General features: G+C 40.8%; 4 protein-coding genes across 7 annotated transcripts; 1 reads left to right on the plus strand and 3 right to left on the minus strand.

Moving 5' to 3' along the window:
- Positions 1–5,288: 5,288 nt before the first annotated feature.
- LOC141607112 (respiratory burst oxidase homolog protein F-like) lies at positions 5,289–36,495 on the plus strand. The gene is made up of 13 exons (XM_074426469.1): positions 5,289–5,823; positions 6,004–6,163; positions 16,273–16,321; positions 31,429–31,542; positions 31,782–32,213; positions 32,600–32,989; positions 33,081–33,176; positions 33,463–33,740; positions 33,824–33,983; positions 34,263–34,439; positions 34,526–34,654; positions 35,647–35,725; positions 36,002–36,495. Exons 1-13 carry the CDS (start codon positions 5,289–5,291, stop codon positions 36,109–36,111), a joined length of 2,709 nt encoding a protein of 902 aa, XP_074282570.1. The 3' UTR covers positions 36,112–36,495.
- A 323-nt stretch (positions 36,496–36,818) lies between these two features.
- Positions 36,819–42,474, minus strand: LOC141605158 (phosphoglycerate kinase 3, cytosolic-like). 3 transcript variants are annotated; one of them, XM_074423826.1, is made up of 7 exons: positions 42,246–42,474; positions 40,896–41,102; positions 39,256–39,333; positions 38,862–39,122; positions 38,018–38,335; positions 37,756–37,914; positions 36,819–37,163 (listed from the first exon to the last, which is right to left on the minus strand). In XM_074423826.1, the coding sequence occupies exons 2-7, from the start codon at positions 41,088–41,090 to the stop codon at positions 36,969–36,971; spliced, it is 1,206 nt and encodes a 401-aa protein (XP_074279927.1). In that variant the 5' UTR covers positions 41,091–41,102; positions 42,246–42,474; the 3' UTR covers positions 36,819–36,968. The 3 variants fall into 3 exon arrangements, with proteins under 3 accessions (XP_074279927.1, XP_074279928.1, XP_074279926.1); XM_074423827.1 differs by having other exon boundaries at positions 40,896–41,097; positions 42,246–42,453; XM_074423825.1 differs by lacking the exon at positions 42,246–42,474 and adding an exon at positions 41,210–41,320.
- Positions 42,475–44,816: 2,342 nt separating this feature from the next.
- Positions 44,817–50,847, minus strand: LOC141605159 (uncharacterized). 2 transcript variants are annotated; one of them, XM_074423829.1, is made up of 7 exons: positions 50,717–50,788; positions 48,645–48,780; positions 47,814–48,037; positions 47,575–47,687; positions 46,842–47,077; positions 45,559–46,335; positions 44,817–45,209 (listed from the first exon to the last, which is right to left on the minus strand). In XM_074423829.1, exons 4-7 carry the CDS (start codon positions 47,668–47,670, stop codon positions 45,167–45,169), a joined length of 1,152 nt encoding a protein of 383 aa, XP_074279930.1. In that variant the 5' UTR covers positions 47,671–47,687; positions 47,814–48,037; positions 48,645–48,780; positions 50,717–50,788; the 3' UTR covers positions 44,817–45,166. The 2 variants fall into 2 exon arrangements, with proteins under 2 accessions (XP_074279930.1, XP_074279929.1); XM_074423828.1 differs by lacking the exon at positions 47,814–48,037 and having other exon boundaries at positions 50,717–50,847.
- Positions 50,848–57,972: 7,125 nt separating this feature from the next.
- On the minus strand, positions 57,973–58,494 carry LOC141607113 (uncharacterized). The gene has a single exon (XM_074426470.1). It carries the CDS (start codon positions 58,492–58,494, stop codon positions 57,973–57,975), a length of 522 nt encoding a protein of 173 aa, XP_074282571.1.
- Positions 58,495–72,089: the final 13,595 nt, after the last annotated feature.

Consider the following 72,089-nt stretch of genomic DNA (forward strand, 5'->3'; position numbering starts at 1 on the left):
CAATTATTCATGCTCTTACTCAAACTTTCAGCTATATAAACTCGTACAACACTACCAACAACATATATATATACATAACTCTATGTATAACTCAAACCAAACAAACTTCCTTTCCATATTTCTATAATGCCATATCGTAAAACAACTTATCATGCTTTCAATCAATAATGTATAAAATCACTTCATTATCATCTTTCTCTACACATTCCTCATTCTCCACATACATACATCCACCGATTCATACCACACTTTGTTGCAAAGATGCACAATTCACAAGATAAACACATAGCGATCCCGACTCATATCCCATGGTGACCGGTTCAAAATCATAGGGCGAGTTCGCGACTTTAGGACGTCTCCCAAGCCTTTGCATTAGTTCCTACAACTTCTACCCCGGGTTCATTTTAATTGACTCCCTATGTTCATTAGATTCATTGGTTACAGGTTTCAAGATCGTCGCGCTGATACCACTTTGTGACACCCCCATACTCCAAGTGCCTTACCAGGACCACTTAAGGTATAAGAACGTCACCATCTTGGTTACCCGAGGCAATGATAATCAAATGACAATGAAGAAACATAATTTAAATAACAATATAGTTTAAAGTGATTACATGATCAAAACCAAAATCGTAAATCAAATACAAGGTTCTCGGGACGGTCTCTATCGATAAAATCACAAAATCGTAAAACATCGTCGACACAAAGACCACGGAAGACTTCTAACGCCACGTGATGACTCATCCCACTATCCCATACGCGTCATATCATACCTGCTCAATAATCGCTCACCACCCCGAATGGATCACCACGCTTTTAAAACATTAAACGGGTCGACTAATTACACAATCAAAGTCACACTGAAACAATCATACAAACAGCTCACACACAATCCCAGTCTCCATCTCCAATCACCTCATAACTGACTACACACTAAAGTGTGTAGCCCTGCCAGAGTACCCATCGCAATAGATACTCTTCGCCGCCAGTGGGGGATCGCAGCCGTTCCCACCTAAGCCCCGCTCATCTCCATCGAGCGATAAACCCATGTTCATTAATGTGCACATCCCTCTTGTGACGGGTTCCACAGGAGGCGAATCAAGGGCGTGAAGCCACTCCCGCAAGTGACTCCACTCATCCAGGGACGCACCCCGAAGAACACAGACATATACAACAACCGTCACAACACCAACAATTACCAACAACCAATTCCAGTACGATAATTACTCAATAACAATAACAATCACCACACAATCATGTAACTAATAATGAGTAGGGAAACCCTATCTGGAATGCAACACAAACAACAGACGATCTAGCAGCTGTCTCAAAACCTTTCCTCTACGAACCCTCCTCATATACACACAATCATACAATCACTACCACATCAACATAAACATAGAAAACCCCCAATCCCAAAATTAGGGTTTAAACAACCTTAACCAAATGCTATAAAATTGGTACGTAGGACTTACCCTTGACGCAAGGATCACAATGATACAAAGAACGATGAAATCCGACCTCTCTAGCTCCGGGATTTGCCAATAATGCTAATAGGAAGAACAACGTAGTTTGCAATCTCTTTTAAGTGTATTAGGTTTATAAAAAGTGTGTAAGAAAGATGACGGCGTAATATAAATACTAATTCGCATTGTTAACAAAACCCGTCGAGATATAACCCGTTAACCGACTTACTCGATCGAGTAACTAACATACTCGATCGAGTGCCACTTACTCGGTCGAGTACCAAGGCTACTCGATCGAGTACCCTACAGGCAGAACATTGTTTCTTAAATCAAAACATGCTTACTTGACAGAGTAAGCCCCACTCGATAGAGTACCCAGAGACTCATAAAACCGTAGTATTACACTCCCTTTCGAGGAAGTTGGGGTCGGATTAGCTTGCCCCCACCTTCTATTATCTCCTCCTGCACGGAATCTGTTGTTTCCCGTAGAAAGAGTTTTGGCTTGTGACGTGTTTCCTCCATATCTTGGGTTGCCCCCACTTGCTTCAGGAAACACCTTCTTTTGAGCAGCTTCACGTTCGGTATAATAGTCGACTAGCCTCTCGGCCGCGGTCATTGCAGCGGAGAGGGACTCGGGTCTCTGTCGCATTATCTCTCGTTGAGCCCGCTCTTTCAACCCATCGACAAACTGGAACACACGATCCTTCTCGGTCATATCAGTTATCTCCAGCATACACGTCGAGTAGGCTTTTACATACTCTCGGATGGAACCCATATGCTTCAAGCTCTTGAGTTTTCTTCGAGCTAGGAAGTCGGTATTCTCCGGATAGAATTGTTCCTTAAAGAGTCGTTTGAAATCGTCCCATGATTCTAACACCACGCCCCCGCCTCAATCTCGGCGTATTTAGAGCGCCACCATTGTTTGGCATCATCGATTAGATACATGCTCGCAGTAGTGACTTTCAATGTCTCGTCGAGCGCACTCGCTCGGAAGAATTGCTCCATGTCGAAGAGGAAGTTATCGACTTCTTTCGAGTCTCTCGCCCCACTATATTTGTGAGGTGCAGGCGGCTTCACCTTGGGAGTCCCACCGAAATTCCCGTCTGCGGCCAGTTTCATCAATGTATTACACATGTTCTCAAGCTGTCCAAGTCTCTGATCATGGATATAGCCCATCTCTTCCGCGAACTCCCGCGGGATCAATGCCTATACGGCGTCAAAGCGAGCCTCATGCCCCTTTATCGTCTCGTTTACGGCTTCAAGGCGAGCCTCATGCCCCTTTACCGTCTCATCTACGGCGTGGTGAGTGCCCCCGAGACTCACCACGAGTCCTTCCAGATACGGAGTTTCTCCTTAAGTAGTTTCTCTAAGGCTGACACCCGAGCCCTAGTTTCTCCTTTATTCCCACTCAGTTCTACGGTCCTTCCTGCCATCGTATGCAGCAGCTCGTCGTGGAGACCGAGCTCTGATACCAAATGTCACGGTCCGAGACTTTAAGCCGGAACGTGGCGCGCACCCTTGTCTATCACACGACAAGAATGCAAGCGAGAGCGTCAAGCACTAGTGAAGGATCACTAGTGCATTCGTAATCGGTCTCGGTTAGCGTGTGTCGAGAATCCTAGTCACGATTATCAAGTCTGGCACACAAAAGCAATAAAAGTAATCAATACGATTATTGAAAGCAAGAAACAAGCAAGATCAAGCTTATAGAGGCAAATTTGATATTTTGGTCCTAGTAGCAGGATACATTGATACTGCAGAATAGCGATATGAAATCTAAACGCCTAAAAACATAAGTTAAACTAAGAATCTAGCTCCAAGATTCGACACGCAGGAAGTAATCTTGGAGTACTACTTGACTATGAAAACGGAAATGAAAATACATAAGCGGAAATATAAAATCTAAGGGCTCGGAGTAAAAGGACCGCGCGCGCAATTTTTAGGGATTGTGCGCTACAACTGCGGCTCATTACATTTAGCTTCCGCTGTCATGAGTCTTTTGATACTTTTTCAGCTGTAGTCGGATTAAATTTCTTTACACTTTGGTTTTGGTTTTGAGACATGTAATAAGATTAACTTTACAATTTGTTAATTGTTCTTTGATGGTCCCTATTGATATACTTACCTCGGGCAACTGAGATGGTAGCACCTTAATATGCTAGGTGGTCTTTGGTAAGGCACCTTGGTATATGGGGGTGTTAAAGATGCTCATCAAATTTTGTGTGGCCGCTTTACCTGATCCGAGGAACCTTCTGTGTGATTTCCGGAGAATTTTGTTCCGAAATCTTGGAATCTCGAAAACCGTGTATTATACACTTCAGTTTGAGCCGTTCAGGAGGTAGTAACAGACCACGTTTATTTTTCTCCCGATGTTTCAACCACGTGTCCGAGGTCTTTGCAGGGGGAAACTTATTCGATTTCAGCCCCAAATAACGAGTATTAATCTATTTGTCTTGATTATCCAAGATTCGACAAATGATGGTTTATCGAAAATAGGCAACCCCAAATGTCCTCGATGCTGCTCAAATTTTGTGTGGCCGCTTTACCCGATCCGAGGAGCCTTCTGTGTGATTTCCGGAGAATTTTGTTCCAATCTCGAAAACCGTGTATTATACACACTTCAATTTGAGCCATTCGGGAGGTCGTACCAGACCACGTTTCTTTTTCACCCGGTTTTTCAACCAGGTGTCTGAGTTCATCGCAGGAGTAAACCTATTCGGTTTCAGCCCCAAATAACGAGTATTAGTCAATTTTTCGCGATTATCCGAGGTTCGACGAATGCTTGTTTATCGCAAACAGGCACCTCCAAATGTCCCCGATGCTCCTCAAATTTTGTGTGGCCGCTTTACCCGATCCGAGTAAACCTTCTGTGTGATTTCCGGAAAATTTTGTTCCGGAACCCTGGAATCTCGAAAACCGTGAATTATAAAGTTCAGTTTGAGCCGTTCGGGAGGTCATACCAGACCACGTTTCTTTTTCTCCCAGTTTTTCAACCACGCGTCCGAGGTCATCGCATGAGTAAAGCTATTCGATTTCAGCCCCAAATAACGAGTATTAATCTATTTTTCACGATTATCCGAGGTTCGACGAATTATGGTTTATCGCAAACAGGCACCCCCAAATGTCCTTGATGCTGCTCAAATTTTGAGTGGTCGCTTTACCCGATCCGAGGAACCTTATGTGTGATTTCCGGAGAATTTTGTTCCGAGACCCCAGAATCTCGAAAACCGTGTATTATACACTTCAATTTGATCCGTTCGGGAGGTCGTACTAGACCACGTTTCTTTTTCTCCCGGTTTTTCAACCTCGCGTCCGAGTTCATAACAGGAGTAAACCTATTCGATTTCAGCCCCAAATAACGAGTATTAGTCCATTTTTCACGATTATCCGAGGTTCGACGAATGCTGGTTTATCGCAAACTTTATCCCAAATGTCCTCGACGACGCTCCTTAAATTTTGTGTAGCCACTTTACCTGATTTGAGAAACATTCTGTGTGATTTCCGGAGAATTTTGTTCAGGGACAAGTCACGACGACAGTTGACGCAAACAACGGTACCCGGTGAGGCCTTGACCCATCCCACTCTTACGCAGTATCAGGAATTCATCTATTGAATTGAACAAGTATCATGTGAGTATCAGTATACTTGTTCAATTCAATAACTTTTTCCCTACTCAACTTAATTGTAAATTGTATCGAAAAATACGTAAATTCCTTTCGTCCTACTCAACCGCGTTACCAGCAGCATAAATACTGTTTGTTCATGCACACATACATCTCCTGAGAGAACAACTTGGTTTAATTTGACGACAAATTATTTAAAATGCAAGTATTTTCTCAAGAAGAGTTACATCGGTGGAGCTCGCAAGAGAGTGGCGGATCATCGCCGCAAAGTGACGTGGACTATGATTACGTGGAGGTCACACTCTTCATCGATGACGACGACACAATCACCCTTGAAAGCATCGAACCAGCCGCTCCAACACCGCCTCAGCAAAACTCAGAGACGAGCTTCGAGAATATTAATCAGCCGTGGATGATGAATCGGACGACGTCGTTTGATAAATTCAAGCAATTCTCGAATGCGGTAACGCAGTCCTTCTCTCAGAAGCTTAAAAAAACTTTCTCGTGGAACAATGGAATGGCGTCCAAGGTCGCGAGTGACTCCGCACGTGAAGAAAGGAAGAGAGAACGGTTGAAGGATCGAAGTCGCGCCGGTGCGAAACACGTTATCAAGGGGTTTAGATTCATAAGCAGTAATAGTAAAGAGAATGTGACTTGGGAAAAAGTTGAGACGAACTTCGAGAACCTTGCTAAAGACGGATATCTTTATCGCACCGATTTTGGGGTTTGCATTGGTTTGTTCTAGCTTCCTCTATTTTCCACATTTCCTCCGTCTCAATCATTTATTTGTCTGAGTAAAATATCGTGGCAAAGAATAAAATAGGCAAACAAATAAGTGCGGCAAATATAGTATGATTTAGGTTATTTTTGTTTGCGGTTTTTAATTGAAATTATTATGGATATTGTTTAATCAGGGATGGAAGATTCAAATGAATTCGCGTTGGAAATGTTCGACGCATTGAGCAGGAGAAGGAGAATCAGGTTGGACAAGATCGGGAAGGTTGAATTGAACGAGTATTGGTCTCAGATTACCGATCAAAGTTTCGACGCTCGGCTCCAGCTATTCTTCGATATGTATGTATTTATCAGTACTTTACGTATAACTCGCTACTATTGTGCATTTGTGCTTGTCAAAATTCTATTAGTCTCATTGTAGACGGGTATATCCGTCTAAAAATGTAGAAGGTGTCACTACTTTCGTAATAAGACAACCTCACTATCCCACTTGTTGTTTGTCTTATTATGAAAGTGGTGACATATTTGACTTGTCTATAACTTTAGACGGATAGTACCCGTCTAAAGTGAGATTTTGTGGTCAAAATTTGACTCAACCTAAATTTAAAATGACCTGTAAATTTAGGGTCCAACAAATCCGAACTTTATCAGACTTGGCCGGTAAAAGTTAAGTTTATGTTAAATGTGAATATAGAACATTTAAACACAAATTTGATTAAAATGCTCTCTTTGTCTCATTCATTTGTTATCTACTCATTTTGTCACAAACACCAAGACAGTGACAAAAAGTAGATAATTAACTAATACACCCCAAAAAAGAAATAGATAACAATTGACTGCCATAGGGAGTATGAAAAAAATTCAAATTTATAATAATCTTTCATGTACACATTTTTTTTTTAACTTATAATCTTTTATAATTTTTTTGGAAACTATTTTCTTATAAGAGACTTCAAATAAAAGCTACTACCAAAAATCAATTCATGTCATACGATAGAGGAATATCCCGCGAGATTTTACTTTTTACAAATAAATTGTAATTTTACTATAGTATAGATCCCGCGCTACAGCGCGATATTTTTTAGATTTGATTTATAAAGAGGCGGTCCCAATAAAATTATTTGCATAAATTAATTGTACTTTCAATTTAATGTTATAATGTACTAATATTGTTCCGGGTATAATTCCAGAGCAAGTATCGTTACCACCCGTGGCTTGTAGAATAATGTCTTGGGTTAGACCCTCCGTGCTTCTATCGTCTCCCTCGGCCTCCCCTGCAACAATGAACGAACTGAGGGCTTGGCTTTGTGCCAAGCGTACCCACTCCGACGCCCAAGTCAGTGAACTTAGAGGTATAAGTTGTATGCTAATTGGCTAGGAATGTATTGTAGAGAGATAAGAGAGATGTTACCAGATGAATAGTGTATTTAGGTTTTGTTGTGAGATCCTCTCCTCAAAGAAGGTTTGAGGAGTATTTATAGGCTTTCACCTTTTGTCACGTAGTGGCCAAGTGGCCAAGTGGCTTATCAGGTGGAAAGACCGTTCTACCCTCGGCCGATGAACCTATGGCAGGCCGGCAGAGGGTCTTGGATATGAGTACGCGGGTATGTGTCCCGGATCGGGTTGTCGGTAGCCGAGACGTCGGCTAGTTGGCCGATGGGATGCATCGGCTAGACGATCTAAGTCGTTGACTTGCTTTGTGGATATCTTTGACCTTGCTCGGTGTGTTGACTTTGGTCGGGTGCGGTGCGAATATGCCCCATCAATTTGCCCCCAGCGTAGTCTATGCCGTGGTATGGGCTCCGATGTATGCTGAGCATATATTCTGCACAAACTTCCGCAAATTTCCTGTATCGGTGTCTTCTTGTGTACCGGCGTGGCTCTTGTTAGGCCGCACCATATACCATATCCCCCCTCCACATGGATGCGTAAAGGGTATCCGATGTGGAAAAGGAACATGACGCTGGCCGAGACCAGGGAGAGTGTCTTGGTTGACTTTGATTGCCCCCCTGCCCATGCTCTTGGTGACTTGGTTGATCGGTGGCCGAGAGATACCCAGGAATTTGCTTGAAATGAACAATCGCGAGAGATGTGAATAGGCTTGTTGAAGACGCTTGGTCACTGTTGCATTGATTGACATTCAACTGTTGCGACGATTGACATTCCGCGGTTGCATGCTTGACACGTGTGTGTTCGCCGATTGGTTGACACTTCATGGGTCGTGCCCTGATTGGTCCTTCTTCATGGGCTTTTCTCTATAAATAGGGAAGTTATTCCGTGATTTTGGCCTCCATTTTATTTTCGAAAATTTTTCTCTAAAATCTTCATCTCTCCAAACTTTCAAGGGTTTTCTTCTTCTTGATCTTCGGAGTTTTTGACCCGGCGAGTGTTTTTCTTTAAGGTAAACAAGCGAACTTTTATTTTTTTCTTGTTAGTAATTTGTTGTGAACATGTCTTCTGCGATCTTTGGACCTAGTAAACTGCGTCGGGGCCCTAGGTCTCCCTCTCCTGAAGTTGATCCTCAAATTCTTGAGGAATGGGAGGACTCTGATTCCTGTGGCGACTTTGGTGATGAAGTGGAAAGGTCCCGCCCTAGTGAGGGGAGACAGTACATCATGGATCACGGCTATGTCCTAAAGATCCGCCTTGATCGTGCTTGGTCTCGTAAGCTTGCCCGTTGTTCCGGCGGGAAACTTTTCGAGGATCATTTTTTCTTGGGTAGGGGATACGAAATTGTTATCCCTAAGGAGGGTCAGTCAGTATCTTGCCCTCCGCCGGGTATCTTGGCGTGTACTGCGGCATTTGGAGTTCGGGCTTCGGTTTCGTGAACGGGTGCGTTGTGGCCATAATTAGAGCCATGAACGTTCTTTGTTGCCCAACCGCACCCGCCGCCATGAGGACCATAATTGGTTTTGTCTGGCTCTGTCTTTTTAAGGGAGAGGCTCCGACGGTGAATTTATTCCGCCGACTCCATCATCTCAAACCGTCACTCTGCGCCGTGTTGGGTGGTACAGTGTACAAACGGAGCAGGGTTATGTCTCTGCTGACAAACCTTCTTCTTGCAAGGGCTGGCAAGGTCGGTGGGTGTATGTCAAAGTGCTTAGAATGACTATCCGCGCCCGTTCCTTCCAAAGACCAAGGGTTAATCATGGTGTGAGACTAGGGCGGAGCATGACGGATGGGTCACTCGTAAGCATCTTAAAATGGACGCTAGCGGTCCCTCTTACGGAGGATGAGAGACCGCAATGAGGCTCTTTGAGGTGGACAAGCGTGGGATGCCGAAGAGATGGATTCCCCCAACGCAGATCATTCTTCAGGATGAGCCGCTCTGCTATGTCGGCCTCATACCGGCCCTAGCACGGGGTGAGTGGGGTCGGTGTGAGGCCCTCCGCCGCTCTCAATGTTTCTTGATTTTCGAACTTCGATTCATTTCTTCTACTTGACTTTTGCTTTGTTTCTTTCGTAGACCACTTTGGACCGGAACTACCTGAGGATCTTCTTCGGAGAATGGGGCTACACAAAGATAAAACCGTTGCTAATTTGCATCCCAAGGCTCCAGCCCATGACCGCAGGATGTCGTCGAATGATCTTATGGAGCGGCTAAAGGTCTTGGGCAAGGAGGAGGCGCAGCGAGGGTTGTTACCGGTGTGGTGCGTCGGACGCGAAAGAAGCGGCGCGGTTTCGACTCCCGTCCCCTCCCCCCTAGAAGGTGGAGGTTGTTGAAATTCCTGATGAGGGGGACTCTGATGCGGAGGGACCTCCTCTTATCTGTAGGAGGAAAAGGACAGCTTCTACCGCGGGCAAGGAAGTGCCTCCTCCGGCCAAGAAGCCTAAGCATGGTACCTATCCGGCTTGTGGCGTTGGGCGGCGGCGGTGGGATCCTCTGCACGAGTTGGTGATCAATGCACCACCGTCAACCCTTCATCTCGGACGGCTTTCGTCTCCCGACCCACAAAGGCTAGTGGCCAAATTGCCACCGTCGTCCCTTCATCCCAGAAGGCTTCCGTCTCCGAGCTTATAGAGGAGGGCACGAAGCTTATTAGGGAGTCGGCGAGGTGGAACGTGGCTACCGCTTTGCTCGTCTCGGGAGCAAGAGAAGGCCGTGGCTCGGGCTGTTCATGAGCGTAATGCCACAAAGCGGTGGCTGCATCGGCGAAGGCCGGATCTCCTCAACGAGCGAGGCTTAGGGAGAAGCGAGAAGGCGCTCTCGGCAGAGAGAAAACTCGGGGAGGACGCCGAAAAGGAGGTCCTTCTTGAGAGGGCTAAAGCCGAGGCTGCGGCTACCGAAGGCTGCGGAATCTGCGGAGGAAATGTGAGCTCGCTCGGGGCGCGCCGACCTCTACCTCAAGCGGAGGAACGAGTCCCGGACCTATTTAAGGCTCGGGCGGAGGTGGTTCGGGCGAGATGCCATCATCAAGCAAAAGGAGGCGGACATCGAGATGCTGCAAACCGACCGCTTCCCAAGTGTGCGCCGAGTTCGGGATTTGGCCGAAGATGCTTTGCTAGGGAAGTTATCGGGAGATTTTCCCTCTTGATGGTTCCTTCCCGTGGGCGGGTTCGACGTCTTTGCTTGATGACAAGCTCCGTGCTAAGGTGGATGCCGCGGCGGAGAAGGCCAAGGAGGCGGTGAAGGCGAAGATGGAGAGGGAGGCGGCCGCGGAGAAAGCGCTCTTCTTTGAGAGGGCTAGAGTAGCCAAGGAAGAAGCCGAAAGGATGAGGGCACCGAGGATGCCGAGGCCAAGGCCGAGGCCGCTAGAAAAGCTTCTTTGGGTTGCCGCCAAGAAGAAGACGCGGCTTGATGAGAACAAGTTTACAGCAGATCTGTTTCAGCTCCTCACATGCTACCATGTGCTGCTTGATGAGAACAAGTTTACAGCAGGTCTGCTTCAGCTTTCCGGGGGTCAATTACTCAGCCCTTCCTCTCCGCTATCTCTCGGTTCCTGAACATAATGCTAGTTTTTTGCCTCTTTTTGTACAGCCTTGGTAGATTATATTTCGGCTTATCCCTGTGGGGACGGCCGTCGTCTGTATTCTTTTCACTTGTAATTCTTGTAACTTATCTTCTAATAATAGTTCGTTTCTTTCGCCTTCGGCCTGGCCGAGGTCTTTATCTCATCTTTGTCGAGTTCTCCGTCTTCCTAATTGAGCGCTCTTTTCGTTTCCGTCTTGACCTGGCCGGGGCCGTCTTAAAGTGTGTATCTCGACTGTGTCTCAATGCTTCCAAGACACTTTTGCTTTTGCGAACGTAGTGTGCGACGGCCGTTACTGTCGTGGTATCCGCCTTACGAGGGTGGTTGCCGCTCTTATCGGTGCGACAGTGTGAGCTGGCGCTAGTTTCTTGATGGAGACCGCCGCTCTTGTCGGTATGACAGTGTGAGCCGGCGTCTGTTTCTCGATAGCGTGTTACGTGGCGTCTACCACTTGGAGTGACTGCGACGGCATCAAACCTCTTGGGGTGATCTAGTGGCGTCTACTACTTGGGGTGACTGCGACGGCGCTAGTTTCTTGATGGAGACCGCCGCTCTTGTCGGTATGACAGTGTGAGCCGGCGTCTGTTTCTCGATAGCGTGTTACGTGGCGTCTACCACTTGGAGTGACTGCGACGGCATCAAACCTCTTGGGGTGACTGCCGTGGCGTCTACTACTTGGGGTGACTGCGACGGCGCTAGTTTCTTGATGGAGACTGCCGCTCTTGTCGGTATGACGGTGTGAGCGGCGTCGTTTCTCGATAGCGTGTTACGTGGCGTCTACCACTTGGGTAGCTGCGACGGCATCAAACCTCTTGGGGTGACCGCCGTGGCGTCTACTACTTGGGGTGACTGCGACGGCGCTAGTTTCTTGATGGAGACTGCCGCTCTTGTCGGTATGACAAAGTGTGAGCGCGTACATTTCTCGATAGCGTGTTACGTGGCGTCTACCACTTGGAGTGACTGCGACGGCATCAAACCTCTTGGGGTGACTGCCGTGGCGTCTACTACTTGGGGTGACTGCGACGGCGCTAGTTTCTTGATGGAGACTAGCTCTCTTGTCGGTATGACGGTGTGAGCCGCGTACATTTCTCGATAGCGTGTTACGTGGCGTCTACCACTTGGAGTGACTGCGACGGCATCAAACCTCTTGGGGTGACTGCCGTGGCGTCTACTACTTGGGGTGACTGCGACGGCGCTAGTTTCTTGATGGAGACTGCCGCTCTTGTCGGTATGACAAAGGTGAGCGGCGTCATTTCTCGATAGCGTGTTACGTGGCGTCTACCACTTGGAGTGATCGCGACGGCATCAAACCTCTTGGGGTGATCGCTGCCGTGCGTCTACTACTTGGGGTGACTGCGACGGCGCTAGTTTCTTGATGGAGACTGCCGCTCTTGTCGGTATGACAGTGTGAGCCGGCGTCTGTTTCTTGATAGATAACTGATGGCAAAATTCTGCTTTGATGAAAGGCTTGGATGGTTTTTTTTTTTTTTTTTTTTTTTTTTTTTTTTTTTTTTTTTTTTTACTAGGTAAAAAGAAAAACATGCGTCGGGGTGTCCACAGCTATTTCGGACACCTCCGCAGCTACATAAATTTTACGAGATTACCAATGCCCTAACGGCTCATCACAGGCACATCCCCCCAATCAGCCACTAGTCGTATCCATGAGGTCGCCCCCCTGTTGTAAGGACGGGCTTTTTCCTTTTTCGGACTTCTTCGCCTCTTTGAGGGATTGCATGTTGCAACCTCGGGCGGCTATCTGGACGTTGACCACCTCATCCTTCTCGTCTTTGGAGACGAGCTTATGCGCTTCCCCCGGTCCGAGACATACATCAGCGTTAGGGCCCGGATGGACATTCTGCGTCGGCCTCGCTCGGGTGACTCGGCCTATGAGAACGTTGTAGGCGGGCGAGCCGTCAATGACGATGAACTCGGCTAGGACGTTTTTAGCCGCGTTCTTTTCGCCGAACGTCACCGGAGTCTAATTGATCCCGCGCACCAGGCCGGCCCGGCGAAGGCCGTATAGGGGTTGGTGCGGGGGCTTAAGTCCTTGATCTTCGAGCCAAGGCCGAGAAAGCACTCCTAAACATGATATTCGTGTATGCACTGTGTCAATCAGGCACCTCTTGACCAGGTGGTTGGATATGTCCAAATTGACTACAAGCGGGTCGCTGTGAGGGGCGATGACCCCTTCGTAGTCCTTTCTTCCGATAGTCATATCGGGGATGCTTGCAGAGGGGATCCTTGAGTTGGGCACAAAGTTGATGGCCTGGTATAGCTCGTTTAGGTGCCGCTTGTGCCCATGAGCGGACCCTCCGTTTTCGTTGCCCCCGATGACAACATGAATCACGCCAATTCGCTCGAAGACGGACTTCCTATCTGAACCGCCGGCGTCAGTCTTTTGGCCTTTTGCAACGTACTTGCCGAGGCTTCCCTTCCGGATCAGCTCCTCTATGGCATTCTTCAGATGGCGGCAGTCGTTGGTTAAATGGCCGGTGTGGCCGTGGTACTCACGATCGGCTCGTGTCACCGTCACTTTTTGGCTTGGGGGTCTCTCCCACTTCGGCCCTCGTTTTTGCTCAGGGCGAAGACTTCGGCGGCTGATGCGATGAGAGGGGTTTTTTCACTATACCGCCTCTGGTGGTACGTTCCTGAATTCCACCCGGCGCCCGCCGAGTCTTGTTTCCGGTCGGATCTGTCCGACCGTGATCTGTTATTCTCGCGGCGTCTTCCTTCGGACCGCGAGCCGTTGTTGTCGCGGCGTCCTTCGTCCTGGCTGTCCTGCCTGTGACTCTTCTTTTCGGAGTGCTCGGCTTCGCGGGGATCTTCCCAGGTTTTGTGGTAGTCTTCCACCTTGATGGCCTGGTCGGCCAACTTTCTGGCGGCGTCCAGGCCTAGGCCTCCGCTCTTGATGAGCTCGTTCTTTAAGGCTCCCCGTGGGAGGCCCTTCATCAGTGCGAAGGCTGCCAGCTCGGGATTAATTTCTCGAATCTGCTGGACTTTTCCATCGAACCTCTTCACATAGCTCCGGAGAGACTCGCCCCCCTCCTGTCTGATAGTCAGGAGGTCAGATGTCTCTACGGCCCTTCTCTTGTTGCAGGAGTATTGGGCTAGGAAAGCGCCCTTCAGGTCGGCGTAATAATACACCGAGCCGTCAGGAAGTCCTTTGTACCAGCTCTGAGCCATCCCATGCAAAGTTGTTGGGAAAATTCGGCACCAGACCTCATCGGGCTGCTCCCATACCGACATGTAAGACTCGAAAGCCTCAGCGTGGTCGACTGGATCACCATCTCCCTTATACGACAGAGGTGGTAGCTTGAGCTTGTTCGGCACCGGGACTTCTAAGACGTAGGCGTTGAGGGGCTGCCTAACCATGTGTCGAACGACACGCGGCGATCGGCTTCTTGCGTCCCTAACCTGGCTCCTTCCTCCGTGACGGGAGGGGCTCCTTCTTCGACTCGGGCTTCTTCTCCAACTCTGCTGAGTCGGACTCCTCTGGCTTCTTCGGGGTGAGCCTCGTTCGTGTGGCGGGGACGCTGTCCTCCCCCGAGTGCGGGAAGGACTTAGGTCTACCGCGCCCACTTTGGGTTCCCCCGGCGTCTTGACTGGGTCGGCTTCTCCTAGTGCTCCGTTCAAATTTCTCGGAGTCATATTTTGGGCCCGGGTCTCCCGGACAGTTTCCGCCGCTCTTGTCGACGTGACAGTGTGAGCGGGCGTATTACTAATTAGGTCTAGGAGCATCTTCAGCCTTGCTACGTCAACCACATGTCCCATGATGGTGACCTGGTTGGCTGGCAGCGGCGTGTCGGGTATTGATGGCATCCCGAACTCCGGTTGGACTACACCGCCGGTGGAGGGCTGTACGACTCCAGAATTGTTGAAAGTATCATCTTGGTAAAATGCGGTTTCGTCGGTTACGACTGCATCTTGTTGTTTCGACATTTTCTTAGCTTTTTGGGTGGGTTTTTGTTTGGGAATGAATGTGACTAGCTTCTAGTGTCTTTCCCCACAGACGGCGCCAATTGTTCCGGGTATAATTCCAGAGCAAGTATCGTTACCACCCGTGGCTTGTAGAATAATGTCTTGGGTTAGACCCTCCGTGCTTCTATCGTCTCCCTCGGCCTCCCCGCAACAATGAACAGGCGAGGGCTTGGCTTTGTGCCAAGCGTACCCACTCCGACGCCCAAGTCAGTGAACTTAGAGGTATAAGTTGTATGCTAATTGGCTAGGAATGTATTGTAGAGAGATAAGAGAGATGTTACCAGATGAATAGTGTATTTAGGTTTTGTTGTGAGATCCTCTCCTCAAAGAAGGTTTGAGGAGTATTTATAGGCTTTCACCTTTTGTCACGTAGTGGCCAAGTGGCCAAGTGGCTTATCAGGTGGAAAGACCGTTCTACCCTCGGCCGATGAACCTATGGCGGGCGGAGAGAGGTCTTGGATATGAGTACGCGGGTATGTGTCCCGGCCGTCAGGTTGTCAGGCCGAGACGCTGGCTAGTTGGCCGATGGGATGCATCGGCTAGACAGTCTAAGTCGTTGACTTGCTGTGGATATCTTTGACCTTGCTCAGTGTGTTGACTTTGGTCAGCGGTGCAGAATATGCCCCATCAAATATAATATTAGTAAGAGGCAGAAAAGAAAATAACTAATGTCAAAAGACATTTAAGTTAAGTTATTTTTGCAGTACTAATATTATTGTACTTTACTATTAAGAAATTTTTTTGACATTAATGATACATTTAAGTTAGATGTAAAATCTAATTAAACGCGTAATAAAGAAAATCGGCAAAAACAATATCTGTATATATGTATTTATAGTAGAGATTGAGAAAATAAGGAGTTTGGAATTATATTACGTATATTATTAAGAAGGAAGAGATTGATGAATATTGTGTAAATCATTTTATTATATATTTATTTACGGTATATTTTTGCAAAATTAGTAGAGTCAATTAAGAATGAGTATATTTAGAAAAGATTTGGCTAGAGTATATTTAGAGAATAAGAATTAGTCAGAATATAACATTGAGCGCAATTTTTCAGTACTCTTTAACATACATGGGCGGGAATTTTGAGCGGGAATTTTTAAGATGTGTTAATCTTTTAGTATATAGTGAATTTCTATTTTTCCCCTTTTATTACTTACACCATGTATTTCTTTCATATTTTTCTGAAAAAAAAAAAAGTTTACTTGTCAGAAGGTACTTAAGGTTTAGGTTACTTTACACTCAGGAACCTAACATTATTTTTCTTTACCTAAAAATATCAAAATTTATATGTTACTATCCGTACCGTGGTACCGGACTTGTATAATAATGTTTCACTATAGTACGAAGGTCTTACGTAGAATCGGTGATCGGTCACCTCAAAAAATAGTAGAATCATAAGAAATTCATATTATAGCAAAACAACATTATACAAGACTTGTTGAATTCTTCATGGTAAACCTCTAAAAGTTTATTGTTTCGAATATTATGTAGGATGGATAAAAATGGGGATGGCCAATTAACAGAAAAAGAGGTCAAAGAGGTACAGTTTCTTAACTTGGTACTTACTCTATCTTAATGAATCTTTCCTTTTATAGCTTCTTAATATGTGCCCTTATGATGTAAGGGCACACGTTAGAAAAATTCATTTAATAATACATACACCGTACTAGTTTTCTATCCCTATTTCCCCTTGCAATTTTTCTGCCGTATATATAATCGTTATTGCTCTTTCATGTACACATTTTACTCATTCATGGACTTTTTCTCATAATATTTCCACACCCTATCCTTCTCTTAACTAAAGAGTCAAAATTTCTCTCTATTCTTCTACAACACATTCATCAAATTAATTCTCATCAAAAAATTTAAATGAATATCAATTTACATATTAAATAAAAAATTACTTCATTGTATTGATAAATTACATTAACTTTGTTGAATTCTTCAATTTGAGTTTGACTTTTTAATTAGGGTTTGTGGGAGGGGTAACATAATGAATGAATTAAATTTGCACCAAACTTGTTCGAATATCGTTTGAAATTTCGCTGGCGTAATTATTTTGCCTCTTTAAATCATCTTCAACATCGTCAAAAATCTTAACGCCATAATTAATTAGAAATTGGTTCAAAAAAGAAAGAAATATGAGGAAAATTTAATTCTACGGGATTTTTCAATCAAGCATTTCAAAGATGGATTGGAATGTTAAGAATGAATGAGAATGATTAATGTGACAATGATTAGTAGAAGGAACTTGAATGCAAATAATTTTTGAATGTTAAGGCTAATGGTATTGGTGATTGACTTCCATGTAACTTATCAACACAAGTCGAATTCTAGTATTTGATGACATTGAATTCCAGATATGCAGAAAATTATAATCCCATATACTTTAAGTTGCATAAATTGGGGACAAATTAGAAGTTTTAGATCCTCATTTTAGGTTTGAAGTAAGCGTTTTTTTTCTTTGAGAGAGAAGGAGACAATGAGAGTTTAGAGTGGGTGAAGCAAATGAGAAGGGTAATTACGGAAAACATGTACATGATTGAGTAAATCATGTCCATGAAAGAGCAGAATTCTATATTGTACCCCTAACCTTTTTACCTATTTCATGTCATAAGTAGAAGGTTCATGTCATAAGTAGAATCACTTACTTTATTGAGTAGGTCTCCTGAGAGATGGTGTTTTATAATTGGGAATTTGGGATATTCTATGGTGTACCCCTGAGTTTTTTGGTTTTCTATATTGTACCTATCCTTTTTTTAAATTCTACATTGTACCCCTAACCTTCTTACCTATTTCTCCATCATAACCTCGTTTAACTCTCCATTAACTTTATCACTATCAAACGACCGTACTTTGACCTTTGTTCTGACTTATTAATGTTGTATCACCATTTTATATGAGAAACATCACAAATGACCTTTATTAAGCACCAACTACTATTAAAAACATCTGTTATGATTCAGGACATGATACTGGAGATTTTTTGAACTTTTAGTTAGTTTCATATACTATTTATTGGGTTAATGAGTAATTCGGCGAACTAATAAGTAAATGAGTAGGTTATCGAGTAATTGGAATGATAAATAGATGATTTAATATGTCATTTAAGAAACTAAGTTAGCAATGACAATAAATAAGGTTATGTTATAGACTAATGTATAGAGTTTAGGGGTACACCATAGAATATAAAAAAGGAGGGGTACAACGTAGAAAACTGAAAACCACGATGGTACACGGTAGAATATCCCTTTATAATTTTAAGAAAAAGTGGTACTAAATGTAATAAAATAGGTACGAAATTACTATGTCACGATCAACAACAAAAGGGTCACGAAATACAAATGAAAGGGTACGGAAAACTGGTCTCTCAATAACTTATTGAAAAACCGTCTCTCCCAAGTTTTAGTGTACTTCATGAGATCTTCGAGAATTCCATCTTAACAAATTCTATTTTTCAAAAAAAAAATTATTTGGATTCGGCGTGGAGTTTAAAGCCTAGATGACATATTTCTTAGTTGAAAAATGATAAACTAGTGACGAAAATCGAAGATAAATACGTTTTGTTAATTTTCATGCACCTAGTAATTATTTCATGTACCCCTCTATTTTTGTTTAGATGACGTCTTTGTTTTTCGAGATCGATAACCCTTTAACTTTAATTTTTCTAAAAATATAGTAGCACAAAAATTATAAAAATTATACCATTAAATTACTTATGAAACGAGCTTTTATATGAGTATAAAAAAATATTTTAAGAGATATTGAAGAGAGAAGTGATTGTCTCAAAATGTGTGAAAAACATATATAAAAAAAAGATAGAATATTTAACAGTTTTCTTGCACCTAGTACCCGTTTCTGTGTATCTAGAGCCCATTTTAGTGTACCAAGTAAATTTTTGCACATAAAGTATACATTCTGTCAGTATAATAAATACATTTTGTTTAGTTATACCGAATAATGAGCTTGAATAAACTAAATTAAGGGTAAATAATGATTCATCTAAACTTTCGAAATAAAATTTGGTGAGTACCATTAACTCATTGAGAACCGTGATAACCCTCATCGATGCTAGTTATTTTACTCCTCCGTCCGAGTCAATAATTTACAATTGCTTTATACACAGTTATTAAGGTAAGGGGAGAGAAATTATAATTAATTAATTAAAAAATCAAAAGCAACTCGAATGAAGAGAAAAAGTAATGGTCCACACCCACATTATGAGTTGGTTTATTTACTAGAAAGAGAAAGTGTAAGCTATTGATTGATACACCTTAAATAGAAAAGTGTAAATTATTAACTGGGACGGAGGGGATATATATAGTAATGTCATGAAATATAAATTTTAATGAAAAATATATTTCAATCGAAAAGAATAGACCTTGTTGTAGCCCAGCATACCTGTATCTCCTAAATACATTACAAAAATTAGGCTCAGAAATTGTAGTATGGGTGGTTAAGCATGCGGGCAAGAAGTCGGGGAGGGGCTTAGCTTAGGGGGACTGGAACTGGTCCAAGATAGGGGCCTAGTGTCACGATCCGAAACTTTGAGTCGGGGCGTGACGCGCACCCTTGTCTAAACCCTCGACAAGAATGCAAGCGAGAGCGTCAAGCACTAGTGTTTGTCAAGCACTAGTGCATTCGTAATCGGTCTCGGATTGTGGGTGTCGGAATCCTAGTCTCGATCGACACTCACGGGCTTGTTAGTGAAGTGAAGGCAAGAGTCATTCACAAGAAATCAACAACAAGCAATAAGAAGGCAACTTGGTAGGAAGTAGATTTTTGATTGACTAGTACTCCCTAAAGAGGGAAATTTGATAGTTACATCCTGATAGCAGGAAACATTAAAAGTGTAGAATAGTGATATACCTATTTATGGAAAGAAAAGTTATGCTAACTATGCTAAACTAGGAAAGTATTTACTAAAAATATACAAGAGGAAATGAAACTACATAGCATAAATAAACCTAAGGGTTCGAAGTGTGCGGATCGTCACACTCTCCTCCACCTAATCTGTTGCCGTCCTCGGCAACGCAGGAACTCTTCAAGTCTTCAAGGCTGGATTAGTCGGCTGATGTTGCTGGAAGTTGATTGGAACGGATGTTGGCGCGCTTGCTCTTGTTGCGGGTTGGATCTTGAGGATCTGGATAGTACGGCTTTAAGCAGCTCACATGGAAGATCGGGTGACACTTCATCTAGGCAGGGCGGTCAAGCTTGTAAGCAACTTCCCCAATCCGCTTGATCACTTGGATGGGGCCTTCATACTTTCGCACCAGTCGCTTGTTTCTTCCCCTAAGAAATCTAATATGCTCCTTATTCAACTTCACCATGACCATGTTGCCTACCTTGAACTCTCTTGGCCTCCGGTTCTCATCTGCCCACTTTTTCATGCGGCGGGACGCCTTCTCCAAGTAAGCGCGATCAATCTCAGCATTGACATTCCATTCTTTAGCAAACTCGTGAGCTTTCTTCGTCCGGCCACCATAAAAATCTGCAACTGTGGGAGGCAATAACGGTTGTTGACCTGTGATAAGCTCAAACGGGCTCTTGTTAGAAGAGGAGCTCGTTTGAACATTAAAACAGAACTGGGCAACATCTAGGAGGCGCACTGATAAGGCTAAAGTCGTATCACCTTAATCAAAGTAAACCTAAACTACTACTAACAAAATAGCTAGCGGTAAGTCAGGGTCGAATCCACAGGGAGGCGGTGATTATCTAGTTTGTTTATATTTAAATCTGTCTTAAAGTAACCAATTATGGAGGTTTGTTTTGTTTGTATGCTAACCAACTAATTGCAAGTAATTTAAAGGGCAAATAACAATAATATTAAAGGTTTAGGATTTTCGGTTCACTAGTCAATTATATGGGGTCTATTAATCAATTGCTAGATCTGTCAATCTGTCTAAGGTCATAAGATCGGTCGACTCTATTATGCCCTTTAGATCGATTCTAACATGCGGTCGCTATAATTAGATACAATCTATTTGATTATCGCAGCCTATATTAATTCTAACCCGGTCGGTGAAAGGATTAATTTGCTACACTAATTAACAACTCGGGCCTAAGTTAATTAACTAGAATAAGAACAATAATCAAACGACAACTTATATGATTTCCCTAGCAATTAATCAATTTTCCCCTTTTAATTAACCTAGATCCCCTTCATCCTAGATGAGGAAATTAGCTACGCATAATAGAAAGAATAACAATAATAGTAATGGAAAACATGATGAACAATAATAAAGATAAACAAGCAAGTAATTGAAATAATAATTGAAGAAAGATTAGAACAATACCGTAATTAAAGGCAATAGATCCGAACAATAATTAAACTAAACTAAGTATTTGATAGAGTTTTCTAAGGTAGCTATACTAAACCTATGTAAAATAAGTCATAATATAACCTAGAGTACGAGTTTTGGTATTTATAGTAGTCATAACCGACTTAAGGAAATTTGCGGAATATTGCGGAAACTAGTGGTTCCTCGATCGAGCCAAGGTGCACTCGATCGAGGCACCAATTCCCAGATACCCCAACTCTCGACATTGCAAAGTTTATTGATTAGGTCGGTTCCTCGATCGAGTCGATAGGTGACTCGATCGAGCATGAAGTTCCTCGATCGAGCCAAGGTTGACTCGATCGAGGCACCAATTTCCTGCTTCGCGCACTGAACTACAAACGGCCGCCATTTCTTCGTTACTTGTCAGAAACAAGCGATTTTTGCGGAGTTGGAAAGCTAAGAAGATAATCTTTCATCTACAATTGGAATAACTTGAAAATATGTTGTAGAACTCGATATATGGCTCTTCAAAGTAGGCACTTGTAATAAGAAGCTCTTTTCTTCGTGTTTTCTTCTTAACTTCTCTTCCTTCATTTTTATGGATTCTCGTGCCATGCTTCGTGTATCCCTTCATGCTCACTCCGCGATGCCCATTTCATTCCTTTGCTCCTCAAATGCATCATTCCTGCATTCAACATCAAAAGGCGGAAGTATAAACATTCTAACATAAAAGGCATGTAAATGATATAAACTAGCACGAAAACCGTATCAAAAGTAATTAAGGGGAGGCATAAATATGTATATAATTATGACTCATCAAACTCCCCCAAACCATCTCTTTGCTTCTCCTCAAGCAAAGCAACACACAATACAAAAGGCAATCATACAAATGGCGAATAAACGACTCAGAGCTAATGTTTAATGCACATACAAATCTCAAGCTATCCATATTTGTAACAAAGTAATCACTAAAGTGTACCAATAAAACAAATTCAAAGGTACGGGAAATAGAAAACGTAGCTCAAGTCTCAAGTCACCATACTAGATACAAATGTCAAATACCTTTCGATCTTGCAAGACAAATTAGTTGGATTCTCGCGGATTCACTCATGCACTCATAAGTATATAGGGTGAGTTATATGTGAAGATATAAAGAAGTAGAAACACTCACTCAACTTATGAAACATGCATGTAATCTAATGTGATAGGGATTTCCCCAACTAATATGCAATCATCATATGTAGACAAAAGTACATGTATCAAGGACAATAAGGGTGGCAAATGGGTTAAAGGAATAGAAGTGGTTTGTGCCAAAGCACGTTATGGATATGTGGAGCTAAGACGGTAGTCGCAGCGCTAACCCAAACCAAATCTAAATCTTAAAATAACAAATGAACCCAACTTAAAGAAATGATCTCAACTTTACAACATATGAGAGCTAACAAACTACTCTCCAATTATACATTAGACTCTAACAACCATCTTTTTTATCCTTGACAAAACCAAATGAAGCAATCTCTTTTCTTTTCTTTCCTCTTTTTCTATTTTTCGATTTTTTCTTTCTTCTTTTCTTTTTTTTCTTTTGCTTCATATTTTCTTTTTCCAACACAAGGATACAACACAATCGCTAAAAGTATTTTTCTATACCCACATGACAACAATAAGTCCCAACCCAACCATAATAGCAAAATAAACATGATAAACAAGCAACTGCGACTGTCCCGAAAAGGTAGGCAAATTCTTGGATTGTAGCTCATAGGATGTAATTAATATTGGCTACAAGGGTTCAAACGGGCTAACAAAAGGTAATGTAAGGCTTATTTGAACGATAGGAATCGCCTATCCACATGTACTTAGTCAAATGAAAGCAATAAAAGTATCAAGAAATCAATGTCACACTTATGCAATTTGATATTACACATTCCACAAGGAGAAACCAGACTCAAGCCTAATTGACAATGAGACCAGTTTATTGATGTTTCTGGCCTTGGAAGCTCTATAGACCTCAGAATTTAAGTAGTTTACCAACGTAATTATGTCAAATCTAATCAATATAAGGCATGTCAATACGGTAAAGACTTGAATTATGAGCTTTGTTTTCATGGCTAACGAGTCAAAACAATGTACATGGACAACTATTTGAGATTCAAATGCAAAAACAATGCAATTTAACATCATTGTTATTCAATTCACCAAGACTCGACCTAAAACAAAGGAAAAACATGTTTTTGTATTTTATAAATTTTTTAATTTTTATGGATTTTTTATATAAATGCACACAACATAATAAAAGACCCTCCCCCAAACCTAAATGTCACAGTGTCCTCATTGTGATGCCTACAACATAGCAATCACACACAAATCCAGCAACCTAAAGGACACAACTAACAAAAAGAATGGGAAATAACTAGATTATACAATAAAAGAAGGTACAAGGGAAGAGAATACCGGGTAAGAGCTTATGATTCCCCCAAACCAGCTGTAAAACAGGGGTAAATAATCATCCTCGCAAATCATATCATCGTCTGGCTACGTTATTGACCCAAAAGACGAGGTGACTCGATCGAGCCCCATGACACTCGATCGAGGAACCTTCCTGTCGAGCAGATTTCCTGCATTTAAAATAAATGCGCATACAAGTCATAATCAATACAAGTTAAAGCTCGTAACAGTAAATCAAAAAGTAGCGCATGTGCTACACACAAACATAAGTAGCACCAATAAAAAGTCCAAGCAAAGAATAAAAACAATGTAAAATGTCCTGGCTCATCAAACTCAAAATCTAATATAAAATAAGAGCAATGGTCATTGTTCTTCAGGTCATCCTCTTGAGGAAGGAGATAAGGCACTTCGTCCGTCATAGAAGCTGCATCAAAAACTCTAACTCGCTCTTCTCTAAAAATTTCAGCTTCCAAAGCATCCAATTCAGCTTCTATGTCAACATTCTCATCACAGCTGTAAACCATCTCAGGAGGACGATCATCTCCATAAATCAGCTTCTCTATCTCATCCACTTTCTTGCTCCATGGATATGCACAGCAGCCGGGGCGTCAGGTAAATTCCATGAATGAACCGTGGGTTCGAAGTAACTTGCCAATATCGGCATCTTTGGCGTTGTAGAAGTCACAGCTGCAGAAATAAGAGTGTCCTCTTCAAGGGACGGATCTTCTGCAAAAGTATACCGCTCGTAGTCAAGTGTACTCAAGTCTTCCACTTGACTTACTTCTCTTTGAAATTTTCGTCTGTACCGAAAAGTCTTTTCTGGCTCGGGATCAAAAGGTATAATCTCTAACCTGTTAGACCTAGGCATACACAAAAACAACAAGAAAAGATAAAACTGTCTCAAGGAACTGAAGTTCCCTGAAACAAAAGACAAAAATAAACAGAAACAAACAGAACAGTTGTTGCCTCCCCGGCAACGGCGCCAAATTTGATAAGGCTAAAGTCGTATCACCTTAATCAAAGTAAACCTAAACTACTACTAACAAAATAGCTAGCGGTAAGTCAGGGTCGAATCCACAGGGAGGCGGTGATTATCTAGTTTGTTTATATTTAAATCTGTCTTAAAGTAACCAATTGTGGGGGTTTGTTTTGTTTGTATGCTAACCAACTAATTGCAAGTAATTTAAAGGGCAAATAACAATAATATTAAAGGTCTAGGATTTCCGGTTCACTAGTCAATTATATGGGGTCTATTAATCAATTGCTAGATCTGTCAAGCTGTCTAAGGTCATAAGATCGGTCGACTCTATTATGCCCTTTAGATCGATTCTAACATGCGGTCGCTATAATTAGATACAATCTATTTGATTATCGCAGCCTATATTAATTCTAACCCGGTCGGTGAAAGGATTAATTCGCTACACTAATTAACAACTCAGGCCTAAGTTAATTAACTAGAACTAGTTTAGATCCCGCGCAATGCATGCGCGGTATATATAGGGTTGTTATTTTTAGCGTGTTTTAGTTATAGGTTAAATCGACACGTTATTAATTTTCATACTTCACGCCTAAGTATTTTGATTGGAGGGAAAAAAAAAAAGTAAATGTGCCTATTAATGATGTCTATTTATAATTGTTTTTAAAAAAATTCATCATATAAGCTAATAATATGAGCTTATAATTTTATTTTTTACAGGTAATTATGCGCTCAATTATTAATAACTCCAAATGAAAAATTTAGCAATATATAATTTATGAGTATATCAAATTTATTTAACTTTAATTAATAGTTATATTTTAAAGTTTAATAACAAAATTATACTTTGATGAAAAGAAAATATGATAAAAGGATAATGGTTTAATGAAAGAAAATCAATCTTATTTGTTTCCTTAATTAAGGAAGTGCTTTTGGAGGGAAAACATTTCATAGTCCTTATTTTTTTAGCATAAGGAGGATAAGGGGGAATAATAACAAAATTATACTTTGATGAAAAGAAAATATAATAAAAGGATATGATTTAATGGAAGAAAATCAATCTTATTTGTTTCCTTAATTAAGAAAGTGCTTTTGGAGGGAAAACATTTCATAATCCTTATTTTTTTAGTATAAGGGGATAAGAACAATAATCAAACGACAACTTATATGATTTCCCTAGCAATTAATCAATTTTCCCCTTTTAATTAACCTAGATCCCCTTCATCCTAGATGAGGAAATTAGCTACGCATAATGAAAGAATAACAATAATAGCAATGGAAAACATGATGAACAATAATAAAGATAAACAAGTAATTGAAATAATAATTGAAGAAAGATTAGAACAATATCGTAATTAAAGGCAATAGATCCGAACAATAATTAAAATAAACTAAGTATTTGAGAGAGTTTTCTAAGGTAGCTATACTAAACCTATGTAAAATAAGGCATAATATAACCTAGAGTACGAGTTTTGGTATTTATAGTAGTCATAACCGACTTAAGGAAATTTGCGAAATATTGCGGAAACTAGTGGTTCCTCGATCGAGCCAAGGTGCACTCGATCGAGCACCAATTCCCAGATACCCCAACTCTCGACATTGCAAAGTTTATAGATTAGGTTGGTTCCTCGATCGAGTCGATAGGTGACTCGATCGAGCATGAAGTTCCTCGATCGAGCCAAGGTTGACTCGATCGAGGCACCAATTTCCTGCTTCGCGCACTGAACTACAAACGGCCGCCATTTCTTCGTTACTTGTCAGAAACAAGCGATTTTTGTGGCGTTGGAAAGCTAAGAAGATAATATTTCACCTTCAATTGGAATAACTTGGAAATATATTGTAGAAATGGATATATGGCTCTTCAAAGTAGGCACTTGTAATAAGAAGCTCTTTTGTTCGTATTTTCTTCTTAACTTCTCTTCCTTCATTTTTATGGATTCTCGTGCCATGCTTCGTGTATCCCTTATTGCTCACTCCGCAATGCCCATTTCATTCCTTTGCTCCTCAAATGCATCATTCCTGCATTAAACATCAAAAGGCGGAAGTATCAACATTCTAACATAAAAGGCATGTAAATGATATAAACTAGCACGAAAACCGTATCAAAAGTAATTAAGGGGAGGCATAAATATGTATATAATTATGACTCATCACGCACCTACTCCATCTGGGTTGCGCCCACAAAATGTCTCAAGTACTCTTCCAACATGCTATTGAATCTTTCCGTCTAGCCATCTGTTTGAGGATGGTAACTTGAGGACATCCGAAGTTTAGAGCCCAGGAGCTGGAACAACTCTCTCCAAAATAGTCTGTTGAAGCGAGAGTCGCGATCACTGACTATACTTCGAGGTAGTTCCCAATATTTCACAACATTCTTGAAGAACATCGTGGCCGTCTCTTCAGCACTGCACGTCTTCGGAAGGGGAATGAATGTGGCATACTTCGAGAAGCGATCCACAACGACAAGGATCACACTGAGATCCCCTACCTTCGGTAACCCAGATATGAAGTCCATCGAGATACTTTCCCATGGACGAGTTGGTACCAGTAAAGGATTTAGTAGCCCTCCCGGCTTCTGTTTATCTCCCTTGTCTTGCTGGCAGATCAGACAGGTCTTTCTGTACTCCATCACATCATCCTTCATCTGTGGCCAGTAGTAGCTTCTCTTCAGTAGGCATAAGGTTCTCTGCCACCCCGGATGACCTGCCCACAATGTATCGTGGCACTCTTGCAAGAGAATTTTTTCGCAGCCCTGCCGCTTTTGGAACAAAGATCTTATGTCCCTTCATGAACAAGAGGCCATCCTCCATCCAAAATTTGCGAGTCTTCCCTTCGATGGCTAATTGTTTCAGATTCCTTGCCACCGGGTCCTGGTCGAGGTGCTCTTTCACCTTAGCCTGAATATCGGTAGCCACTGTGGTGGTAGACAAATGAGCAATCGTGTGCAATGTGGCCAAATCACATCTTCGGCTGAGGGCAATAGCGACTCTGGTCGCGGCTCCTACTCTGTAAGCGAATTCCACATCGAACTCTGCCAACAATTCTTGCCATCTAGCTTGTCGGCTGTTCAGCTTGGGCTGAGTCAAGAAGTGAGATGTTGCGGTATTGTCAGTCTTGACAACGAACTTCGATCCCAAGAGATAGTGCCTCCATCCCCGCAAGCAATGAACAATAGCTAGGAGTTCCTTCTCTTGTACCGCATAACGAGTCTCGGCTCCATTAAACTTTCTGCTCTCAAAAGCCACTGGGTGACCCTCTTGGAGTAACACCCCCCCCCCCCCCGAGGGCGTAATCAGATGCATCCGTCTCAACTTCAAAAGGCTTCGTGATATCCGGCAACGCCAAGACCGGCTCCTGTACCACCGCTTCCTTGAGCTTCTCAAAGGCCCTCTTCTTGTCGACAGACCACTCCCACTTATTATCCTTCTTCAGCAAGTCTGTGAGCGGGGCAGCGATTTTCGAGTATGCTCGGATGAATCTTCGATAGTAGTTTGTGAGCCCCAAGAAAGAGCGGAGCTCAGACACAATCCTTAGGGTTCCCCAGTCCTTAATAGTGGCAATCTTCTTCGGATCCATCTTCAGTTTGCCTTTTCCCACTATGTGACCAAGGAAATTCACTTCGGGTTGGGCAAATTCACAATTTTCTCTTTTCACGAATAGGTGGTTCTCTCGTAGCTTCGCGAACACCAACTCCAAGTGTTTTACGTGTTCAGCCAATGAGCGACTATATACAACGATATCATCCAGATATACCACCACGAATTTGTCCAGGTACTCGTGGAAAACATGGTTCATCAACGTGCAAAACGTTGAAGGTGCGTTCGTCAAGCCAAAGGGCATGACCAACCATTCGAAAGACCCATACCTCGTCACACAAGCAGTCTTTGGATCATCTCCTTCGGCAATTCGAATTTGATGATAACCAGATCTCAGGCCGAGCTTGGTGAAGTATACAGCGCCTTGTAATTGATCGAACAAATCCGCTACCAATGGGATGAGGTAGCGGTTTCTCACCATCAGCTTGTTCAGAGCCCGGTAGTCGATAAACAATCTCAGACTACCGTCCTGTTTCTTCTAGAAGAGCACATGGGCTCCATAGGGACCTTTGGAAGGTCGTATCGACCCCGAGCGAATCAGGTCGGCTAGCTGTCTTCGTAGTTCCGCTAGTTCGGGAGGCGCCATCCGATATGGCCCTCGAGCAGGAGGTCTTGTGCCTGGGAGTAATTCAATTTGATGGTCTACCGAACGTCGGGGTGGCAGACTCATAGGTTCAATCAGGCATCAAGTCCTTATTGTCTTCTAGCACCTTCTCTACTTGTGGTTCCACGCATTCAGCAAGGGTGTCTTCTTTCATGGACACGGTACACAAGTATGTAGGCTCTCCCTTTTGAAGTCCCCTCTTTAACTGCATTGCCAAGAGGAGTGGCCCCTTTTGCTTTCGGTCAGCTTCAACAGCTTTCACAAGACATGGTTTTGATCCCACCATTATTAAAGACCTATTGTGGGGCGCCAGAAAGGTCGGGGTTCGCTTCAGAAAATCCATGCCGGGGACGATCTTGAAGTCATCCATCGGGACGCTGGTGAAGTCGAACTTCCCCGTCCATTCGCCCATCTTGATCACCACTTCTCTAGCCACACCCTGAATCGGCAAGGCCTTGGAATTGACAGCTTTCATGCTTCCTCCTCCTCGGTTCAACTTCATTCCGAGTCTCTTCGCTTCGTCGGGCGTGACGAAATTATGGGAGGCCCCTGTATCTATCATAGCTCGAGTAGCCTTCCCATTGACGCTTATCTCCACGTACATCAGTTTTGTGGACTTGGTCTCGTAGCGCTCAACGTCCTTGCCCATTGAGCACATCATGTGGACTGCTCCCATTCGAGCCATTTTTCCTTGCTCACTGGCCTCATCATCATCGCACCCCTCTGTATCCTAGTCTGTCCCCTCGGGATTCTGTTTTACCGACATCTTAGACAAATTCTTCTTGAGGGTGTTGAACTCCCCCTGGTGAGGGCACTCGGACATTCGGTACGGTCCTTTACAAAGGAAGCACGCGAACGGCTTCCTGGCAGTCGACGCTTCAGAATTACTACCCTTAGAAGAGGTTGGAGTAGAATTCGCCGGACCCCATCTCCTATTATCACCTCCGGGACGGAACCGGCTATTACCCGTAGAGGTAGGTCTTGCTTGTGAAGTCGTCCCTCCAAACCTTTGGTTGCTTCCGCCCGTTGCAGCGAATCCCTTCTTCTGGGAGGTTTCGCTCTCCGTGTAATAGTCAACTAGCCTTTCATCCGCTGTCATCGCAGCCGAGAGGGACTCTGGTCACTGTCGCATGATTTCTCGCTGCGCCCACTCCTTCAAGCCATCAATAAACTGAAACACCCGATCCTTCTCGGTCATGTCCGCTATCTCCAACATACAAGCCGAATACGCTTTCACATAGTCACGAATCGAGCCTGTATGTTTCAAGTTCTTTAATTTCCTTCGAGCTAGGAAATCGGTGTTCTCCGAGTAGAATTGCTCCTTGAAGAGTCGCTTGAAATCGTCCCATGACTCTAGCCTAATGGTCCCTGCCTCGATCTCGGCATGTTTTGAGCGCCGCCATTGTTTAGCGCCATCCGTTTGGTACATACTCGCGGTGCTGATCTTTAGACCTTCGTCGAGCGCGCTCACTCGGAAGTATTGCTCCATGGCGAAGATGAAGTTATCGACTTCTTTCGAATCTCTCGCCCACTATACTTGAGGGGTGTAGGCGGCTTCACCTTAGGATTTCCACCAAAACTCCCGTCCGCGGCCATTTTCATCAAGGTATTGCACATGTTCTCGAGTTGCTCGACTTTTTCATAGAGATAACCCATATCCGAGTTATACTCTTTCGGAATCGCCTCTTCGACGGCCACAAGGCGGATCTCGTGCCCCTTTATGGACTCGTCTACGGCCTCGAAGCGGGCATCATGCCCCTTTACCGTCTAATCAACTACTTGGTGAGTACTCTCCAAACTCACAATGAGAGCCTCCAAGGATTGAATTTTCTCGTCCATCAATCTCTCTAAAGCCGCCATTCTGGCCTTAGTGTCACTTTTGTTCCCACTCGGATCTACCGCCTTTGATGCCATCGTATACAGCAGCCCGTCAAGAAGACCGGGCTCTGATACCAAATGTCACGGTCCGAAACTTTGAGTCGGGGCGTGACGCGCACCCTTGTCTAAACACTCGACAAGAATGCAAGCGAGAGCGTCAAGCACTAGTGTTTGTCAAGAACTAGTGCATTCGTAATCGGTCTCGGATTGTGGGTGTCGGAATCCTAGTCTCGATCGACACTCACGGGCTTGTTAGTGAAGTGAAGGCAAGAGTCATTCATAAGAAAGCAACAACAAGCAATAAGAAGACAACTTGGTAGGAAGTAGATTTTTGATTGACTAGTACTCCCTAAAGAGGGAAATTTGATAGTTACATCCTGGTAGCAGGAAACATTAAAAGTGTAGAATAACGATATACCTATTTATGGAAAGAAAAGCTATGCTAACTATGCTAAACTAGGAAAGTATTTACTAAAAATATACAAGAGGAAATGAAACTACATAGCATAAATAAACCTAAGGGTTCGAAGTGTGCGGATCGTCACACCTAGTCAGGCCAGAATATGGCGGGCTGGGTAAAAGGTGACCCGAGGGCCAGGTCTAGGGCGGGTCGGGCTTGTCATGGAGGACCCAGAACCGGTCCGGGATAAAGGGCTGGTCGGGCCAAGCTGGGGCCGATCGGGCCCAAAGTCACCAGTAGGGCGGGGCGGACCGACCCGCACTTTTAACAACCCTTAGCTTGTAGTATATCAAGTATATGGAAAATTATAATTTTACTTAATCTTTTAGTAAATAGGAAATGCTTCTACTGTTTAACATGAATCTGAGAGTATTTAAGTTAATGTGGATAATATCTGCAATGTTGTGTAGATCATAATGCTAAGTGCTTCAGCTTGCAAGTTATCAACAATAAGAGATCAAGCAGAGGAATATGCTGCTTTAATAATGGAGGAATTAGATCAGGAAAAGCTTGGATATATCGAGGTACTCGGTTTTCTTTTCAATATTATGATGTCACAACTTTCTTTTCTTCGTGGCTATGTTACCAATAATTTAATAGATTACCTTGGACAACGACAACATTAGTACACACATGAACTTGTACTCCCTCTGTCGAAGTGAATAGTTTGCGTTTGCTTGATTTTCCTCTGCAAAATAAAGCAAACGTAAACTATTCACTGGGACGGGGGAGTACTAAATAATATTCTTGACAAACCATGCAGTTATGGCAATTGGAGACACTTTTGTTGCAAAAGGACACATACTGGGATTTCAGCAGGCAAATAAAGTACACAAGGGACGCCTTCAACAGAACTTTATCCGATCTACGAAATCGGAGCCCTATACAGTTAATACGAAGGGTGAAGATGAACGCGTTCTATTTTCTGCAAGATAATTGGAAGAGGATGTGGGTTCTAAGCATATGGATTTTGATCATGATAGCGCTTTTTATAATGAAATTCATCGAATACAAACACAAGCCAGCCTTTGTTGTTATGGGTTACTGCCTTACTACGGCTAAGGGTGCAGCTGAGACGCTGAAGTTCAACATGGCTTTAATATTACTTCCTGTTTGTAGGAATACCATTACTTGGCTTAGGACCACCAGACTCGCTTACTCTTTGCCCTTCGACGACAATATCAACTTCCATAAGGTATACCAATTACCAACTATCTCTCTCACTCACTAATCCACCAGTTTATACATTATACAACCAGTTGTAGACTTGTAGTATAACTGATTGTGTAGTTTCTGAGTTTTATAATAAAGTTTTTAAGTTCTGTTTTAAAGAGATTACGAGTTTTAATATAAAGTTTTTGAACTCATTCACTTAAACATTAAGCTAAAAAAAATTATTACACTATAGCTCAAAAATTATACATACAATTTCAGTTAGTTTTGTGTTTTGATATCAACAATTAAAATTTAACTTGTAAGCTTTAAAAGCTCAGGATAAAATACACGTAAGGTCAAATGAGTGTCCCTTTTTCCCCTAATCCACTATATAATGATTATCTTAAGTCCATTGTTGTTTTGCAGACAGTTGCTGGGGCCATTGTGCTTGGCATTGTCCTCCATTCTGGGCTTCATCTTACATGCGACTTTGTGAGGCTCGATAGATCATCACAAACTGACTTTATGCTTTACTTAAGTGACTTTAGTCTTCATGGTCATAAACCTACATATGGGGACTTAATTCGCGGCTGGGAGGGTGTAACAGGGATTACTATGGTTGTGCTGATGGCAATTTCCTTCACTTTAGCTACTCGTAAGTTTAGACGTGGCATTGTGAAGCTGCCTAAGCCATTGGATAGATTTACAGGGTTCAATGCCTTTTGGTATTCCCACCATCTTTTTGTCATCGTCTACATTTGTTTGTTCATCCATGGCGTAAAAGTTTATCTCGTCCACGAATGGTACAATAAGACGGTAATATTTCTATCGCAGTTGATGATATTTCATTTGTGGTTATTAGGTACTTACTTTATACGAGTATGACATTTTTTGTTCATGGTTGCAGACATGGATGTATCTCGCTTTTCCCGTGTTGTTATATGCAGGGGAAAGGACCATGAGACTCTTACGATCTAGCTTGTACAGAGTCCGTCTTTTGAAGGTTAGCCTCCTTGTTTATCGTCTCAATCTGTTTTACTCCTTCCGTCCCGGTCATTTGTTTTTCTTTGATTTTGGCACAAAGACCAACGAAAGAAGAAGTGGCCAATTACTAAATGACAAGTGGAACAAATTGAGTATAAATGATCAAATTGTTCATCAAATTCATTCTTAAAATAGAAAGGACAACAACTCAGTTCAATATGGAAAATGACAACAAATGACCGGGACAGAGGGAGTAACTGATATCGATAATGTTAGTGATTGATAATTTGTTTGCTTCAAATTAGGTGGCTATATATCCAGGAAATGTCCTGATGCTACAAATGTCAAAGCCCTCTAGGTTTCGTTATAAGAGTGGACAGTACATGTTTGTTCAGTGCCCGGCTGTTTCTCCTTTTGAATGGCACCCATTTTCAATTACTTCCGCTCCTGGGGATGACTATCTCAGCATCCACGTCCGCAAGCTTGGTGATTGGACGGAGGAACTTCACAGAGTATTCAGAGACGTTTGTGATGCACCACTACTCGGTCGGAGTGGCAGAGCTGATGGAACAACAAAGAAAAGGTCATTCTTCAAGTTTGCTCTATCTTTTTTTGCTATGATATTGGTTGGTTGTATTTAACATGATAATAAATTCGTCGTCATAGGTTGCCAAAGCTACGGATAGACGGGCCATATGGTGCTCCAGCTCAAGATTACCGTGAATATAATGTTCTTCTTCTTGTTGGTCTTGGTATCGGGGCAACTCCATTCATTAGTATCCTCAAAGATCTGATAAACAATATTATCAAAAAGGACGAGGCGGAAGTGAGTACTTTTCCTATATTATCTATCATTCATGAATCATGATTACGAGTTTTGTTCTAGTAATGTTCAGTGGCGGAGTTAGGATTTGAGGTTAGGGGGAAGATTCCAGTGGGGGCGAACAAGTAATGTTATAAAATAAATTCGAAAAAAAAAAATCAAAAATTTTAACTAAAACTTGCGAGGTTTTCATTTTTCAGCAGGGGCGAGCACCTTACTACCCCCTAAATCCGCCACTAAACATATAATTTAACACGCAATTTTTCTAATGTCTTCGATCAGGAGAAGGATGGCGATCTCTACACTATAGGGACTATACCAGAACTAAACATGGACTTTCCGAAACAAAAGAAGACCATGAATACCACAAATGCCTATTTCTATTGGGTTACTAAGGAACAAGGTTCTTTCGATTGGTTCAAGGGCGTCATGAATGAAGTTGCTATGCTTGATAAGAGGGTAACATAAAACACTAAATTTTTTTGCTGCGAGTTATCTTCGTGGTGGTGTAAACTCTAATGGACCGACCTTTGCATTGCTAATAGGGTGTAGTGGAGATGCATAACTACCTTACAAGTGTTTATGAGGAAGGAGATGCACGATCCGCTCTCATAACAATGCTTCAAGCACTCAACCATGCCAAGAATGGTGTCGATATTGTTTCCGGGACCAAGGTATAGTTGCCTATTGAGCGTCATGTTGTTAGACCAATTTGATAATAAAAATTTGGGATATTCTACATGGTACCCCTCAATTTTTCGACTTTCTACATGGTACCCCTACACTTATTAAAACCTACATGGTACCCCTAATTGTTGTCATTATCACTAAGTGTATCCCTAAACTTTATTTTTCGTCAATTAAACTCAGTTTTAAGCGTTAAATGATTACTTGGACGCGTAACCAAGCTTGGCATTTATCATCCCATGACATAAAGACTCTATTAGGCTCAATATCCATCTTTGGACGTGATAATTTGGCAAGGAATCAATAAATTTTCCGTCAAAAACTTTTTAGCCCATATATATCAACAAATATTAGGATCGAGATGGATATTGAGCCCAATAAAGTCCTTCTGTCATGTGATAATAATTGACAAGTTTGGTTACGCGTCCAAGTCATTACCTAACGCCTAAAACTGAGTTTGATTGATGGAAAATAAAGCTTAGGGGTACACTTAGGGATAATGACAACAATTAGGGGTACCATGTATGTTTTACAAAATGTAGGGGTACCATGTAGAAAGTCGAAAAATTGAGGGGTACCATATAGAATATCCCTAAAAATTTTGGACAATGAATTTTACAAAGATATAACCCGGACTATAGTTAAGGGCGACAAATTAAACTGACTATTTTCGTTCTTCAAAAGTCTGTCGGTAAAAGTTCTCCCGTATTAATTTATTTCTACTCCTATTTTTCCACAAATAGTATTATACATCCATCAGTTGTATATAGAGCATTGTACAACCAAGGTATAAGAATACGAGCTTATATGTATTTTTTTCTGAGCTAATTCAAAGTTTATATTTTTAATGTGTAAATGGATGAGTTCGGATACTTTCTAATAAAGCTCATATTCTTTAACAAAAAGCTCATATTACAAAGCTCGGATTCTATACCGTACAACTGGTTGTATAATCCATAAATTGCTATTTTTCTGACAGGTCCGTACGCATTTCGCTAAGCCAAACTGGAAAAAGGTTCTATCAAGAATCGGCTCCAAGCATGCAAATGCAAGAATAGGTAAGTTGGAAAAAGCTGCATTGTTCTTCATTTTCTAGTTTTGGTGAACACTTGGACCTCTACACCTAGTTTCATAATTTGAAACAAAGTCTCTGATCATGAACCATGGTATTAAAACTCGGTTTGAGACTCAGTTTTGTAATCAATCGTCAGGACCTGATGATCTCGGTCACTCTGCTATTATTTCGGCCGACACAGGCTCGACTGTCGATATTACACTCCTTATAACTCCTACATTATGGTTTTTTTTTTTCTGAAATATTTTGTTGGGAGCAGGCGTTTTCTACTGTGGCGGATCAACCTGCATGAAAGAACTAAAAGTCCTCTGCAATAAGTACAACCAACGAGGCGCGGCACAATTTGAATTCCACAAGGAGAATTTCTAAGAAAGTCTCCTATGCTAATTCCTTACACTTCTCGATTCTCCTTATCGCCATTGAATAAGCCAATTTCTCATCATCCGGAATGCATTATTCAATCTTTTTCAAAAGTATGAAGTACATAAGCAAGAATATGGAAATGGTCGCGGGGGAAGGAGATACAAACTTACGGTAACGAGTTAGTGACGTAAAATATACTGTACAGTTCTGAATAGGTATGAAAGTGTGAATGAGTTGAATTGGAGGATTCGGAAAGTGTACTAGTAGACGGGTAGCAATGTAATGTAGATAATACGGATTATAAGTGTGTTAGGGTATCACGATTCTTTCAATGTTAAGTAGAAAAATTGTTGCGAGTTTTGGGAAATAATTGACAACCGATTGTTTTAAGAGATTACGACACTTCAATTTATACAAGGATATTTTGTTGTTGGAGTTTTGCGTACTGCGAAAAACAGCACCCTAAAAAAGGGAATGGAGTATATATGCTTATGATTATCACAAAATCTCATTGAAGACGGGCGATATCCGTCACAAGCTTGTGACGAATACCGTTTCCTCTCACAAAATGCCCATTGAGAGGGGAGTGGGAAGCACATGGGGGGTGCCCCACCTTGTCCCCCTCTCCCTTTTTATGAGAGGTCACAAGCTTGTGACGGGATAAGACTAGCTGGATGATTATATAGTATCTTTGATGTAAAAACACCGGAAGAAGCAACACAAAAATTATTGACACATTGTTTCAAAATCTCGCCGAACAAACAGGAGTTCTCACTTATTTCAGACCTGTTCTAATGGTTACGGGCCTCTCTAACAGTCAAATAAACCGCAAGCAGGTTAGCATAACAAGCAGAAAGGAAAAATCAAGCATCATCAAGTGCAAGAACACCAGGCAGGGGTTTACCCTCTAGAAGCTCTAAGCTAGCACCACCACCTGTAGAGATGTGGCTCATCTTATCCGCAAGACCGACCTTCTCCACTGCTGCCACCGAGTCCCCTCCCCCTATGATTGTCGTCACTCCCTTTCCACTTAAATCTGCCAACTTCTTGGCTATAGCCTGTAGATTTTACAATGGTAAGCACGGTATCAAATACAAAACGGTTTTCATACTCATCTGGAACTTCAGAAATTATACTTGTTCATGTGCGAGTTCTGAGTGTAATAGAATTTTCAGTCATTGGTGAAGATGTAATCATTTTGCGCAGCAGTTTTGAGCTAGAGCTGCCATCCAAATGGCGGCCTGTTTTTTTTTCTTTAATATAGTGGTTAAAATAATTAATTAGCATCTGGTGAACCCGATTCTGCATGGGCCTATGTTTACAATCTTAACAAACAACATTTTCGCATTTGGCCGAAGAAAACTTCTTTTTCAACAACTTCGTTTCTTAAATTAGGCACCTACTAGCCACTAGCAGCGTTCCGGCAGCTATAATAGCAGCAAATACGTTTTATTTGAACTCATTCCGCTAAACATGTGGCCAGGGAGCGCCAACAAAAAAATTAACCACTTAGTTTCCGAAATTAGACACATCCTAGCCATTAGCAGTGACCGGGCGGCCAAAGGAGGGAGACCTTCACTCCATTTAGAGACAGGCCACACTAGTAATCTCAACAGTCATAAAAGTACATTACATAATAAAACTTCTTACCTCAGTCCCTTCTGCAAATTTTTCAAACTCGAACACCCCCATAGGCCCATTCCATATAATGGTTTGGGTTTTATCCAAAGCCTCGCTAAAAGTCTTGATAGAATCTGGTCCGATATCCAAACCCATCCATCCATCAGGAATTGCAGAAGCTGGCACAATCTATAAAGCCAAGTGTCACCGTGAGGGCACATTAAGATAAATTACATAATTTTTTTTATAATTTTATCCACTTAACAAAGAAGTTTTTAAGAAATTTGCATACCTTACTGTCAGCATCAGCAGCAAACTTATTGGCAATGACAATGTCAGTAGGGAGGAGCAGAGATACTCCATTGGCTTTTGCCTTCTCCATGAGGGAATTTGCAAGTTCAAGCTTGTCTTCCTCAACAAGAGAAGATCCGACAGAGTACCCTTGAGCTTTGTAAAATGTATATATCATGCCACCTCCAAGCAAAAGCACGTCAACCTTAGCTAACAAAGACTCAATGACACCAATCTTGCTTGAGACTTTAGAGCCACCAACGATAGCAGCAAATGGCTTCTTAGGGTTTGAAACAGCTCCGACGAGGTAGTCAAGTTCCTGAAAAAGCAGTAAACATTGAAGGGATCATCAATATATTCATTTGCTGCAATCTAGTAGGAGTGAGACCTTTTTCCTACGCAGCCAAAAATAAATGACAGCAGACACACGACAGTTCAAATGAAAAATGTGAAGACCTGGATAAGCACCAAGCAATTCAAATGCTTAGATAAAGCTTGGGCGTTGGTGTGGCTAGCTTCCCGACTTGTTATAATAATGACTTCATTTGATAAACATATGAGTGTACAAGGATGTTAGACATAAGAGCACACAGCATAACTATAGCTCATGTTACTCCAACGCTCTTCGAATTACCTTGTATATTCGTGACCGCCTCTCACACTTGAACATGGGTATGATACTTTTACATTACATTACAAGCGAAAGACATGAGCATTTGTTAAATATACAGCAAAATCTAAACGAATGGATACACACATGTCTAATAATTGAGTCCCAAACAATCAGAACTCAGCAACACTTATTGGGTGCATAGATGAGGAAATGATATACACCATGCACATACCTTCTGCATCAAGTATCCAGCTACCGAAGGCTTCAAATACTTGGTAACACCCTCTGTGGAAGCATGGGCTCTGTGGGCTGTGCCAAATGCATCATTCACGTAGATGTCTGCTAGAGCTGCCAGTTTCTTGGCAAATTCAGGATCATTCTTTTCTTCCTCCTTGTAGAATCTTACATTCTCCAGGAGCAGAACACCTCCTTCAGGTAAAGTTGCAACCAATTTCTCGACTTCCTCACCAATGCAATCATTTGCCATTTTAACCTGTGGAGCAGAAAGAAAGATCGTCAGACAAATAATCAGATTAAATATTGTCCGTGCTTCTGCTTAATTAAAATCATAGGAAACAAAAATGAACCAAAATGCAGATGAGGAATTAGGCGTCTGGAAAACATACTTCAACTCCAAGAAGCTCAGAGAGCCTCGGAATAAGGGGCTTCAAGCTGTACTTAGGTGTGACACCTTTTGGGCGTCCCTAGATAACACAAACAACAACGGTAAGCACTATAAATTATAAAATCAGTTCGATAAAATTAGATATACAAGAATTACAAACCGTACTCCCCAGTCCACACTATGGCACAGACTCCACACAACTTAAATGCCCTTACGAAACCCCATTATCATGAAACTGATCATCTCCACATTAATGAGTTGACATCAAAATGAGAGGTGAGCATTACCATTAGCATTTTGAGAATTTAAGAACCTACAGGCTAAGTTTTAACACTTAAGAGCTAGGTAGCACGGACACTCCTCCTAACTAGCCGTCCCGTGTCGGACACCGTGTCGGACACTCGGACACCCGACACTCGTCGGACACACGCCTAAAAATGTTATAGTTTAGACGAGGAATAAATCGTCAAAAGAGATTGATTAGAAGATTGGGTTGGGTGAGAAATGAGAATAAGTATAGTTAAAGTCGAATTTTACCTTAAGTTACCTAAATTTAGTATCAAATACATTAAATTTAGAATCAAATACATTACAAAAATAAAATCATACGTTATTTATAACCATAAAATATGTTTTTTAATTAAATTTAAATAGCGTGTCCCGTGTCCTAAATTTCATGGGATGCCGTATCACGTGTCCGTGTCGTGTCCGTGTCCGTGTCCGTGTCCGTTTTGGTGCTACCTAGCTTAAGAGTTGAAATTCACACTCCTAAATACTCCCATGTCGCAGTCATTTGTTTACCTATGGTTCTGGAACAAAAACCAAGGAAAGAAGAGGGGGCCAATTTTACCTATGGTTTTGGAACAAAAATCAAGGAAAGAGGAGGGGGGCAATTATTAGACGACAAGTGGACCAAATTGAGTGTGGAGTATCAAATTGGCCCATCAAAGGCATTCCTAAAATAGAAAGCTAAACAATTGACTAAGACACCACAAAATAGAATAGGAAACAAATGACTGGAGGGAGTAATTTCTAAACAAACAAATACTCCCGGAGTCCTAACCATGTGTTTGCCTTTGATTAAAAAACTTGTCACAAAAAAAAGAACAAATAAATGATTGGAACGGAAGGATTATTATCCATGGTGATGTAATCCCAACATTGGTTTATGAAACATAGAATTAAAAGGATGTAGTCGAAAGTCTGAAACCATTGATCCCAGGCGTTTAAAGCAAGTGTGTTAAGTTTAATTTTTAAAACACACAATAAGTTATCCGGCAAGCAAACCAAGGGACTCCACCTTCCCCCAAGAAAGAAGACTTGTTTCTAAGGAAACACCAAGAAAACACAACTTACTAAAGCGCAATCATAAAGTAACTAATTCAAACCCCTACAAAGAAGGGAAACATAGTAGGCGACTAATCTAGAAGCCCAAAAATACTGGTAGCACCTAATAAAGATTAAAAAAAAAAAAAAAAAAATCAAGGAGGAACTCTATTTCCGGAAAATTAGATTAGGTTAATACTGCATCAGAAAGATTAGTAATAGTAGCACCTAATTAACATTTAAAAAAAAAAAAGACGAAAAAACATAATCAGCATCGCAATATAATATAATAGCCAGTAAAGACTTAGAAATTACCAGATGACTGGAAAGGATGACCTTAGAGCCATTAGACATCAAATACTTGATGGTAGGAATAGCAGCGCGGATCCTAGTGTCATCTGTGATATTACAGTTATCATCTAAAGGTACGTTCAGATCAACCCTTACAAATACTCTTTTCCCTTTCAATTCTGCTTCTTTTAGGGTTGATACGCTTCTCTTTGTTGCCATTTTCCTTCTGTTCTACACCACAAACAAATTATCATAAATCATAAATTACAAATCAAAAATATTTTTACATAAAAGAAAAAAAAAAAGATGATTATGTAGAATCGGAGATTGGATCTCACAGGTCTTGGTAAGACGGAGTGATATGAGGCAGGGGCGGATGCGGGATTTGGAGAAGGAGTAGGCACTTTAAGAGAAAAAAAAAATACGAACAACATTTACAAATAAAAATTCCAATGTCGCCATTACATAGAGTAATATAATTACAAAGAAAATATACAAGGCAAATCTAATTCATATCTTGAAAGCGCCTAATAACATCATAATCAAAAACTTGTGCAAAAAACAAATCTCTCTCAACCCCATGGTCAACACTTAATGACGGACAAGTCGACATTATATAGATAAGATTGAAGAGGGTAATACACTTATACAAGTAGCCCTTTAAATAACAAATTGGACCAATCTCATAGATTCAGGACTCTTGTGGACACAATCACAGCTTTTACATTTGCTCTATGAAATGAAAATTTCGCGGAAGCTGTGATGGTTCTCCTACAACCAAAAAACCAAAACACAGCTAACAGCATGTTTTTCTATGGTTGAACCAAGATCCACAAAGTGTATTAAAAACAATCCCAAACTGCGAGGGCACGGGCACACCCCTGCTTGCTCACACCTATTAAGTATTAACCAGAGCTAAAGGGTGCAAGCCAAACCTAGTATTAACCAGAGCTAAAGGGTGCAAGCAAAGGTAAAGATGCCCTTGAAGCTTGCCATAAGTTATACTGGTAACTTCTTATAATGCTATAGTCTAAAGTTCAAACATAACAGAATTGAATCAGAAAACTGTGGCCCGGAATTATTAAGTACTCCCTCCGTCCCAATCATTTGTTTACTTTTATAGTCTAAATGATTGTGACGGACCTATTATAGTCTAAATGATTGTAAAATGATTGTGACGGAGGGAGTATAAGAGGTCCGTCACAATCATTTAACTATCAAGAATACCAAATGAATATCATCTAATATAATTAATCAACAAATTTGCAAATGAATCTTAAAACATAAAAACCAGATATTAGTGGCTAATCAAGACCTAAGTAAGTAGGAAATTAAAGATTTAGGGTTTGGGGATGAACAAAAACAAACCCTTACCTTCGGAGATCGGAACTGAAAACCGACGAGAAGACAGAACACGTGGTGTCTCCGGGCGGTATTACGGTTTATAGGTGCGTTGGGTATAGCGATAGAAAAATTGATGCAGGTTTTGGTAAATAATTAACAACCGATCTCCTATATATAAACTCCGTAAGAGAATAAATACAAATATTCTCCAAAAAATTTCGTCCAAAATGCATCCAATTAAAATAAGGAAATAAAAAGACTTATTCATCAAGTTATTATCATTTCATGTTAATGTAATATTTTAAATTAAATTATAATATTTTTATTAAAAAATTTTAATTAAAATAAGATAAATTTGGTATAATTTTATAAACTGTAAATTTTCAAATCTTTTATAATGACTACGTATCAAAGAACGGAATGACTTGACATATATTTCGTATAAAAAAAAACTATAAACTGATATTATAAACTTCGTCACAAAAAAAAATCATTCAAAATTGTTTGAGAAATTTAAAAATTAAAATCACTAGTTTATGGTAAAAAAAAGATTTTTTTATTAAAACACACATTTTAGAGAAATAATATCTACCTTCTACTTTCAATCTTTATCGTAAAAAAAGATTTTTTTATTAAAATCATTAATTTTGTGGTAAAAAAAAATTCATTAAAATACACATTTTAAAGAAATAATATCTATCTTCTCTTTCCAATCTTCTCTCACAACTGATTAAAATATCGTTTGCTTTTTATACTTTTCTTGTGACCCATCCGATATATATTAATTTAATCGGTTGTGAAAGCGTGAAGGTTGAGGAGAAGATTGGAAAAGAAGGTTGGTAACGCTCCTCCACATTTTAAAACTTTACTAAATTCTCCTGATTATCTCACAATTCAATATTTTTGCTCATATTGAATGCAATAGGATGTATGATAAATTAAGAACATCTCCAATGGTTGAGTAAAATGACTTGCTTGCAAATTCTTAAAGTTTCAAGCTAGTTGCTCAACCATTGGAGAGCTCCACATGAACTAGTTTAGTTTGAGCAACTAGCTCCATGGAGCTAGTAGCTCAAATGGACCCACAAAGTGATATATGCCAATTAAATAAATGTATGTGAGTTCATTTAAGCAACAACTCTTATAGCTTAACCATTGGAGGAGTTTGTAGCTTAAAAGTGTTCTAGCTCAAAAAGGTGATGCGGAAAGTTAAGCTAGTTGTGTTGTTGCTTACCATTGTGGATGCTCTAAGGACGAATCAATTCAAAATATATACAGTAATAAATATATTATATATTAAAAAGTAAAACCTCTGTATATACTACCGCACATAGGGCTGAGCAAAACCGTATACCCGATACGGTTTTCAAAACCGTATCGGGTATACGGTTTTTAAATTCGCAATTTTGTCGATACGGATCCGACCCGGTTTAACCGTATACCCGGTTTTCGTATACCCGGTTTTTCCGTATATCCGGTTTTCGTATACCCGGATACGGATTTCACTTGTTTGTTGTTCAATTTATTGCATACGCGATAAAACTGGTACACCCTAACTTAAATTTAATAATAGGTTACATATAAAAATAATCAAAATTTCAATTTTCATTATACAAATGCATTAGGGAAAAAGAAATTGGACAAGTTAAAGTGACTTTAGTTAAATTATTTAGTTTTTGTAAGATATTTTTGGTTTTTTTTATTTATTTTCAAAAACCGTATCAGAAACCGTATACCCGGTTTTGTTTTTGCCCGACCCGGATACGATACGGTTTTTTGAAAACCGTATCGTGTATACGGAAATCCGTATCGTATATACGGAAATTCGTTTAATTGAAACCGTATACCGTATCGTATCCGTATATTAAAACCGTTTCGTATATTTTTGCTCACCCGTCCGCACATGCATTGTGCTATACTAGTTTTATAAGAGATTAGCCAGTTCAATTTATAGAAAGGATATTATTATTGTTTCGGATGGTCTTAAATTAAGATGGTACTAAGTCGATTTGTCTATAAGCCAATAATTCACATTATACTTGGTCCATATCCAACCCATCCATAGTTGTAATCACCCCTTACGATTTATTTGCCCCAGTAACCCGGTAACCATCTCATCTTTATTGTAAGCAAACTACACCGTATTTAGTTTGATTTGTGGGATAATAACGCAGGAGACGGTTCGATAGCAATTTGTACAACATGAATATCAGAATTCAATCCGCATTGTCCTTCGGATCCCTTCTCTAATTAACTTTCAGATAACCCGTAATTTACTCAGTTAACATTTGCGTAATCAGATCAACCCACTTCTCTAATTACATCCAAGGAATTCTGACAGGAGAGTTTTGCACCTTTAAAGAATTACGGTACGTCTGTACCCCTGGACAAACAGCCGTAAATAAAGCTCGCTACTGCAAGCCTTCACTTTACCCACCAAAATTCACCGCGATGTATGCACAGTTTTTATTTCTCAGACGTGTATGCGATACACAGCTACTGTTGTCACAGCCAGAAAATATATAGCACTTCATTTTGTTTAATTACGCGCCAATTCCAGAATCATATAATAGCAGGTCTACAACTTTAAAACGAAAATAATGGTACACACAACATTTCACTTTAAACGAAAATAATGGTACATGCAATACAATGCACTTAAATAAACATACAACAGATTGCTGAATACTTGTTTGAGCTACGAAATTTTACCACGGTTTTACTTGGAATCTGGATATGAAACCTGAGATGCAATGATAACCCAACACAATACTAATAACTGGCAAGCTAAAGCCAGCAACAAACTACAAGCCAGAAATCAAATACATCAAGATAACACTACGATTGTTCAATTCCCAAAGTAGTCCATACCATGCACGAGACTATCACACATCCCTTTAAGCAACTCTCTACCGATGAACTGCAATAAGAATCTCCATCATCTTCTATGCTTACGACCTTGACCTCTCTCGGGCTGGAGGTGTAGGAGAGCGACTGCATTTAGGAGGAAACATATACATGCAAAATTTAGAACTCAAAAATTTGTCTAAAAAAAATATACATGCAAAATTTAGAACTCAAAAATAAAACTTCATATTGATGGTTTCACATTTACTTTTATTTTGATAACCTCACATTTTACTATTATGAATACTTATGACACGGATATTTGAGTCAAAACCTACACTTAAATATGTTGTCATCATAAAATATTGGGTTATAATAAAACCACTAGTATGAGGATCTTTTATGGGTCTATAATTGATAGGCTGGTCTACTGCTACGAGATATCGTACACAACAATTTGTCAAGTCCGAATAAAAAGTTGGATATGAAGACAAACCTGTGGTATCTCCCATTAGTAGGGCTTTCATCCCTAACATTATCAGGGCTCTCCCTAGCATCTGCTTTGGAGATTCCACGCTCATATTCCGGGCTCTCTCTGCGAGGACCATCTGGGCTGCCTCTGTCCCTGCCCCGAACATCGGGGCTTCCCCTGCCACGACCATCAGGGCTTCCCCTGTCCCTACCACGGCCAACTGGACTGCCTCTGTCCCTGCCACGACCAACTGGACTGCCTCTGTCCCTGCCACGACCAACTGGGCTGCCTCTGTCCCTGCCACGACCATCAGGGCTGCCTCTGTCCCTAGCACGACCATTAGGGCTGCCTCTATCCCTCCCACGATCAGGGCTGCCTCTATCCCTGCCTCGACCAACAGGGCTGCCTCTGTCCCTGCTAGGCCTGTGGTCAGGGCTGCGTCTGTCCCTGCCATGTCCACGGTCAGGGCTGCCTCTGTCCCTGCTAGGCCTGTGATCAGGGCTGCGTCTGTCTCTACCAGGTCCACGGTCAGGGCTGCCTCTGACCCTGCCACGCCCATTGTCAGGGCTGTCTCTGGTCCTGCCACGTCCATAGTCAGGGCTGCCTCTGTCTCTACCGCGGCCGTAGTCGGGGCTCCCCCTCTCCTTACGATATGGACTTGGGGATCTCCTACGGTTAAAACCTCCTCTTTCAGGGGACAATTCCCTATCCCTACCCCTTCTATCAAGACTTTGACCATTGGTGGTTACATCATCATCACGAATTGCATATTCCACAGTTATAACCCTATCCAGAAGCTCGCTGTAATCACATTAAAAGCCATTAGATTATTGTGCACTGAACCAAAGTGATCTTCACACATTTACGCAACGGTGACCATGTACATAATGACAAATTGACAAATACCTAACAATTAAACATATATTCATTTCAACAGGCCTAAAATAATTCCAGTTGTCTTACATGAAATTCAATAAATAGACAACTCAATGATCAGATAATTATACAGCATCAAGAATTCCGTATTCTGCGTTTCATTCAAAAAGAATCACTGTAGTTCAAATTCATCTTTACTGGTAATGTGTTTGAAAAAAGTAACAAGTTTAAATATGTACAATTGTGAAACAAGACGCCTTCAGATTTAAAGTTTATGTATCGTGTTCCTAACGTCCTACAATGGATGAACAGCAGTTATCTTAAAGTTATGGCACCATTAAGCAGTACTATAAAATGCCAATGACCAGCTAAATGCATTGTTTTGTACTATACATGTAAGAGGATAGAAGTTTCAAAAAACTTTGACGAACCTCATATTTGTTGCTTCTAATGCCTTGGTAGCTTCCTCCTGGGTTTCAAACTGTATGAACGCAAAATTCTTTCTAATCCTTATGTTGGCTATTCTCCCATATGGCTCAAAGTGCCTTTCTAAATCCTTTGATTTAGTATCGATTGGATCAAAATTGATGACAAACAGGGTTCTGGAAGGCCTTTCATTAGCAGCAGGCTTCTTGCCGCCACCAGGTCTGCGATTATCACGTTCTTGCTGCAATTTGAAATAAGCATGTGACTACCCCAAAATACATAAAGACAAATAGACAAGCGTAGTGCGGAGGTTGTTTTCCATTCCCAAGAGAGCCAAAGACTTACTATTCTTCAAATATAATGAAACAAAGAAATATCTTACTTTTTCCGCGCTTCTAGTATTGAGAAGTATCAGTAGAATGATGCTATTTTTTAAAAATTTCGACTATGGGTTGTCTGACCCCTCCTGTTACCTTCCTAAGAAGGAGTCATTGGAGCACTAGGACTAGGGTAGTGTTGTTGACTTGTTGCATACTTGTAAGTATAGAGATAATGACAGACCAGAGACTGCCTTTTCCAGTAAAAAGCTAATTATAATATTTGTCATATTGGTAGTAAGCGCTACGCAACCATAGTTGCCAACTAAAATTCAACCACGTAAAGTGATAACTGGCGATCATGTGCACTACTTGATGGACAAAAAGTGTTCTACCCTACCACTCGTAGAGTTGTAGTTACCTTAGTCCACTCCACTCGCAGGCGACGCCCCTTCCTTCCAAACTCCACCCGGTCAAGTTTTCTGACAGCTTCCTCAGCATCCCTTTCATCTTCCATGTAGACAAATGCAAATCCTACAAAATGAAGATACACAATAAATCAAGCAGGATAATGTTGGTTTGTAAACAGAATTATAAACTAAAGTTGCACAACAGTTTACTTCTTTGAAATATAGAAAGACTAGGAAGTTTACACAACACCTGCTACTCAATGTGAAGGCATCAAGATTTTATTGTTGAAACATGTCGGAAAATTGAAGATTGAGCAAAAGGCATGAAATGAAAAAGGGGTGGATGTCTCAGAGAAATATGATGGTGCCCTGCCAATAGGTTGGCTCTTCATGTAAAACATACGAGGGTGTCTGAGCAAAAATGGGAAATCCAGAGGATCCCATCCAAGAAAGACATGGGTAATCCAAGAATTCCTGCGCCAAAAAAATTATTGAGTGCAGGATTCTACAATCTACACGTTGAAAAGATTCCTGTCTCTATGGGAAATAACATATAGATCACCTGTCCAAAATAACAACTTCTCAAAAAATGCGCTGAAGCATTCAGCGATATGATTATTCCTATAGTCCTATATGTAGGACTTCGTCAAGAACCATTTAGTCCACCAAAAGCAGCATACACGCAAAACTAGGGGTGATAACAATTGAATTATGATGCTGAACAAACAGAAATGTCACATAATCCTTTTCATAGTAGCTTGTTTTCTCAAGATACCAACATAAATCAAGAGGGACATCAAACTCGTAACTCATTGAAGAGTTTAGCCAATCATTTGGTGCATTCTTTCATCAACAAATATTACTGGCCAAAAAGCAAAGTTGAACACTAATATAATCCATTATTCGTGGCAAGGAATTCGAGCAGTCTGGAAGAAACGAATAGCTGCATATGAACATTTTCACGCTGAGCAACAAAGTTTTAGATAGCCACATCTGCACTTCCCTCCATAATCAATTTTTTCAATACAGGAGAAAATATCAACTAGACCATCAATAGAAAATGAGGTAACATGATACTAACCAGATTTCATATCAACCCTATCAACCGTCCCATATTTTTTGAAAAGCCGCTCAAGCTCAGATTGCCGTGCGTCAAATTCCAAGTTGCCACAGAAGATGGCCCTCATCTTGAACGTCAAACTATGTTCTTAATGCCTCTGGAAAAACAAAATAAAAAGAGGGTAAAACATTAATTGCAAAACAATTAATGGCATTCATTCACAGCTGAAGTTATATATTCAGGAAGCTACATTAACTAGCAAAGTCAGTGTAAAAAATTCATAGCAAAACAATTTTTAAAAAAAATGCATACGAGTTATTAGTCCCCAACAGCATACAAACAAACATAAGATCGAGATATAAAGGATTAATTACTAGGTTCAAGCAATCAAGTGAACAGTCCACGAGAAACAGTCCTAGAAAAAAGTAAGAATACAAGGTACACTAGATGAGATAAATAGAGCAATATAAGCTAATTCCATATTCCTGCAGTAAAAAAATAGTCTTCAGATGGACTAGGGCCAAACAATATTACTGTAATGTCCATTTTGGTGCCAAATTTCAATGATGGATCATCATTGATGCCAAATAATGCTTGTATAAAAAAATCACACCTCGACATCTCATACTATCGATTTTGGTTGTTCGCCACATTCTGAAAATAATGAGCAAAGATGCCATCCAGTTTACTAGAACAAGGAACTCAAAGTTATATCAACCTAGTCTGTGTAACCAACAATTTGATCCATAATGATAACTCACATTTGCAATTGACAAGTTTGGTTTTGATACGTTTATTAGGAAAGATCTGGTCGTTAGTGTGGTTAGTTCAGATTTGAGGGTTCAATTATTTGGTAACTCTCACATGGTTACTTCAAGTTAATATTTGAAAGGTATACAGAGTCACGTAACGTTCAGTTCTTCCCAAAATATGCAATGACGTAACTTGTGTAGCAAATTTGCTTGCTAAAGAAGCTCAAATAAGATTGAAGAAAATATTTACAACTCTTATCTATACCTTTTTAATAGTGTTCCGTGATATATGGTCAAAAAGCTTATCACAGCCCTCTCATTTTTATGCCATCTGAGATAGAAACCAGTCACACCTCCATTTAGTTAACACCTAAATCACTCTCCTATGCACCTCACAGCGATAAGATCAAATCTTACCTACACAAAGCTTGCATCTCCCATTCGCCCTCCTAGGGAACTTATTACATCTCAGGATAATATAATACAGAGTAACTAAAAACCGACCGCCAACATAAATAAAGGATGTAACGAATTACAAATATCCTACATGCCAAACATCCTAATCACAAATCAATTCCTTGTACAAGTTAGGCGCATCGCGATAGAAACAAAAGATGCCTACCAGGACTCCAAAAATGTCCTACATGCCAAACATCTTGTGTTTGGATAGCAAAAGTGGTGAGAAAGGGAGGGGAGGGGGAAGGAGGGAAGGGAAAGGGAGAGAAGGGAAGTAGGGGGAATGGGGTGTGGGTGTTTGGATACAATTTCCCTCCAAATCTTGCCTATTGTGGAGAGATTCTTGCCTATTGTGGAGAGATTTTAATTAGGCTTGGAGGAGGGAGATTGGATCCTTTCAAATCTCTCCCCCTCCATTTCCCTCGACCCTCATTTCCTATCCAAACAAGGGATTTTAAATCCCCTACTTCCCCCCTTTTCTTTTCCCTCCAAATCACTCAATCCAAACACACCCCAAGTCTCTAATAGCATCAAATCGTGGATGTTCATCGGGTACCGTTTCGGAAAGAAATCCTAATCGCCCGAAAAGTAAAATTAAAAGCTAGGGTTTCATCAGCCAGCATAAGAATCAATTAGATATCTCCACAGATCCGAATATCACAACACAAAATCATAAGCTAAAATTAAAACATAAAAACTAAAATTAGGGTTTATCCACTAAAATTCAACCTAAAAACATAATCTTAAGCAAGATTAGGGTTTTGTATAAAAAAGTAAAGATTAAAATAGCGGATTATTAGATAAACAAAAATTGAATTGAAGGTGAAGTACTAGTAATTGGAAATCGAGCAATACGAATTAACGGAAGAAATGAGAGAAAATTACCGCGTGAAGAGGTACGGATGTGAGTTCTTCGGAGAATCGGAGGTAATGAACAAGTTAGGTTTTAGCGAAAGAGGGGAAACGAATTGAAATACTCGGGACTTTATTAGCTTAGGGTTTGAAATTTGTACGTTCGTAAATAACAGAGACGGTCACCGGGCAAATAGAGGTGGCAAATGGGTTAATTGGGTTGGGTCAGTTTGGGTCGGGTCAGCTTGAGTCACATTAAGTCATTTTGAATCGGCTCGGGTCTTTTCAGGTCGGGTCAGATTATTATTGGGTCAATCGAGGTTCGCGTCGGGTTTTGTCAATTCGGATTTCGGGTCATATTCGGGTCAAGCAAGTTCGGGTCACTTTGGGGTCTGGGTCAGCCTTATCGGGTCGGGTCAGCTTTGCCAGGTCTACTGGCAAATGGCTGTGGGTCGTTCGGGTTGGGTTGGGTTCAGGTTCGGGTTACTTCGGGTCGGGTTATTTTCAAGACAACAATTTATCGGGTCATTTTCGTGCCGAGTCAATTTTGGGTTGGGTCATTTCGGATCGAGTTATTTTGCGTTATTTCAGTGTCATAATTTTGCCCTAATTAAGTCATTTTGGGTCACTCAATCCGGGTCATTTCACGTGGGCTCGAGTCGGATCTAATGGGTCATTTTTTTGTCTTGGGTTAACGTTATCGGGTCGGGTCATTTGGATCGGGTTTACTTGTGACCTCTCACAAGAAGCAATTGGAAGGCAAAAATGAGAATTTGGGCGTAAATAATGCGCTCTCTTGTAAGAGGATCATTTTCTTATGCACAAATTCTCATTTAAGACCGCATTATTCGGTTTAAGCTTATAAAACGGATTGAGTATTATATCATTTGTGTATAAAAGATACATGTACAAAAATATCTATGCATTTTCTTATATACAAGCAGTATATACTTGAACCGTCATAAACTTAAGATGGATATGGTTTGGAGCTCTCGAGCTCATCTCTTGTCAACCCTCTTAATTGGGTCTTCTCTCGGATGAGCTTAAATGACTATTTGGGCCTAGACTCGTAGGCTATTTCATGCTCAGTCACATATGATTTTGGGTATCGTTTAAACTACTTTAGTCAAATTAATTGGCCCGTATATTTTACCATACTTCGTCTTTTCAATTTATCTTCACTAGAATAGTCGGAATTCATTAAAATTGTCAAATAGACAAATTACCGTGAAAACACATGGAAAAATAGGTAATCTTGATTATTTATTACTGTATATTGTGAGAAAACAACAACTAAAACCGATATACTCTATTTGTCTATCAAAAATAAGTAAATACCATATAATGGCATAGAAATGCGAGATGAAGGAAATTTATACGAGTTTTTTTTTCTTTACTGTAAGTGTTGCTTAAAACGTTCAATTAGTTTTTTACAAAAATATTCAGTCTTGCATAAAAATGATGTTGATGGCCTTAACTGTTGGCTGTTGGGCTCCGATAGTGCAGGCAGTGGGCTTAAATTTTTGCCTAGTAAAGATGAACTAGTGGCTGGTTTTAGGACTCACTTTGCGTCTATTAAGTAGAAGTAAGCTTTATGGTACTAGCTTAATGGAATGTGGTGAAAAATAGTAAAACCGCTAATTTTTCTGGCGGCTTCCTATAAAAATAAGAAAAAAATAAAAGTGATGATGTTGACCCATTAACTCTAAATAGTTTGAAATCAAACCTAAAAAGCTTGTCAAATAATCTTACTTTGCCAAAAAAAATCTCTAGGAAACATGTTATTTTTAAATGAGTATTAGTTAACGAATGTAATTTTATGCAATTTTAAGCATGTTGGATTAACAATTTACACGTATGAGTAACTTTTGCTCTATTAAAAACTCTACAATTGACTAATTGAATAACATAACGCATATTAAACGATTCCAATTAAAATTATAATCAAGTTCCTCATTTTTCACACTTGATCTACCTATCTTAATACACACAAAAATTGCCTTATAATGGCGAATTTCAGTCCAAAAGTCGACTCATATATAGTCACATTTCAGCGCACTTTTATATCATGTTTTTACGTATTGTCCCGAAAACCCGTGGGGTCTTGAGACTCCACCTACTGTTCAATGAATAAATCAGCCACTGCTCGACGATCATATATAAAGACCATTTTTCTACAAAAGCGATGTATTTCATTGATCTTAGGAACAAGGGTTCTAATAAAAAAAAAACTCATGACTAATACTTTATAGACCTCTATGGCTCTATATTAATTTGTGGAGAAAATATTTATTTAAGAATTTACTCTGTTATGTAATATTGTTTAAAACATATTTTATATATCAAAAGTAAACTATTTCAAATCCAAAAGCAAAGAAAAAAATACAAAAAAATTGAAGAAAGAACTCAGGGAGACTCGCATTCCGACCTTCATGTTCTAAACATATTAACACCAAAATCTATACGATTGAACCCTAACAATAATCCCAAATTCCAATTCCCAAAATTACCGAAAATATTTGTTGCTCTTAACCTAACATCAACAATAATCCAAGATTTCAATTCCCAAAATGACGAAAATATTTGGTCCTATTAACCTAACATCAAGTCATCAACAATGGTTACCACTCTCCATTCTCCAACCGTCGCTCAAAAGATCTCAAGATTTTCTAGCGATTAAGATTACCAATATCCACCATTTTCAACCTAACTTCACATCCGTTAATTCCTTTCATGTACATTTCACTTTTTATTTTATTTTTGCAATTTCATCTATATTTATGAGTTTGCCATTGTTAAAAAATAGTTAGGTTTTTGCCCTCATTTGGCTGGTCTTAAATACGAATGCGGTTCTAATTGTATGCTCTCAATATAGATGAGTCGTTGCTTAATCATGTAAACGAACTTTTCAATGACGTCATACTTACCTGATCTAATTAATTCTTTCATAAATTGAAAATCTTAAAACAAATCAGGTGGAAAAAAATTATAAGATCTTGGATGGGAAATAATGGACGCATTTAAATGTAACTTCTAGTAGTGATCAAAAGGGAAAATTTACCCTGACGAGTGGTCGACATTATTAATATACTGAAAGTCTGTACTCAAATAGCTTGGTATGATGGTTTATGGTTATAGAAAGTGTAAGCGTATGGATGAACCTTGGATTACAGATAACTATTGGGTCGTCTGTAGTAATTAGAGAACAGATTACTCTCTTTTGTTGTTCGGGCAGTGTCAATTAACCAAGAAAAACTGAAATTTGAAAGAAAAAAATCTATGTTTTGTTTTCTTTGTTTTTTATTAGCTAAATAAAAGAATTAGCATACAAATGTATATCATGTACCTCAAAAAAAAAAAAAAAAAACAAATGTATATCATGTTGTTGTGTCTTCTGACCACATTCTCTTGAGGTTATCACTTTACCACAGTATCGTACACGTCAAGTTAATGATTTTCCCTGTTTGCCGAAATTCCTCTACAACCTATTTCAATTGCATGCAAGCAAGGCCGGATTTCACCTAATGCATCAATTGCGACCGCAATGGGTCTGAGAGACAAAAGAGTCTCGTAAGAAAAAAGTTTTCATTAAACGATACGTTTATTGTAACAATTTATTAAAATTTTGCCACGGATATTGTTACGTTTATTAGTATTTTGCCACGATTATTGTTATTATTATTATTGGGAAAATGAGATGGCGACACCGGGTGTTACTCAAATTGAGCGACACCCAGAGTATTATTATAATTTACTTGTGTATTTTGTTTTCCCTCCATTAAAATCCAAATTTTAAACCAATTAGTGTTAAAGGGCAATTTGCGTATTTAACGTTAATTAACTCAATCTAACAATAATGAGCGGTTTTTGGCGCGCAATATCCATGGAACCGAAAAACAATACATATTCATAATCAGTGAAAGGCATTAGTGATCTTTCGTTGAAAAACTAACACACAATTTTCCCACTTGAAACAGTCTGAGAGGAAAAATCATCAATCACTAGATACTCATTGTCAAGCTTGCTTCTCATTTTCTAAATCAGAGATACCAACTATGTAGACCATTCGTGATCGTCTTGAACTGTTTCAAATATCATACTTCATAATACACAGCGTGGAAATCTTCCAAGTCTTCATTATCTATGAATAGGTCATGAGTACCGTGTTTGTAGCGCACCATGTATGAGTTGAAAGAATGCGCATTTCTCATTTGTCAATTTGTTCATATATGTGAATTAAAACATAGCAAATTCAATGAAAAATTAGATTTCATCTTTCGTATAATTATGAATTCAATGGAGAAAATTTGCGTAAGGTATTTATTGTTTAACTTTTGACAATAGAATTTTCTCTTTTATTCTTATTAATTGGTAAACATATGATTTGATTGTGAATTACGGTTTTATCCTATGATATTGGCGCAAAAACACAAAACCAACTTTTTATTTTTTATTTTTTTCTATTTTTTTATTAGGGTGTAACCGAAACGGGTAACACCCGGTGTCGCCCTAGCATTTTCCTTATTATTGATGTCGTTGATTTTGTCATGACCGTATTTTTGTTTTTGTTTTTGTGACACTAACGCTTGCCTTTATGACAACAATCATCTTAGCATGACCAAATTTCTTGAAATGGTTAGTTCAACTCTTCTACGTTTCGTGTAAAAATGGCTTTTTATTTAAAAACTAGTGTTTTAACTCGTGAAATTCACATGTGTTTTTGAATTTGCATCCACAAATAATATTTTGCATATTTATAGGGTTTTGATATATACAAACCATTGAGCTGTATTTATGCATTTAATATCTTCCATATATGGTATTAAGTTAGGAATTTAAGACTAAATTTTATAGACAATTATTAAGAATTTAAATTTGGTATTAAGTTAGGAATTCAAGACTAAATTTTATTGACAATTATTAAGAATCTTTCATAGACAATTATTAAAAGGGTTTTTCTAACCTATGTTCACTATAGGTTAAGAAAACAAAAAAGGAAATAATTAAATGATGTTTTTATGGAAAATTGGAATATCTTATTACTTTTACTTTTCTTTACAATAAATACATCTAATTATTTCCTTTTTGATTTTCTTATCCTATGCCTAGTGGGCATATGTTAGAAAAACCCTTATTAAAAATCTAAATTTATGTTGAGTGCAAGCTTAAGTGATAATATTTAAACCGGTGAATTTATACATAGATAAAAGTAGGTAGGAGGTAGGACTATATGAGTTATAAAGTATGGAGCACGACGAATTTAATCCTCGTTGACTGTTAAACTAATAAAGCTATTGTCATCATTCAGTGTGCGAGAGTCAAAGCAAAGATTACCTGTGTTACAACATGTCTCGTAAAAAGTCGAATTATATAAGGTTTGATCAAGGCTTATTGGTGATCCCCCCATTTCCCCCACCTGTCGGTCCTTAGTCCTTGTTGTTTGTCAATGAGCTTAGCTCACCGGGTCAGTTTGGGACCAATTGGTGTTCCCCCATCCCCCCCCCCCCCCCCCATATTGGCCCTTTGTCCTGTGTGTCACTTGTGTATGTGTTGGTTAATTTTTGCATGTAAGGAGGTAGTCATGGGAGGATTCGCTTGGTGAAATGGGTGTCCATTGTTGGTTTTCTTGGTGCTTGCTGGATGGGTGTCACTTTCAAATTATGTTTGTTGAGTCTGTTGTTTTCTTAGGTTGGTGTGAGACTGTGAGGTCATGGTGGATGGGTCTTCCTTTTTTAGATGTGCCTGATAGGGGATGGTTCGGGTTTGGCAGTGTTGATTGATTGGGTCGAATGTGGTGGTTTCCCATTCTAATTAATGTTTTACTTTTATTTATTATGCTTTTTGTTTTATCGAATAATAACCTCATATAGGTTTATCTTACCATCTCTTTCATGTATGTTTTGAGTGTCCTGTCCCCTCATCTATGGGTTGTCGGCTTCACTTGTCGGGTGAATAATGACGATTGTAGTTTTACATACAGTTTGTGTTGTGGCCATCTCTACCCGGTCTTCAGAGATGGTTTTGGCAAGGGGACTGTTCAAGTGGTTTTCTTATTTGCCAATTATTTTACTCGCTTTTATCGGCTACGAGTTTCTTGTCCGAAGTGATAGTGCTATTAAGTGTAGGAGTTTTCTCCCCTTTGGAAGCACATTTTCCTGGTCTGAGTTCCGCTTTTTGTTTCAACGTCCATGTGGTGTAAGTGCACTTTGCTCTCACTCGTTGGAACAAGGGTCTCGTTGGTTCCTAGACGATGTTTATCACAGCCAAGGAGATGAATCTCCGAGACACACTTTTGGGTCTTGTTGCACGTATTTCTCCGAAACTTTGTCTATCAAGATGAGTGAGATTTGTTCTTTCATTTGGCCAAGCTCTGATCGTCCCTTCAAGAATGTTGAGGATGTTAAAGCTGATTTCCGTGTTCAGCCAGCCGTACGCCTTCAACCCACGTATGTTAACCGATGTAGTTACTTTATTGTCTTAGTTTACGGTACTAGTAGTATAAGTCCATTGACCAAATAAGTCAAATGCCAATTGCATAAAAAATATCTTTGCAGCTGTAAAAAAAAACGGTTAACCTTATATAGTTGTTTTGTCGGAAACAATCTTGAGAGGAAGAAACTCTGTAAGATAGGCTAAGGGAGATTCAAAAACTCTATAAATATTACTCCATCCATACCAGACCAATGGTAGCATGGTAAAAAATGGGATTTTTAAGAAGAAAAAGGTAAAAGCAAAGGCAAATATAGGAAAGTAAGATGAATATAATAAGGATTAATGTTTGGTTGGTGAGAGGCCCACTACTTGGCATTTGTGTAAATATAAGAAAGATATAGGGGTATTATTGGAAAAAAACAGCTCATTTATAATATGTTACCATTGGTGTGGTACGACCGTATTAGGTAAGTGTATCATTGGTCTAGTATAAAGGGAGTAGTAGATAACTATTAAAGCTTCAAAACTTTCCCAAACAAAATGGACGTTACAAAACAAAAGCGTCGTTTATTTCTAGCTATTTTTAATATAGTTCATGAGAGGTTAATTCCAGTTCGCAATCTTAATCGTAAGAACAATAATAGGGCTCACCCTATGATCCGGTGGCGCCATTACAATTTTTCTTTATAAGAAGTTCAAATGGCAATTTAACAGCCAAGTTGAAAAGTCGAGTTCTCAAATGACTATCAAGCACATCTTTTCACTGCTTATTTTCGAGGGACTGGATTTATTCATTCATTTTGTAAGAGTACTCGTAATCTTTTTTTTTTTTTTTTGAAAGGAAACCCGAAGGTATTCTATAATAACGATAAATCAAAGATTACAGCACTATTCGCATTCGGAGGGAGTAAACCTTCCCAGACCGAACGACCCAAGACACGTGGAACTAAATGAGCTAAAGAATGAGCAACGTTATTGTTTATACGACAAGTATGAGACCAAGAAACAGAAATAAAATTGGAACAAAGCGATAAAATGTCATCAATAATGAGCGAAAACATGCTCCTGCCAATCTCCTTCCGGCGTAGCGCCTCCATGACTTGAAGACAATCGCTCTCCACCTCCACCTGCTGGTGCCCTCTACGCCTAACTTCTTCCAAACCGTCCATTACCGCCACAGCTTCAGCAACATGAGCCTCCCAATATACTCCATGATTGTGCGAGAGACCCCATAAAACCCGACCTCCCTCATCCCGGTAAACCACTCCAGTTCTTACCTCCTCTCCCTCCTTCACCCCCGCATCCACATTGATTTTAACAAAACCCCTCGTAGCCGGTTTCCAACCCTTCTGCCCTCCTCCTTCGTCAACACCCCTCATTCCACGCCTCTTCCCATTTCCCACACATACCTCCCCCCCACACCTTCAGCTAGCACATCACTCGCCCTCTGCACTATAACTCTCGGGTCAACCGCTAAACCATCAAAAATCACCTTATTGCGATGTTCCCAGATTGCCCAGCACCCCACCATAACTTTCCCCATAATCCATGACACCTATGTCGCTCCAAACCGCCTCAATCCATTCCTTAATAACAAAAGAGTCCCGTTCTACCTCCACCGGTAAGTCCATACCCTCCCACACACAACCCGCCACACTGCAATCTCGAAACAAGTGGATACTAGATTCAGCACAAGAAAGACAAAAAGGACATAAAAGAGACTCGCCTCCTACTCGAGCGGCAATGTTTGCTTTAGTAGCCAGAGCTTCTCGACAGAGTTGCCAGAAGAAGAGCTTTAAGCGTGGCCAAACCGGAGCTTTCCAGAGCTTGTTCCAAAGCGACTTCTCCCGCTCCCAACTCGATCCCTCTGCCAAATCACAAGACACTCCCAACATCATCTTATAAGCAGAACGGACCGTGTAAATCCCATCACGCTCAAGTCCCCAATATCAAGCATCCGTCGGTCGATTCGGGCTAACTCGAATGCTAAGAACTCGCTCCATCTCGAATGGCAAAAACACCTCAGCAAGACGCCCCCTATTCCAGCCACACCCATTCAGATCCAAAAGCTCCGCCACACACATGTTCTCACCCCCCTCCACACAAGGTGAAATGACCCGTCTCGTTTGAGTGCCCGGGATCCAAGCATGACCCCAAACTTTCGTCTCCAGCCCATCACCAATTCGCCTTCGCAAACCCTTATCCAGCATGGCCCTCGCCTCAACAATACCACGCTATGTATAGCTCGGTGCATGACCCATCGAAGCAGTCATAAAGTTGCCATTCGGGTAGTACTTAGCCTTTATAAGACGGACCCATAAACAATCCGTATCAATCGCAAGCCTCCAGGCTTGTTTTCCTAAGAGGGCAAGATTGAAATTTTCAAAATCACGAAATCCCAACCCTCCCATTGCCTTCGGTCTGCCCATAGCTTTCCACGAGACCCACGCCATACCCCGCTTCCCTTCCTCATGACCCCACCAAAACCGCGACACCATCGATCGAAGCTCATTGCAAAAGTTGACGGGAATTTTAAAAACACTCATCACATAGGTAGGGAGTGAATTGGCAACTGCCTTTATAAGAACCTCTTTACCATCCCTCGACAACAATTTTCCGCGCCATCCTTGTAATATTTTGCACAGCTTATCTCGAATAATATCCGTTAGTATTTTTTTCGATCTCCCGACAATCGTAGGAAGTCCGAGGTACCGGGCCTGCTCCTCCACAATCCCCACCCCTAACCTAGCCGCCACAAGTTGTCGTCTCTTCTCTGAAACACCCTTGCTGAAGGATACCGTAGTCTTTTCCAAGCTCACTAACTGTCTCGACGATGCCTCATATCGCCTTAACAGACCATTGACAACATCCGTCTCCTCCACATTTGCCTTAACAAAGAATATGCTATCATTCGCAAAAAGTAAGTGAGTAATAGGAGGTGCATTGGCCGAAATCCGAATCCCGTGGTGGCTTCATTCTCCATAGCTCGCCTTAGCAAATTAGACAAAGCCTCAGCGCATAAAATAAATAAATACGGAGATAATGGGCCCCCTTGTCTCAGGCCTCGAGATGGTCGAAATTCCGGTGACGGCACGCCATTAATAAGAACCGAGAATGAGACAGATGAGACGCACTCCATCACTCGTTGGACCCAAGTTCCATCGAAACCCATAGTCAATAAAACCCGTCGCAGAAACACCCATTCCACTCTATCATAAGCCTTCGCCATGTCGAGTTTGATCGCCATATAGCCATCAGATTGTCTCGCATTTTTCATATGGTGAAAGACCTCAAAGGCAATAAGGATATTGTCGGTGATTAATCTACCCGGGTTAAAGGCACTCTGGTTTTCCGAGACAATTTTTTCAAGGAAAATTTTTAGCCGGTTCGCAAGGACTTTAGACACAAGCTTGTACACCACATTACAAAGACTAATGGGCCGAAAATCCCGAATTTTGTCCGGTGCTTTTTTCTTCGGAATTTGAACAATATTAGTTTTATTTACCTCAGCTGGGGATCGGTCGCCCCTCAAAATTTCGAGCACCGTGGTCACCACACCCGAGCCAACCAAATTCCAATACGACTGGAAAAAGAGCCCATTCATGCCATCCGGACCAGGAGCTTTAAGTGGGTGCATTTGATTGAGTGCCTCAACAATCTCATCCTCAGAATAATTGGCTGTCAGGTATCTGTTCATTTGATTTGTCACTCTTCCTTCGAGCCCGTTAAGAACATCTTCAAAATTATTAGGATTTGATGTCGTAAACAGCTCCACAAAATAGTCATTCGCCACTTTAGAACCGGCCTCACCCCCCACGCGTTCAACCCCGGCATCATCAATAAGCATCCCAATAAAATTCTTCCTTTTCCTCTCCCCTGCTTTATTATGAAAAAATTTCGTGTTTCGGTCTCCGTCTTTCAGCCATAATGCCCTAGAACGTTGCCTCCAGTAGAGTTCCTCTTGTCGGCTCAGTTCACCAATTTCCGCGACAATTTTCTTCCTCTTCCTCACATTGCTCTCCGTCCTTTCCTCCCCATTAAGCCGTGCAAGGCTTTTTTGTTTCAGCTCGATGCTCCTCTTTATCTTTCAAATAATCGTTTTTTTCCACCCTTGAAGCTCCCTGGCACACTCCCTCAAAGTCCTCACAAGATCCCCCTGCCCATTCTCTACCCCACGCTGCACCGCATCCTCACACCCCTCTTCACCCAACCAAATTTGTTCAAACTTAAAGCCTCGCTTAGTCACCGCTTCTGTACTCCGTTTATCAAAAATAAGCTTGATAGGCGCGTGATCAGACCACTCCCGATCAAGATGGTGTAGGGTCGCATACGGAAACAGTGGTGAATCTTAGTAAGATTTTAAAGGTGGGCCGAAAGAATTTTTTTTTATTTTTTTTAACATAACATAAAATTGATTGAGTAGCATAAAAAAAATAAAGTTCTTACACATTATGCTTAGCCTAAAAAAGGATTACACTTTTAGTAGTAATACAACCGTCTCAAAACCTTATTTTGTTTAAATGTATTATTTTCGAATTTTTACAAGTATATAAGTTAGATTACTACTCTGTATTTAATAGTAAAATTTTGAGCTCAACAATTATGCAGAGGAGAAATTTTTTATATCAAAGTTCAAAACTCTACGGCAAAGCTCAGAAATTATATAATATCAGGCTCAGAAAGAAATCATTTATTTTTCTTGTGTGATAAAGTATAAACTTAAAGACCATTTATACGTTAGTTATGTAGAACTACTGGTATAATGAACAAATACATAGCATAAACTAGGTCTAAAAAAATCAAATTTAACATACAATTCTGACTTGCGTAAGAAGTTCCTAAAACAAAGCCTTTTTAATAACTAATTCATGGGGAGTATTATATTTGTAATAATAGATTTGTTGTAAACAATTTTTATATAAGCGACAATAGCAAAAAAATTGAATAAAAAATATGGAAAAATAACAAAAGTAGCATTTTTACATAACTTATACGCGATAAGACAAAAACCAGTTGAGTTTTGTACTCTTGTGTACACTTTTTGTACAATAGTGCCTTTTAAAATACCAACTTACCAAGACACACCTACGTGACTACCTAGAGTCCTTCTCTCTTACTCCTTATTATGGAGTACAAGCCTACAAGGCTCCAGTTTATCCAACTTGTTAAAGTGTGGGGGGCCAGGTGGCCATTTTCAGTGTATTTAAAGCCCAGCTCCTTATAATGTTTGACTTGGGCCATAATTAGAGGGGGGGTGCTGGCCCCTGTCCAGAGCTGAAGAGATCCGCCACTGTACGGAAATATATCCAGCCAAGATTCGTTGCACATAGCCCGGTCCAGCATGCTTTGTCTATTTGCATCCCCAACTTGCCCATTATCATAAGTAAATTGATATCCTTCCCATCGAACATCCCGTAACCCGCACTCATCCACCGCTCTTTGAAAATTATTCATTTGCCAATGCGGTCGGCTCCCACCCTTCATCTCCGTCGAGCAGAGTATCTCATTAAAATCTCCAATGCAGACCCAAGGAAGGTCCATCTGAACCTTGAGGACACGAAGCAACTCCCAAGAAAGATGGCGCTCTGACACAGACGGCCACCCATAGAAACATGTGAGTCTCCAGTTTTTATCCCCCTCACGAACCGTGAAGTCCATATAATGTACCGAAGCAGACACAAAGGTACACTCTATGTCCCTCTTCCACAAAAACGCAAGACCCCCCGATCTCCCAATGCTATCCACTTCCAACCCGTAATACCCTTCTAGTTTTTCCCGAACCCTCCGCATTTCACGACCACAAAGCTTTGTCTCGCATAAAAAGATCATGGCCGGGGCTTTCCTTCGCACTAAAGCACAAAGGGCACACACTGTGTCGGGGTTGCCCAGGCCCCGACAGTTGAGACTTAGAAGATTCATTGGGCCTGGCGGGGTTGAGCTCCCTCAACCTCCGCCTCAGGTATTAAGACGCCCCCGTCTATGAATAAATTTGTACGCTTACACCCCTCATCTCCCACGTCCTCCTCCCGACCTCTCTTCCCTTTGATAGCTGAGCTTAGCCCACTGCCACTACTACTGTCTCCTTGCACCTCTCTCGTCCATCTCCTCCAGCTCTTCCCCACAGCCTTGCCACACCCAACCCCTGCCCCATTCCATTAGACACCGTACCCATGCCCCCCATACTATTTCCTACCTCCCTCCTCGGTGTCTCCACCTCATTGTCATGGGGCTCCCTCCATTCCATGTCCGCACCTCCCCTCTTTGTCCACCACACTTTCCCCTTGGCTCAACCCCACCAAAACATGCACTCCCCCATCTGGGCGAGCACCCACCTGCTCTACTCCCTCTCTGGTACGCAGTTCATGTTGAGGTTGCCCTTCTTGATTCACTTGCTCTTTCTTTTTGCGAAGATCGAGCGCAACAGCTTGGAGTTTCTCTATCATCTTGGCCACATTATTCTCATGATCCTCTTGCTTCTCCTTATCAAACAACCCATTTAAATCACGCCCTGCCTTACTCTGTCCATCATAATTCGCAGTTTTAGTCACTTTCCACTACAAAGCCCGCAGCCAATCCCCATAGATCAGATCTTCGTCTTCATACGAACCATGTTCACAATCCTTCTCGCCATGACCAATAACCCCACAGCCATAACAATAAAGCGGAAGTCTTTCATATTTAACATCGAATTTGACAATTTTTCCTTCTTTCATCCGGATAGGGATATTTGATTTCAGTGGCTGACGGATATCATAAAGGACACGAACCCTAATAGCCCTATTCAATTCGGTATTGGGACCCAAATCGACATCAATGAATTGTCCTAGACTAGCACCATTTTATGAGCGTTGGCCATACTGGAACGACCCGATATGGGGAGGTCATAAACTCGCGTCCAAATAGGAAAATGGTTAAGAGGAACATCAGAGAGTTTACCTGCCTCGTTTGGCTCATTGAAGCACCAAACAAAACGATCGAAATGCCATGGCCGGCTGTCCAGCAAGAACCCTAGCCCTATCACGATCATCATCAAAACAGAAAACAAATGTTTTTTTCCTTCGCTGCAATAACATTACCGGCCACAAGCTTCGACGGGTTCCATAATTTAATCATAGTATCAATCGCCGCTTTCACATTTACAGCTCTCGACGCCCATAATTTTCCCACAAGCATACATCGATTAGTCTCCACCTGTTCAACAAATCCCTCATCCCAATCAAAAGCTTCAAAGTTGCCACCGCCCCCCTCATCAACATGCTCCTTCCCACTCCGAGTTAGGCCCCGCGTATTTCTCATCGTCTGGAAACCTGCACAAGAAAACAAAGACACAAAACAAACAAAACAAGAAGCCCAGGCACGATAGGAAATCGTGAGGGAGGCCTCGATCGAGGAGGAGGATGCAAAGAAGGAAAAAAACAGAAACCCTAGGGAGAAACCCTAGACTGACATTTTTTAAAGCTACTTCAATTTGATTATTTAATACTCATAGATTTGAATAATGAATGCAAGTTGGAGGCCCCCGGAGTAAATGGAGATACATACTATATATTATTACAGACAAAAACAGAAGAGGAATTGCACCCTGATTCAAAAATATAAGAGTAACCGTAATCTTGTAGATACCTCATTTATGCACCTCCCGCAAACCACCCGGTGATGATTGGGCCGCATGTTTGCTACGCGGAACGTTTTGTGACATTTCGTAAGTTTATCGTCAAGTGATCGCTCAAACACTTGTGTCTACCTCATGGTTGTCATCTAGGTGTTATTACGGTCGTTTTGGCAGTAATTAGAGTACATTTGGAGTCCGGGTCAAAAACCGTCTTCATTTCCTAAAACCGTCAAATCCCGAGTCAAAGCAATGTGCTTGTCTACCTAAGGTTAGGATGTCATAAAATGTTGAGATTATATCTCATTTTGAGTCTCATGTCACTTCATTAGGCTAAACTAAAAGTTTACATTACAAAATGTGCATTTCATTTAGTTAAAATGACAACCCGACTTTTAGGCCCGTTTTACGAGGTCATAACGACTTTTTTGGGTCAGGCCTATTTCATAGAAGGTTCTATATCTTTCTTTTAGCTTTCCAACGCCACCAAAATAACCTTATTCCGAGTCTTGTAGAGAAAGTTATGCTTAAAATATGACAGGCTGTCAAACGCATTTTCTACGCGCAGAGGAAACACTGGGGAAAGGACGCGGCAAGTGCTGCGCCTCTTCCAAGGGACGCAGCTCTGCTGCGCCTCTTCCTCAAGGCTTTCTTTTTGTCCAAGTTTCCGTGTTTAACCTAAGTCGGTTATTTCCGGATCTTTCTCTCCTTTCCATATTTCCGTCGTGTGATTAGTATAAATAGGAGCCTTCGCTCCTCATATTTCTCACGCGAGTGTCCGCCCTTCTCTTCTCCGTTTGCATTCTAGACCTTTGTTCTTACTTTTTGGCGTCTATGTGCTTGAACATTCGACCACGTAAGCTCGGATCCTTATGAGTACCAGCCTCGTTTGCATGACCGACCAATTTGACCAACTACACATCAATCAACTTAATTAATCAACTTTATTCGTTTTCCTCATACGAGGGCACTTTCATATTTGCGTAATAGTTCGAGTCGAGCATCACTAATCGATAACTTAGTTCATCTCGTTTCGTCAAACATGTAAGTCTGAGGGTGTATAATCCTGATTTATTTATTGTATTTTATCTTTTTGTATCATTAATGTAAGGTTTATGTCGAAAACATCTCTTAAAATCGATTTCCCAAATCATGCTTTAAAAACCCCTTTTTACGGATTACCAGAAGATAACCGTCGAGAAAGGACGCAGCAACTGCTGCGCCTCTTCGAAGGAGCACAGTTTCTGCTGCGCCTCTTCGTGAGGTTGCCGCAGTTCCTGCTTCCTTTCTTCTTCCTTCGTCCTATGTTAATTCGTTGTTCTTATTTGTTTTCGTTTGTTCTTCAATCTTTGATATAATAGCATAATAATTCCACATGTATATTATTTATCATCATTAACACATATAATTCATCATTTAATCCGACTTAAATCCCAAGTAATCCAATATTTGCGGGGTTTCGTCATTAAACTCAATCCGGGTTGTAGAAATTCGATTCATTCATATTGAGTTTCTGGAATTCGATCTTTGATATATTTCCATCTGTTCATTGTCATATTTATCATTAGTTCATCGTTAATTCATCATATTTAACCTATTTAATTCACCCATGTCACTAATCAATCTTTCATTCATGTAATTAATTCGTTTACATCCGTCTCATCCGTGTTTTATCGCTTTTATGACTCATTCATATGTAATTAATGTATTAAATAACTTTCATCCGAGTCAATTATCATAAACAATCCTTAAATTCACCAATTTAATATTAACGATTTGCAGTTCCAGATTCACAGCCAGAACTCACCCTTGGAACAGACGCAGCAACTGATGCGCCTCTTCCAACGGGCGCAGTACTGCTGTGCCTGTTCCAGGTTGAATTCTGTCTCTGAACTTCCGTTCTGCCTTGACCTAATTAATTAGTTTACGTATAATTAACTACTATCCATATTATCGCCTAATAATTTGTTCGTTAATCATTCATTTATTCTTTTTCTCAAATTATCCGTTTTGAAAGGTATTTTCGACATAAATCACTAAACCCAATGTAATTATTGTAATTTTTATTGTAATTTTCTATCATTGTAATATTTATCGCGTTTGTATGATTTATTTACACGCCTTCACATGTAATTGAACCTAATTCTACTTCGACATTAATTGCATGCTAATTAATTGTTCACCGACTTAGTCTAATCTTCACATGCTAGGATCAAAACTTGGATGTTGCATTGCATGCATATAATCGACGATATATCGAGTATAGACAATTTCCCTAATCATTAGTAGAGGCCGCTATCGAGGCGGGCGGGATTAGGTGTTCGATCAAAAGAGCTTCCTAATACGTACCCTCACCCCTTACTCCAGATCTCTGTGAACATCCGTGTTCATTGGCATCCACGAGAGTCATTCTAGACATAGAATGCTAAGGGTAACGATTGCTTAGTGTTCATGTCACTACTTTGTGTCTTGACATGGCACGAGGTATTCGAACGGTTCCAATTTCCCATAAAAATTGGTGGCGACTCCACAAATGCAAACGCTTGTTTCCCAAGCGCCCCTGTGGCCCATTGTCCACAATTTGGCGACTCCGCTGGGGATTAATACACTTACGTGTAGCCAAAAGGGTGAAACTTGAACAAGGTTAGGGAATAGTTTGTACAAGACAATTGTCGGTTTTCATAACTCGGTCTTCCTAGATCGTTTATTCGGCCTTCCTAGGCCCAACCCAACCCATTCGACCAATCGTCCCGTCTAAACGGTCCTAATTCTTATTTGGGCCTAAGGATGGATAGCGATTGACGTCATCCATACCATGATGCTTACTCCTGTTTGTATCAAGGGCTTTCACTACTTGAGGAAATAGACTAGGAATCGGCCTTACTCTTGTTTGGTACGAGCCTCTCCACAGACTTCGGGTTTGATTGTTCGGTATGGCAACCCACCCTTTAAACCAAAACCCTTTTAAATGCACTCAGCATACCGTTATAATGCATGTATGAATGTTTGTATCATATACGTGATCACCATTTTTGTAAACAAAACCATGACGAAATTTTGTAAAATAAAATCCTTTTCAAAATGTAAACATTTTTAAAATAGCGCAAAATAAGCCGAAACTCTGTCCAAATGTCGAGTCAAACTTTGGGCCTAAAACCCATTTCAAAAAAAACGAAAAAAAAAACAAAAAAGGTCCGAAAAAAAAACGTAAAAAAAAAAAAGTCCGAAAAAAAACCAAAAACGTTTTAATCAAAATATTTTTAAACCGTGTAAATGTAAATGTGTAAATTCAATTGGGCTAAGTTAGAGTCAAAGTTCAAACCGACTATGTCCTAGTCGGAACTCTGTCGAGTCATAAACTCGTCTTCCTTTACATTTTGGGTCTTTTCAAAATTCAAGTCAAGTCCTAAGGCATCACGCCGTCATTTTGGACCCCCTACCCCAATTCAGTTAGGATCTAAACATTTCCACACCTCGACTCACACACTCGAGGCTAACACATCGAGTCATTCCAAAATCCGTCTCTTGAATTCTCCTAATGACACGTTTGGGACACACATACCCGAACCTCGAGTCAAGTCTGTCTTAAACACACAAATTAGAATCAACACGTGTCATCAATCCCGTCAAATAAGGTCAATCATATAAGGGTCACTCCGTCAAAGTCAACACTCAAGTCTAAATTACAGTCAAGCACCGTGAATTCAAACAGGAGAAGTCGCTCACGACATTTCACGAATTCACAAGTCAAGTCTAGATTTGTCATCTTTTCCTTCCCTTTATTTGTTGCTTTGGTATGCGTGATCCCATGTCGAATCGAGTTGTGATGCGCGTCATTTTTGTCGAGTAGGAATCCTGCAAGTTCCGTCAGTCAGCAAGGTCATGAAGGAGTTCAAGCCACAATCACCGTGTCTCTCCAAGACATTTATACCATGGTCCTACGAGTTCAAACTACGGTGGAAAATTTGAGCATTTGCGTCCTCACCCTCGAGAATGGAATGGTGGAAAAGAACACGCCACCTAGAGAAACCTCTAGTCTAGGTCGTCCAAAGCTTACCTCTTGCAATAACCATCGTCCTAGAAAGCCGAAAAAAGCCGAAAGGAAACCTGGGAGGCATCAAAGGGTGCTTTCTGATTTAGGCATGTCTTATGTCGATGCTTTGAAGAGACTCTCTGCCCAAGGCAAGCTACATCCAATAGGGCCGACTCCGGATCCACCATTAGAGAAACAGGTGAACCTCTGGAAGGGCAACAAATACTGCTTATATCACCAAGGTAGAGGCCATGATATTGAAGAGTGTTTTCTCTTGAAACACACCATCCAAGATATGATCGAAGATGGCAAGCTTCCAATACCACCATTTGTGGAGCAATTTGATGGGACCGACCCTCTTGGGTCTAACAGCACTAAACACGATGAAGAATCATTCCTAGACTTTTCTCATCTCCTCGATCCTCGTGATGACAAAGAAATCAAAGTGCCAAAGGAGGACGATGTCCAAAGTGGAATGCTCATGCTTTCCAAGATAGAGGGAGCCATTGATACTTTAAACTCTCGGCTTTCCCGCATGGGGAATCAATTTACTGAAATGGATAGGAAGCTTGAGACCCAATCTTTCAAGATGAAGAATGTCCAGACAAACCCTCAACCTCATGGTCTCGAGGAGAAAGCAAAAAGTGAGCAATCTATTCCTAGTTCTTTTCATCCAGGAGTCAAAATCAAAGGGAACCTCATGGAGCCTTCGTTAAAGAAATTAAACAACTCTCCCAGGTCATTCACAAATCTAGGAATACCTTATGCCCTAGCCTTGAACAAATTATCCTCTTTAGGTCTTCTTCAACCAATAGGACCTACACCAGATCCAGAAAACGAATTTAAATCGTGGGATGGCAATTCATATTGTCAATACCATAGGGGTAGAGGGCATGGTACCGAAGATTGTTATAAGCTCAAGCATGTCATACAAGATAGGATTGAGGATGGTAGGATTTCTGTTTCGCTCCTAACTTACTCGGGTACAGAAACTAAGCAACCTTATAGGGAGTTCAACATCGCAGATGATCAAGAAGATAAGCGATCCACCAATCATTTGGTGAAAAGAAGGAAAACAGACTCACAGGTACCCAACAATCAAACAATCTACATTACCGACGTAAAGGTTATAGAACCTTCACCAGAAAGAGGAACTCGGCATTCGAGGTCATTCTCCAATTTAGGCATGCCTTATACGGTAGCCTTTAAAAGACTCTTTGCCAAAGGACTGATCCAACCAATCGGCCCAACCCCAGACCCTAAGTACGAGAGGAGAGGTCGCTTCTGGGACGGTTCTCAATATTGCTTATTCCATAGGGGTAATGGACACGACACTGAAGAATGCTCCAAACTCAAATATACCATCCACTATATGCTCGATCACGGCAAGATATCTTTATCGACCCTCGATCCGTTAAGAGAACAGAATGACCCTCATGGGTGTCTTACTCTTCAAAGACAGGAAGGTCTCTTAGGCCTTTACCCTTCTAGTATTCCTAATGATGAGGACGAGGTGTTCAAATGGATAAATGCTCAAAGCCGGATGTCGAAGCCAGTTGCTGGAAGAGAAAATGTTCAAGCATGGGCCGATGATTACGAGTCTAGATCTAAGATCGAGTCAAAGTCCGGGTCCGAGTCCGAGTCCGAGTCTTAGGCTTTCTTTCCCCAATTGTTCTAGCGTCTTTCTTCATTTCCATTTCTAGTGACAACCTGGGGGCTGTCCTACGAGTCACGTGTCTTCTCGAGTCTATGTTAAGTATATTCATTATTTATTTCAATAAAAATACAATGTTCACTCCACATATTCTATCCTATCTCTTCCTTTACCCTTTTCCTGTGACAACAAGAATTGATTTGAGACATTTTAAAACGAATAACAACGCATGTCAGTCGATGTGAGTGTACTTAAATGATGTTCCATTCCAAGTTGTAGAGGACCTGAAACTCCGTGTTGTTTTCTTACCTATTCCATGTCTGGCAATAGAAACCTTGCTATAACCCCAGTTTAGGACGAGCATATCTCAAGAGATTCTAGGACGAATCCAGACCATCTCCCTTGTTAACGATTCATGACGGAAGGCAAGCCCATTCCCCACAATAAACAACCCGTGTTACTAAAGACCAACCTGTTTCCCATCAAAGGTGCTAGTCTAACCCAAATCCATGATAACAAGAAAATCCTAGACAATACGAGCCATGATCAAAGACAAAGGCTCAATCAAGAGAAATGACCAAGATCAATATCCAAAACCGTAGTTATGACCGCAATCCAACACAAAAGAGTCAAAAGAAGAAGGCTCAATCAAGCGAGTCAAGTCAATATCCAAAGACGACGTTATCTTCAAAAACTGAATCAAGAATCTGACCAAGAATCTGAGTCTGAATCAAGAACAAGCCTGAAATCAAATGCTATACGAAATAATGTTGAAGTCTATATAGAATCAAGACATTGATGAATATGGTCATCTAGCACCCCCACTTAGCCTTTCACACATCACACACCCTAAGTCCTTCTCGAGACCGTTACAGGGAGATGGTTAGGAATTTTGAGAATCCTTTCAAGCTCGTCAAGTATACCCATCCTTTAGGGCCAAGACATGGAAACTTGATCCCACGTCATTTTAACCTACCTTTATGTGCTCAGGCTACATCAAGCCAAGAGACTCCATTTCCAAGCCACATTACAAGCCATAACCCCATAAAGCCTTAACTCCACAAAATCAAGATCCAGAGATTTGTTCATAAAAGCCTCTTATTTTCGAGCTCCACATTCCAAACATCCAATCCAGTTTAACCTTGACCCAGACACGGAGTCTTCAAATACTTTGCTACCCAGGACGGGACATACCCAATTCATCCTTAGGGTCCACTTTTAGGTGTGCTCACATGACAAGGAAATTTTTACAAACTTAATTATACCTCTTTGGTATATGATCAGAAGGAGTTATCTCAAATCGATTCTTCGAGTCACCAAAGGAATATTACCCTTGTGACCCATGCACTTTAAGGTCCTGATAACATAGCTTAGGCACACACTTGAACTACGAGCATGGTTTGATTTCACCTTTTCAGGTGGATACGTAGGCAATCCTTTCTTACACGAGAAGGATACAACCACAACACCCAAAAAAAATTAACCAAACTTGAACTACGATCATGGTTTGATTTCACCTCTTCAGGTGAATACGTAGGCAGTCCTTTCTTACACAAGAAGGATACAACCACAACACCCAAACAAAATTAACCAAGCCTCAGAACTACGATCTGGTTTGATTTCACTTTATGTGAATACGTAGGCAGTCCTCATGGACACAACCCCCACTTTCAAACTA

The sequence above is a fragment of the Silene latifolia genome, chromosome 10 (assembly GCF_048544455.1).
Source record: "Silene latifolia isolate original U9 population chromosome 10, ASM4854445v1, whole genome shotgun sequence".
Taxonomy (NCBI): domain Eukaryota; kingdom Viridiplantae; phylum Streptophyta; class Magnoliopsida; order Caryophyllales; family Caryophyllaceae; genus Silene; species Silene latifolia.

Coding starts and splice junctions, on each gene's coding strand:
- LOC141607112 (XM_074426469.1), top strand. CDS start 5,289: ATGCAAGTATTTTCTCAAGAAGAGTTACATCGGTGGAGCTCGCAAGAG. Junction 6,164..16,272: donor CTCCAGCTATTCTTCGATAT/GTATGTATTTAT, acceptor AATATTATGTAG/GATGGATAAAAATGGGGATG. Junction 35,726..36,001: donor GCATGCAAATGCAAGAATAG/GTAAGTTGGAAA, acceptor TGTTGGGAGCAG/GCGTTTTCTACTGTGGCGGA.
- LOC141607113 (XM_074426470.1), bottom strand. CDS start 58,494: ATGAGGGGTGTTGACGAAGGAGGAGGGCAGAAGGGTTGGAAACCGGCT.
- LOC141605158 (XM_074423825.1), bottom strand. CDS start 41,305: ATGTTGTTCGTATTTTTTTTTTCTCTTAAAGTGCCTACTCCTTCTCCA. Junction 39,334..40,895: donor TCATCCTTTCCAGTCATCTG/GTAATTTCTAAG, acceptor TGTGTTATCTAG/GGACGCCCAAAAGGTGTCAC. Junction 37,164..37,755: donor AATTTGCAGAAGGGACTGAG/GTAAGAAGTTTT, acceptor TAAAATCTACAG/GCTATAGCCAAGAAGTTGGC.
- LOC141605159 (XM_074423828.1), bottom strand. CDS start 48,750: ATGAGGGCCATCTTCTGTGGCAACTTGGAATTTGACGCACGGCAATCT. Junction 47,078..47,574: donor TGCGAGTGGAGTGGACTAAG/GTAACTACAACT, acceptor TTCAAATTGCAG/CAAGAACGTGATAATCGCAG. Junction 45,210..45,558: donor ACTAATGGGAGATACCACAG/GTTTGTCTTCAT, acceptor TCCTAAATGCAG/TCGCTCTCCTACACCTCCAG.